This window comes from Pseudophryne corroboree, chromosome 11 (genome assembly GCF_028390025.1).
Source record: "Pseudophryne corroboree isolate aPseCor3 chromosome 11, aPseCor3.hap2, whole genome shotgun sequence".
NCBI lineage: Eukaryota > Metazoa > Chordata > Amphibia > Anura > Myobatrachidae > Pseudophryne > Pseudophryne corroboree.
Window position 1 is genome coordinate 146005835 of NC_086454.1, and position 72089 is coordinate 146077923.

Here is a 72089-nt window from a genome sequence, read left to right on the forward strand (position 1 = left end):
TTAAGGCCTACATCATTAGAGAAGGCTTCTTTGAAACACTATAGACCTTGATGCCAATGGCTAGATTTACTAAAGCTAAAAGAGAAAAGTGGTGGTGTTGCCTATAACAACTGACTGCGCTCATCCCCTACAGTTTGAGTACTCGTGAAATGATGCAAATAGTTACTTATATAAAGGTGGAGCACACATTGTGATTGCCACCTTTTTCATGTTCCACAATATTTATCTGCACTGTTTCATTATATTGAGTGTCATATTTGATACATGTGAAAGTAAAACACACCTTTATATAAGTATCCATTTGCATCATTTCACGAGTACTCAAACTGTAGGGGATGAGCGCAGTCAGGTGAAAACCAGATATCCATATTGAACCAAAGGGCAAGGACACCCTTTTGACTAGCAGCACATCCCATACAGTAAAACCACCCCAGTGCGCAGATTACCTCCCTTTTTGTTAAATTGCCTATAACAACCAATACATTTCTAGCTATCCTATCGCTATTACATCCTAGAACATGATAGTTTCTGGTTACTATGGGAAACACCACTTTTCTTTTTAAGCTTTAGTAAATCTGCATCCAAGATTCCACCCCCTGTAAATCCCATGTAGCAGTACTGTTTACTTGGAAATACAGCATACCATTACCCTTGATTTGCTAATAGGGGTCAGTAGCCACTCGCTTGACTTCTGTTCATTGAAACAATGGTTTAAGAATTTGTATCTACAGACTGGAATTGTTCATTTTACACCATAAAATCTTACATGCACAGTAAAAGAAGCTTCAACTATTCTGACTGTAAGCAAACAAACACAAAAATTTATTCAAAAGGTGACTTTATTATTTGTAGGAATAATTTATTATTTCTGCAGTTACCAGTGTACCACATGAGGGATAGAGGAGGGAAAGGAAGTGGATAATAAAATTAGAAGCACTTCCTGTGCACAATAGAGGGACCAGCCTCATCATACTCCTGCTTGCTGATCCACATCTGTTGGAAGGTAGAGAGAGAAGCCAGGATGGAACCTCCGATCCAGACAGAGTATTTACGTTCAGGTGGAGCAATAATCTGTAGAAGAGAATTAGCCATAAGTTGTACATCATTTTGATGGTAGCCTGTCCTCTAATTCCTAATAACATGCTATATTCTCCTGATAGATACATGTACAATTTTGCAAATTTCACCTTGATCTTCATGGTGCTGGGTGCCAAAGCTGTAATTTCCTTCTGCATACGGTCAGCAATACCAGGGTACATGGTGGTACCACCAGACAGCACATTGTTGGCATACAGGTCCTTACGGATGTCAATATCGCACTTCATGATGGAGTTGTAGGTGGTCTCATGGATACCTGCAGATTCCATACCTAGAATGGAATAAGGGAGAACAGTGTGAGTTGAGTCTTCATAACACTGGTATAAAAACCAAGATTATTTAGGTTGTCCCAAAGCAGGTGATATAATAATGCTCTTACCAATGAAGGATGGCTGGAAGAGTGTTTCTGGGCAACGGAACCTTTCATTTCCAATGGTGATAACCTGTCCGTCTGGAAGTTCATAGCTCTTCTCCAGAGAGGATGAGGAAGCAGCTGTTGCCATCTCATTCTCAAAGTCCAAAGCTACGTATGCCAGCTTTTCCTTGATGTCACGCACAATCTCACGCTCAGCTGCATGAAGATAGATTCAGAATCATTACAAAAAGTCAAACATCACAGCTGCAAACATCTTGCGTAGATTCACTTATCAAGTGCCCTCTTTGGTCTCCACGATAAAGTAAATGTTTGTGCACTTTATTATGAAAGCTAATAACCATTGGTAAAAATGTATATATTTTATAAATGAGCAAGGAGTAGCCTCATATGTGTTACTATTGTTATTTGTAAATGAAATGGTCAGCAGTCCTCACCAGTTGTAACAAAAGAGTAGCCTCTCTCAGTCAGGATCTTCATGAGGTAGTCAGTGAGGTCACGGCCAGCCAGGTCCAGACGCTGGATAGCATGGGGCAGGGCATAACCTTCATAGATGGGCACGTTATGTGTGACACCATCTCCAGAGTCCAGAACAATACCTAGAGTGAGATGATTATATAGTTATTACCTGCAGACAGTTATAGACAGTGTTTTATAGTGATAATGTAGCATTATAGTCTGATCATATTATCTGGTAATAAGTACCTCCTATAGCTAAATCTATAGATTAGGATATGATATATCTTGGTTTGAAGTATATGTTGGTAAACTCACCGGTGGTACGACCAGAGGCATACAGGGACAGCACAGCCTGGATGGCAACATACATTGCAGGTACGTTGAAGGTCTCAAACATAATCTGGGTCATCTTTTCACGGTTAGCTTTGGGGTTCAATGGAGCTTCTGTGAGGAGGGTGGGGTGTTCCTCTGGGGCTACACGCAGCTCATTGTAGAAGGTGTGGTGCCAGATCTTTTCCATGTCATCCCAGTTGGTGATGATACCATGTTCAATTGGGTATTTAAGAGTCAGGATACCTCTTTTGCTCTGGGCTTCATCCCCAACGTAGGAATCTTTCTGACCCATACCAACCATGACACCCTAGAGGAAAAACAAAGATGTTGGTGAGATGAAAGCTACGGAAAGACATGGAAGAGGAGGCAATGAATTATAGAACAGATACCTGTGAGAACTAGAGCTAAATGACCAGAATAGGAGTCAGATGTTTTCATGAGATAGAAATGTAAAGCAGAAAATATTTAACCACTGTGGTATTAAAGGATGAGAGGTTGTGGGAGGGAAAAGAAGACCTGCGCTATTGTAGGTAAATGAATAAATTAAAATGCTAGATGAATAAATTTTCATTCTGATAACATCTTCATCTCCAAACCTTATGCATTGTAATGTAAACTAATTGAGAATGAAGAGTAAATGTAATCATAGCAGAACTTCACATGTAATACAGGGTGAGTATCCCATATTCAAATATTGCTAAATACAGAATTTTTTGAGTGAGAGTGAGAAAGTGAAACCTTTGTTTTCTAATGGCTCAGTGTACACAAACTTTGTTTAATACACAAAGTTATTAAAAATATTGTATTAAATGACCTTCAGGCTGTTAAGGTGTATATGAAACATAAATGAATTGTGTGAATGTACACACACACTTTGTTTAATGCACAAAGTTATTAAAAATATTGGCTAAAATTACTTTCAGGCTGTGTGTATAAGGTGTATATGAATCATAAATGTATTCTGTGCTTAGTCTTAGCTCCCATTGCCATGATGTCTCATTATGGTATGCAATTATTCCAAAATATGGAAATATCCAATATACTTCTGGTCCCAAGCTTTTTGGATAAGGGAGACTCAACCTGTATCTGCACGTGGGTGAAAAAAACTTGTGTGTTTTGGGCACTTTCGGTTATCAACTGCAAATTAATGACACTAGTTCCAAACAAATCTGAAACTAACCTTGAAATTCCATGCATAAACTGTATAATACATTGAATAGGTTCTTAAACAGTAGACACAATTGTTTGATATGGAAAAATCCTGCTATAATGTGTGTAAATGTTTCTACTATGTAGTTTTAGGCCTTGCTCACTTCTCCAGCACCTGGTGCAGACAGTTGCTTGTGTCTTTGTATGCATGCATGAAACCCACTGCTCCCCTCTGTGGGGTACTGAGGTATACAGTTACATTAGTAAGTGGGTGACGGCCAAAAATAAACCACAAAGAGGAATACTAAGCATGTGTCTACAGGAAATCATAGCCTTTACCATTTAGGGGGATATTTATTAAGCAATGGATTTTCCAAACCCACGCTCTTTGCCTATTTTCCTACCATGTTTAAGAGTACAATAAAAGTAAATGCAATGTCAAGATTGTTTTGCATAAATACTAATGCTCTTTTAAATCTGTCAGGCAAAATCTGCAGAAATTGAGGGTTTTGAAAATTCACTGCTTAGTAAATCTATCCTTTAGTGTCTAGAATAAAATTTAAAAAGGCAGAAAATGTTCTACAACAAAATGTGATGTCCTAGAGGAAAGAGCCACACTTCAATTTTCATTGACCATCTATTAAGAGGAAGTCTCCCAGTGGGACATAGACCACACGTACTAAACTGCAGAGAGAACCTTCACATTTTCAGCACTGCTTTGCGTATGGCTGATACAGTATGTGACATTTTTAACTGAATAGAGCTGATGGGGCCTTACCTGGTGACGAGGACGCCCTACGATGGAGGGGAAGACAGCACGGGGAGCGTCATCTCCTGCAAAGCCAGCTTTCACCAGTCCTGAGCCGTTGTCGCACACCAAGGCAGTGGTCTCTTCGTCGTCACACATGGTGCTGTCTGGATAGAGGCTGTGAGGGTAAATGAAAAACAGAATACAATGATGTGATTACATGTTACAAATCGTCCACTAAACTTTATTTGTCCTCACACCTGTCTTATCCTGCTGTCCAACCACCTGTTTTTTTTTATCTGTTTTTGTTTTCTTTTATCAGCCCAGCTGCTTTTCTCTGTTTTTTTTTTTTTTTTCTCAGCTGTCTCGGGAGAACTTGTCAAGTTAGGGCTTTGGCAAGTGAGGGACTCAATAATGCATGGCAAGGACTTTCTAAGAGGGGAGTTAAATAACATTCCACAGGACTGCAAAAAGGGAGGGGGGTTAGTGTGCTAATATGAGGAGTGGGTTTAGATAACCATAATGGGATTTTAATTACAACTTTTACCTCAGGAAAAGAGATATAACCAGTGAACAAATTGTTAAATAACTGTTTTCTAAGTTGTCAGGGAGATTTTAAATATAGTTTTTTTTAAGTGGGTGTTTAGTGACCTACTGGAGGACTGGAATGATTATAGTTTCAGTCCTGCAGTAGGCAGGCATGGCAGATACAGTAAGACTTAAGGGGAATTAATATTGTGCCAGAATGAGGAAGAAGAAAGTCATTAGTGTTTACAAGTCTGGAAGATAAACTCTAGCGCTACGCTAATGGAGATATTGGAGCTGTCCCTTAGGACTTATCAGGGAGGTTCTACTGAGAATATGAATGGGCCGTAAGGTAATGATTAAGTTATTTCATGTGGGACTTCCTAAGCAGAGGTTATTTATGCCAAGAAGGTCTGCCAAGGAACATACTCTAGAAGTGCCAGGGGCACGGTGCGAGTCTAGTGGTTAATTGATGAAATGGGGGACATTTTGGTTGTACTCTAAATAAAATATTAAAGGAGTGATGCTTTTCAATGGGGGAGATTTCGGTCCTAATATAAATAAAAAGGGAGTAATTAAAACCATTTTCAAATGTTTTATTGGAAAAATGTGTTATTTCTAATGTTCTAAATATTGTTTCTAATGTTCTCTGGAGAACCAGGAAGGATCAATGAAATAATGTTCTGCAGGCGTTTATGAGGAAAGGGTAAAGTGATAATGACTCAAATCATGGGGAAGAGCTAGGCTATGTCTATAGGGCTTTCAGAAGGGAACATCAAGGGTTAATGGGTGCCCTTTGCATGTTTGTTAAGGGAAAGGTTAAAAGGTATTCTGTGCAGAGCAGGAAAGGTAAGGGTTATGTGGCATGGTTCAGGACTTACCGGGCTTCAGCAGTGAGTGCTTAGGTGTAGCTGTGAGCTGACAAGTGCTCTCCACAGCCATGTATTTATATTGGTGGCCCCCGTAGTGGTGATCAAGGAAACCCCACACTAGCTCAATTCCATATTTGGAGAGAAGCCAGGACTGCCCGGCCTTGTGAGGGTCCGAGCTGGGGGTCTGAGTACTGACCATATATAGAGGGGTCTCCCTCCCCCTCAGCCTGTATACCGCTCACACTTACACATGGCTATTCCTGGATATAGAACTGGAGATGCTTTACTTAGAAAGTGCTGTGTCTGTATAGATAGAAAGACCTTAAGGCTGATACATTCACAGATCCAGAGACTGGATTAGCAGATAAATAAACAAGAAAGATCGCAGCATTAGATAGAGTGCAATCCCAGATTGTATATTTGCAATGACATGTATTTATTAATGGTTGTGTTAAACATTTAGATAGATGATCACGGTAATAAAGTACAAATAACTAACATATAAAGACCATTTAACATACCATAACCATTTTTACCCCATACATAGAAATAATACTGCAAATCACTATTAAATCATACTTGCAAAATACATAAAAATTGATTAGAAATATACAAAATGTAAAAGACACTCGATCAATAATAATTGATAGCAATGGTCTAAGCTTTCTAATAATGTCACATTATTCTTGCAACGGTCACAATCACACCCCAGGTTCAGCTGCCTCACAAGTTGAAATAGTGGTGTGAATTCTGATCATATAAGTACAGCAGTGTATAAATAATGGAAATTTGAATATGGCCCGTATGTGCTGTAATACTGGTTACATTATGCTAATGGTCTTTTTATTATGGTCATGATTCAGATGTATGGGGTTATTCAGTGATGGATGCAGATCTTTCTTCCCGCAGTAAGATCTGCATCTATCTACTCACATGCTGGAGGCTGCTAAGCATGTGTGTGGTGCCGGAAAAAGGCCTTGACCTTGATAAAGCTGCACGCATGCAGCGAAACATGTTAGTGGAGGAGCTTCGCATTTAAAAACACTGGACTTTGGACTTTACACCTATTGTGGCCCAGAGGAGCGACTCACCACAGTGAAAGATCCGAAAGTGTATAGGAGGACCAGAGCTTTAAATTAGACTGTGCCATCTGTCCTAAACAAGCCCATTGGAAGGGTCCCTATTACTGACCACCAAGCCGGTAATCACGTATAAGGTGAACTATTTCTCCCAGGACTTGGATCCAATTTTCATTGCAAACAGTTCTAATGGGGCATACAGACGGGGCGATTTCTACCTATTTTCGGGATCGGTATGAAATACCTCCAATCAAAATCCCGACGGTCGAAATCCCGACAGCAATTGACCGACTGTCAAAATCCCAACAAGGTGAAAATACCGACGTAAAATGCCGACAGAGAAATTCATGTCAGCATTTTACATGTCGGTATTTTGACCTTGTTGGTATTGTACATGTCGGTATTTTGACCTTGTCGGTATTTTAAATATCGGTATTTTGTCCATGTCGGGATTTTGACCGTCGGTCAATTGCTGTCGGGATTTTGATTGGAGGTAAATTGACTGCATCCCCTATTTTCTAAGCGATCTGTCTAGATCGCTTAGAAATTAAGCACGGATCGCTCTGTGTGTACACTGCGTTGCCATCGCCCCCGCTCAGATCTATAGAACATGCAGGCGAGATCTAGTTAGATCTATGGGGGTCATTAGATCTATGGGGGTCACTAACTTTTTTTGCTGTGCTGCGATCAGCTCAGAACTGCGCATGCGTATGCACCGCAGTGTGCAGGCGCGTCGTACGGGTGCAAAGCGGATCATTGCTGTGTGATGGATTGTACGAAGAATCCATTTGCACAGCCGATCGTAAGGAGATTGACAGGAAGAGGGCGTTTGTGCGTGTCAACTGACTGTTTTCTGGGAGTGTTTGGAAAAAAACGCAGGCGTGTCCAAGCGTTTGCAGGGCAGGTGTCTGACGTCAATTCCGGGCCCGGACAGGCTGAAGTGATCGCAGCGGCTGAGTAAGTTCTGGGCAACTCAGAAACTGCACAAAACCTTTTTGTGCTCGGCTGCACATGCGATCGCACACTTGCAAAGCAAAAATACACTCCCCGTTCGCTCGCTGCTGTTTATCGCAGCCGAGCAAACTGGTCTCTACTGCGCATGCCAGACGGCCGAAGGCTGTAGCAGGGCCTCGCTGTGCGATGCCTTTGCACATCTGCGGGGGGGCCGGCACTGACATGCGGGGATGGCTAGCCCTGTGCAGGGCGTCCCCCCGCATGTCAGGGAAGATGATCGGAGCTGTGCTAAGTTTTACACAGCTGCGATCAACTCTGAATGACCCCCATAAGCGGCAACTATCTGATTGCAGCGCTGAAAAAAATAGCGAGTGATCAGGTCTGAATTAGGCCCTAAAGGCCTATTTGTGAGTTGATCGCAGCAGAAAACTTGTTAGCAGTTGGGCAAAACCATGTGCACTGCGGGAGGGGCAGATATATGTGCAGAGAGAGTTAGATTTGGGTGGGGCGTGTTTAAACTGAAATCTAAATTACAGTGTAAAAATAAAGCAGCCAGTATTTACCCTGCACAGAAACAAAATAACCCATCCACATTTAACTCTCTCTGCAAATGTTATATCTGCCACACCTGCAGTGCACATGGTTTTGTCCAAATGCTAACAAATCTGCTGCTGCGATCAACTCTGAATTACACCCTATGTGCATAAAGAACACTGGTTAGCACAGATAGCTCAGCACACATTGCTGTGTGTATAGCGATGTGCACTGAGCGATCTATGCTAACCTAGGGGGTCATTCCGACCCGTTCGCACACAGCGGTTCTTCGCTGCGGTGCGGACGGGTTGGAACTGCACATGCGTGACTAGCGTGATCGCAAGAAGACAGCAGGGAGGCGTTCCGGAGCGGATACTCACCATTTTATGGGCGTGGAGATCCGAATGCAGGCATGTCCAGGCGTTTGGAGGGCGGATGTCTGATGTCAATCCCGTGACCTTCGTCGCTGGATCCCTCGCACAGGGTAAGGAAGTCTGACCCTGGTCTTGTTTTGCAGGAAACTTTTTAGCAGAGCAGGGCTGCACAAGCGAATGCAGCCCTGCTATGCTAAAATACACTCCCCCATGGGGCCTAATTCAGAGTTAATCGCAGCAGCAAATTTGTTAGCAGTTGGGCAAAACCATGTGCACTGCAGGGGGGGTGCAGATGTAACATGCGCAGAGAAAGTTAGATTTGGGTGGGGTGTGTTCAAACTGAAATCTAAATTGCAGTGTAAAAAATAGGATTTTACTTACCGGTAAATCTATTTCTCGTAATCCGTAGAGGATGCTGGGGACTCCGTAAGGACCATGGGGAATAGACGGGCTCTGCAGGAGATTGGGCACTTTAAGAAAGCTTTGGATTCTGGGTGTGCACTGGCTCCTCCCTCTATGTCCCTCCTCCAGACCTCAGTTAGAGAAACTGTGCCCAGAGGATATGAACAGTACGAGGAAAGGATTTATGTAACCTAAGGGCGAGATTCATACCAGCCACACCAATCACACCGTATAACTTGTGATTAACTACCCAGTTAACAGTATGAACAAGTAACATAGCCTCGGTTCAAGACCGACCAACTATAACATAACCCTTATGTAAGCAATAACTATATACAAGTCTTGCAGAAGAAGTCCGGACTTGGGACGGGCGCCCAGCATCCTCTACGGACTACGAGAAATAGATTTACCGGTAAGTAAAATCCTATTTTCTCTAACATCCTAGAGGATGCTGGGGACTCCGTAAGGACCATGGGGATTATACCAAAGCTCCCAAACGGGCGGGAGAGTGCGGATGACTCTGCAGCACCGATTGAGCAAACAGGAGGTCCTCCTCAGCCAGGGTATCAAACTTATAGAACTTTGCAAAGGTGTTTGACCCCGACCAAGTAGCCGCTCGGCACAGTTGTAGTGCCGAGACCCCTCGGGCAGCCGCCCAAGAAGAGCCCACCTTCCTAGTGGAATGGGCCTTAACCGATTTAGGCAATGGCAATTCTGCCGTAGAATGTGCCTGCTGAATCGTGTTACAAATCCAGCGAGCAATTGTCTGCTTTGAAGCAGGAGCGCCAACCTTGTTGGCCGCATACAGAACAAAACAGAGCTTCAGTCTTCCTGATCCTAGCTGTTCTGGTCACGTAAATCTTCAAAGCCCTGACCACATCCAGGGACTCGGAGTCCTCCAAGTCCCGTGTAGCCACAGGCACGACAATAGGTTGGTTCATATGAAAAGATGAGACCACCTTGGGCAGAAATTGAGGACGAGTCCTCAACTCTGCCCTATCCACGTGAAAAATCAGGTATGGGCTTTTATATGATAAAGCCGCTAATTCCGAAACACGCCTTGCAGAAGCTAAGGCCAACAACATGACCACTTTCCAAGTGAGGTATTTCAACTCCACTGTTTTGAGTGGTTCAAACCAAGGTGACTTGAGGAAACTTAATACCACGTTAAGATCCCAAGGCGCCACCGGAGGTACAAAGGGAGGCTGAATATGCAGCACTCCCTTCACAAAAGTCTGTACTTCAGGAAGAGCAGCCAATTCTTTTTGAAAGAAAATGGATAAGGCCGAAATTTGGACCTTTATGGACCCTAATTTTAGGCCCAAATTCACTCCCGTTTGAAGGAAGTGAAGCAGACGGCCCAAATGGAACTCCTCCGTAGGAGCAGCCCTGGCCTCACACCAAGAAACATATTTCCGCCATATACGGTGATAATGTTTAGATGTCACATCCTTCCTAGCCTTGATCAGGGTAGGAATGACCTCCTCCGCAATCCCTTTTTCAGCTAGGTTCCGGCGTTCAACCGCCATGCTGTCAAACGCAGCCGCGGTAAGTCTTGGAACAGACAGGGCCCCTGCTGCAGCAGGTCCTGCCTTAGAGGAAGAGGCCACGGATCTTCTGTGAGCAACTCTTGCAGATCCGGATACCAAGTCCTCCTTGGCCAATCTGGAACAATGAGAATTGTTCTGACCCTTCTTAGTCTTATTAATCTCAACACCTTGGGTATGAGAGGCAGAGGAGGAAACACATAGACCAATCTGAACACCCATGGTGTGACCAGAGCGTCTACCGCTACCGCCTGAGGGTCTCTTGACCTGGCGCAATACCTCTTTAGCTTTTTGTTGAGACGGGACGCCATCATGTCTATTTGAGGCAGTCCCCACCGATCCACGATCTGTGTGAAGACTTCTTGATGAAGTCCCCACTCTCCCGGATGCACGTCGTGCCTGCTGAGGAAGTCCGCCTCCCAGTTGTCCACCCCCGGGATGAACACTGCTGATAGTGCGCTTACATGGCCTTCCGCCCAGCGCAGAATCCTGGTCGCCTTTGCCATGGCCACTCTGCTCCTTTTGCCGCCTTGGTGGTTTACATGAGCCCTTGCCGTGATATTGCCCGACTGAATCAGAACCGATTTGTTCTGAAGCCACTCCTCAGCCTGGCGTAGGGCGTTGTAAATGGCCCTTAACTCCAGGACATTGATGTGGAGACAAGTCTCTAGGCTTGACCAGAGACCTTGGAAATTTCTTCCCAGTGCGACAACCCCCCAACCTCGGAGGCTCGCGTCCGTGGTCACCAGGATCCAGTCCTGAATGCCGAACCTGCGACCCTCTAGGAGGTGAGCACTGTGCAGCCACCACAGGAGAGATACCCTGGCCCTGGGAGACAGGGTGATCCGTTTCTGCATATGTAGATGGAACCCGGACCATTTGTCCAATAGGTCCCATTGGAAAGTCCTCGCATGGAACCTGCCGAAGGGGATGGCCTCGTATGAAGCCACCATCTTCCCCAGAACCTTTGTGCAATGATGCACCGAAACCTTTTTTGGCTTTAAAAGGTTCCTGACCAGGGCTATAAGCTCCTGAGCCTTCTCCACCGGAAGAAAAACTCTTTTTTGGTCTGTGTCTAGAATCAGGCCCAAAAAGGTCAGACGCGTTGCAGGTACTAGCTGGGATTTCGGTAAATTGAGAATCCAGCCGTGCATCTGCAACGTCTTCACGGACAGAGACACGCTGTCCAGCAACTTCTCCCGAGATCTCGCCTTTATAAGGAGATCGTCCAAGTACGGGATAATTGTGACTTCCTGCTTGCGCAGGAGCACCATCATTTCCGCCATTACCTTGGTGAAAATTCTCGGGGCCGTGGAAAGACCAAACGGCAACGTCTGAAATTGGTAGTGACAATCCTGTACTGCAAATCTCAGAAACGCCTGGTGAGGGGGGAAACATGAAGGTACGCATCCTTTATGTCCAGGGACACCATCCAATCCCCTCCCTCCAGGCTGGCAATGGCCATTCTGAGCGATTCCATTTTGAACTTGAACCTCTTCAAGTACAGGATCAGGGATTTTAGATTTAGAATGGGTCTGACCGAACCGTCCGGTTTCGGTACCACAAACAGGGATGAATAATAACCCCCTCCTTGCTGGAGATGAGGAACCTTGATTATCACCTGTTGAATGTACAATTTGTGAATTGCCGCTAACACTAGCTCCCTCTCTGACGGGGAAGCCGGCAGAGCCGATTTGAAAAACCGGCGAGGGGGCATGTCTTCGAATTCCAGTCTGTATCCCTGGGAAACAATCTCTATTGCCCAGGGATCCACCTGTGATTGAACCCAGATGTGGCTGAAAAGACGAAGACGTGCCCCCCACTTGATCTGACCCCCCCCCCCGGAAAGCCCCAGCGTCATGCTGTGGACTTTGCGGAAGTAGGGGAGGACTTCTGCTCCTGGGATCTAGCTGAGTGCAGCTTTTTTCCCTTGCCTTTACCTCTGGCAACGAAGGACGATCCTCGTACCTTCTTGTTTTTATTGGAACGAAAGGACTGCATTTGATAATGTGGTACCTTCTTAGAATGCTGCGGGGGAACATAAGGTAAAAAATTTGATTTACCGGCCGTAGCAGTAGAGACTAGGTCCGAGAGGCCTTTTCCAAACAACTCCTCCCCCTTGTAAGGCAATGACTCCATATGCCGCTTTGAGTCGGCGTCTCCCGTCCACTGTCGGGTCCACAAGAGCTGCCTAGCAGAAATAGACATAGCGTTTATTCTAGAGCTTAGTAAACAAATGTCTCTCTGAGCATCCCTCATATACAAGGCAGCATCTCTGATATGCTCCATGGTCATTAGAATGGTATCCCTATCTAAGGTGTCCATCTCCGTAGATAAGGAGTCTGCCCATGCCACGACAGCACTACAAACCCAGGCCGACGCCATGGCCGGCCTAACTATAGTTCCTGAATGTGTGTAAATGTGCTTCATGGTAATTTCCTGCTTGCGATCAGCAGGATCCTTGAGGGAAGCAGTATCCGGAGAAGGCAGTGCCACCTTCTTGGATAAGCGTGTCAGCGCCTTGTCTACTTTAGGCGCAGATTCCCATCGTATCCAATCCTTCTGTGGAAAAGGATACGCCATGAGAATCCTTTTGGGAACATGGAGTCTCCTATCCGGAGATTCCCAAGCCTTTTCGCATAATTCGCTTAGCTCAAATGAGGACGGAAACATGACCTCAGGCTTTTTCCCTTTATACATGTGAACCCTCATGTCAGGGACAGGGGGTTCCTCCGTGATATGCAAAACCTCTTTTATGGCAATAATCATGTACCTAATACCTTTTGCCACCTTCAGCTGTAATTTTGCATCCTCATAGTCTACATTAGAGTCAGTATCTGTGTCAGCGACCTGGGATATGGGGTGCTTTTGAGACCCTGAAGGTCCTGGCACCACAGGGACAGGCACGTACTGGCTACCTGACTGATCCCTAGCTTCAGCCTTGTCTAATCTTTTATGCAGGAGATTTACATTTGCATTCAAGACATTCAGCTTATCCACCCAGTCCGGTGTCGGCGTTGCCGACGGCAACCTGACATTCAAGCACTCCCCCTCCACATTAGAGTCTTCCTCATCAAACATGTCGACACACTCGTACCGACACACTGCACACACCCAGGGAAACTTTTTCTGAAGACAGTATCCCCTGAAAGGCCCTTTGGAGAGACAGAGAGAGAGTATGCCAGCACACACCCCAGCGCAACAACCTGGAGACCAACACAGAATGCTTTTCCCCAGCAGCGCTGTATTATACTTTATCTGCCAATTATGTGCCCCCCCCCCTCTCTTTTTAAACTCCCTTCACATAGGCGTGCGCACGGGGGGTGCCTGGTGCGCACAGGCACCCCCTAATGTCCGGCACCTCGCACGCTGCCTGCTATAGCACAGTGATAGCCAAGCATGCAGCCCATTGCTGTGCCTCCCCCTACCGCTGCGCCCGGCGCCCGCTAATAAATGCTGACAGTGTACTTTACGTGCCGGCGGCCTCCCAGGGGCGGACTGAAGTCATCTGTGAGTATATGACAGCGTGCATCCGCCCATGCTCTCCTCCCAGACGTCGCGCTCTCCTCCTGCACGCGCTCAGTCACAATCCTAGTGTGAAGCCAAGCCACAGCCAGCGTTCCTCTCATGGGGACTCGGAGCCGCCGCTGGAGGACACATTCTGCTGGGGCAGTTCAGCAGAGACTCTGTCACTGAGACAGACAGTAAGTCACTGTTTCTGATATCTTGAGTACCAATAGCCACAGTAATATAGCCTAATTTATCAATATCCTCCCAATCATCATACATACAAGTATTAGAGATCCTCTGAAAAAAAATATGCAAAGATAATAAATAATATAATATGAATGTGACATAAGTATTAGAAGTATCATATTTTTCTTGCAGCCATACTTATGCTACCAGTGGTGAATTTGCCAGAGGTTACCCAAGGCACGTGCTGTGTGGCGTAATATGAATTTTGGCTCTTACTGTGTGGCGTAATATGAATTTTGGCTCTTACTGTGTGGCGTAATATGAATTTTGGCTCTTACTGTGTGGCGTAATATGAATTTCGCCTCATACTGTGTGGCGTAATATGAATTTCGCCTCATACTGTGTGGCGTAATATGAATTTCGCCTCATACTGTGTGGCGTAATATGAATTTCGGCTCATACTGTGTGGCGTAATATGATTTTCGCCTCTTAATGTGTGGCGTAATATGATTTTCGGCTCTTACTGTGTGGCGTAATATGATTTTCGGCTCATACTGTGTGGCGTAATATGATTTTCGGCTCTTACTGTAGGGCGTTAGATGATTTTCGCCTCATACTGTGTGGTGTAATATGAATTTCGGCTCATACTGTGTGGCGTAATATGATTTTCGGCTCATACTGTGTGGCGTAATATGAATTTCGGCTCATACTGTCTGGCGTAATATGAATTTCGGCTCTTACTGTGTGGCGTAATATGAATTTTGTCTCTTACTGTATGGCGTAATATGAATTTTGTCTCTTACTGTATGGCGTAATATGATTTTCGCCTCATACTATGTGGCGTAATATTAATTTCGGCTCATACTGTGTGGCGTAATATGATTTTTGGCTCTTACTGTGTGGCGTAATATGATTTTCGCCTCATACTATGTGACGTAATATGATTTTTGGCTCATACTGTGTGACGTAATATGAATTTCGGCTCCTACTGTGTGGCTACTGTGTGGCGTAATATGAATTTCGTCTCATACCGTGTGGTGTAATGTGAATTTCGGCTCATACTGTGTGGCATCACGTGAATTTTGGCTCATATTGTGTGGCGTAATGTGAATAAGGGGCACTAATGTCAGTAGCTGGTGAGCATGGGGACATATGTGACAAATGCTGGTATCCTACAGAGGAGGAGGGGTCTGATGGCATAGAAAGAGGCAGATGTGGCTCTTATGGCACACGTGTACATTTTAAACGTTACTTGTGTTATGTTAAAACTCAAACATTTGGCCCCGTAAATCTCCCGTACTTTTTAGGATGGCCCACTCAAAATCAGGGTGTAGGTGCAGGGGTTGGTGATGGTGGGGAAGGGGGGTGGAATGTATATGCAGCCAGGCCCGCCACTGTCTGGTTCCGCCACTGGGTCAGGGATAGGTTGAGTAAGTGTAAGCAGCGGTAGGGTGCAGCGGCAGCTAGGACTCGGGGTTATGCTGTAGCGGACAGTCAGTACTGGCCGGTGGTCGCACAATTATGTTTCATTTTATTTCTCTGCTGTGTATTATATCTACTTGTATAATTAATAACTAGGGAGAAATTAGATTAAGCCATGTGACTTTACTGAGAGAATGTAAAATAGTGCTAGCATGTCCCTGGGTGGTGCACCCCCTAATAAAATTAGCTGCGCACGCCTATGTCCCTTCACCGTGTGTAAGCAGGGGAGAGTCCGGGGAGCTTCCTCTCAGCGCTCTGTGGAGAGAGAAATGGCGCTGGTGAGTGCTGAGGGAGAAGCCCTGCCCCCTCGGCGGCGGACTTCTGTCCCGCTCAAAATCGTGTAAAATGGCGGGGGCTCAATTATATACATGTACAGTGCCCAGCTGTACATGTATATACCTATTTGCCATCTAAGAGGTGTTATTATTGCTGCCCAGGGCGCCCCCCCCCCCCCCTGCGCCCTGCACCCATACAGTGACCGGAGTGTGTGAGGTGATGTGGAGCAATGACGCAGAGCTGCAGTGCTGTGCGTTACCTCTGTGAAGCTGAAGGCTTCTGCCGCCTGAGACGTCTTCTTGCTTCTGTTCTTCTGGCTCTGTGAGGAGAACGGCGGCTTGGCTCCGGGGGTGGACGCCCAGGGCGAACCTGTGTTCACCCCCTCTGAAGCTAATGGTGTCCAGTAGCCGAGGAAGCGGATCCTATCAGTTAAGTAGGTCTACCCCTCTCTCCTCAGTCCCTCGATGCAGGGAGCCTGTTGCCAGCAGTGCTCCCTGTGAAAAAAGTAAAAATCCAAACAAAAATGCTTTCTGTAGCAAAGAACTCAAGAGAGCTCCCTGCAGTGCACCCTTCATCCTCTGGGCACAGTGTAAAACTGAGGTCTGGAGGAAGGACATAGAGGGAGGAGCCAGTGCACACCCAGAATCCAAAGCTTTCTTAAAGTGCCCTATCTCCTGAGGAGCCCGTCTATTCCCCATGGTCCTTACGGAGTCCCCAGCATCCTCTAGGACGTTAGAGAAATAAAGTAGCCAGTATTTACCCTGCACAGAAACAAAATAACCCACCCAACTGTAACTCTCTGCACGTTATATCTACCCCACCTGCAGTGCACATGGTTTTGCCCAACTGCTAACAAATTTGCTGCTGCGATTAACTCTGAATTACCCCCATGGCCCTCATTCTGAGTTGATTGCTCTCTAGCTACTTTTAGCAGCCGTGCAAATGCATTGTCGCTGCCCACGGGGGAGTGTATTTTAGCTTTGCAAGTGTGTGATTGCATGAGCAGCCGAGTGGTACAAAAACATTTTGTGCAAAACAAGACCAGCCCTGTAGTTACTTATCCTGTGCGATGATTCCAGTGACGGAGGTCCGGAATTGACGTCAGATACTCGCCCTGCAAACGCCTGGTCACGCCTGCGTTTTCCCTACCATTCCCAGAAAACGGTCAGTTGGCACTAGAGATGAGCGGGTTCGGTTTCTCTGAATCCGAACCCGCACGAACTTCATGTTTTTTTTCACGGGTCCGAGCGACTCGGATCTTCCCGCCTTGCTCGGTTAACCCGAGCGCGCCCGAACGTCATCATGACGCTGTCGGATTCTCGCGAGACTCGGATTCTATATAAGGAGCCGCGCGTCGCCGCCATTTTCACACGTGCATTGAGATTGATAGGGAGAGGACGTGGCTGGCGTCCTCTCCATTTAGATTAGGAGAGAGAGAGAGAGATTGACCTGAGGCTGATACTGTAGAAGAGAGTGCAGAGTTTAGTGACTGACCACAGTGACCACCAGCAGTGCAGTTGTTTTATTTAATATATCCGTTCTCTGCCTGAAAAAAACGGTACACACAGTGACTCAGTCACATACCATATCTGTGTGCACTGCTCAGCCCAGTGTGCTGCATGCCTGCATCATCTATGTATATATTATATATCTGACTGTGCTCAGCTCACACAGCTTATAATTGTGGGGGAGACTGGGGAGCACTGCAGTGCCAGTTATAGGTTATAGCAGGAGCCAGGAGTACAAGACAGTCACATACCATATCTGTGTGCACTGCTCAGCCCAGTGTGCTGCATCATCTATGTATATATTATATATCTGACTGTGCTCAGCTCACACAGCTTATAATTGTGGGGGAGACTGGGGAGCACTGCAGTGCCAGTTATAGGTTATAGCAGGAGCCAGGAGTACATATTATATTAAAATTAAACAGTGCACACTTTTGCTGCAGGAGTGCCACTGCCAGTGTGACTGACCAGTGACCTGACCACACTGACCACCAGTATAGTTAGTAGTATACTATATTGTGATTGCCTGAAAAAGTTAAACACTCGTCGTGTGACTTCACTTGTGTGGTGTTTTTTTTTTTATTCTATAAAAAACTCATTCTGCTGACAGACAGTGTCCAGCAGGTCCGTCATTATATAATATATATACCTGTCCGGCTGCAGTAGTGATATATATATATTTTTTACATCATTATTTATCATCCAGTCGCAGCAGACACAGTACGGTAGTTCACGGCTGTAGCTACCTCTGTGTCGGCACTCGGCAGTCCATCCATAATTGTATACCACCTACCCGTGGTTTTTTTTTCTTTCTTCTTTATACATACATACTACTACATCTCTTTATCAACCAGTCTATATTAGCAGCAGACACAGTACAGTACGGTAGTTCACGGCTGTGGCTACCTCTGTGTCGGCACTCGGCAGTCCGTCCATAATTGTATACCACCTAACCGTGGTTTTTTTTTCTTTCTTCTTTATACATACATACTACGACATCTCTTTATCAACCAGTCTATATTAGCAGCAGACACAGTACAGTACGGTAGTTCACGGCTGTGGCTACCTCTGTGTCGGCACTCGGCAGTCCGTCCATAATTGTATACCACCTAACCGTGGTTTTTTTTTCTTTCTTCTTTATACATACATACTACGACATCTCTTTATCAACCAGTCTATATTAGCAGCAGACACAGTACAGTACGGTAGTTCACGGCTGTGGCTACCTCTGTGTCAGCACTCGGCAGTCCGTCCATAATTGTATACCACCTAACCGTGGTTTTTTTTTCTTTCTTCTTCATACATACATACTACGACATCTCTTTATCAACCAGTCTATATTAGCAGCAGACACAGTACAGTACGGTAGTTCACGGCTGTGGCTACCTCTGTGTCGGCACTCGGCAGTCCGTCCATAATTGTATACCACCTACCCGTGGTTTTTTTTTCTTTCTTCTTCATACATACATACTACGACATCTCTTTATCAACCAGTCTATATTAGCAGCAGACACAGTACAGTACGGTAGTTCACGGCTGTGGCTACCTCTGTGTCGGCACTCGGCAGTCCGTCCATAATTGTATACCACCTAACCGTGGTTTTTTTTTCTTTCTTCTTCATACATACATACTACGACATCTCTTTATCAACCAGTCTATATTAGCAGCAGACACAGTACGGTAGTTCACGGCTGTAGCTACCTCTGTGTCGGCACTCGGCAGTCCGTCCATAATTGTATACTAGTATCCATCCATCTCCATTGTTTACCTGAGGTGCCTTTTAGTTGTGCCTATTAAAATATGGAGAACAAAAATGTTGAGGTTCCAAAATTAGGGAAAGATCAAGATCCACTTCCACCTCGTGCTGAAGCTGCTGCCACTAGTCATGGCCGAGACGATGAAATGCCAGCAACGTCGTCTGCCAAGGCCGATGCCCAATGTCATAGTACAGAGCATGTCAAATCCAAAACACCAAATATCAGTAAAAAAAGGACTCCAAAACCTAAAATAAAATTGTCGGAGGAGAAGCGTAAACTTGCCAATATGCCATTTACCACACGGAGTGGCAAGGAACGGCTGAGGCCCTGGCCTATGTTCATGGCTAGTGGTTCAGCTTCACATGAGGATGGAGGCACTCAGCCTCTCGCTAGAAAAATGAAAAGACTCAAGCTGGCAAAAGCAGTAGCACCGCAAAGAACTGTGCGTTCTTCGAAATCCCAAATCCACAAGGAGAGTCTAATTGTGTCGGTTGCGATGCCTGACCTTCCCAACACTGGACGTGAAGAGCATGCGCCTTCCACCATTTGCACGCCCCCTGCAAGTGCTGGAAGGAGCACCCGCAGTCCAGTTCCTGATAGTCAGATTGAAGATGTCAGTGTTGAAGTACACCAGGATGAGGAGGATATGGGTGTTGCTGGCGCTGGGGAGGAAATTGACCAGGAGGATTCTGATGGTGAGGTGGTTTGTTTAAGTCAGGCACCCGGGGAGACACCTGTTGTCCGTGGGAGGAATATGGCCGTTGACATGCCTGGTGAAAATACCAAAAAAATCAGCTCTTCGGTGTGGAACTATTTCAACAGAAATGCGGACAACAGGTGTCAAGCCGTGTGTTCCCTTTGTCAAGCTGTAATAAGTAGGGGTAAGGACGTTAACCACCTCGGAACATCCTCCCTTATACGTCACCTGCAGCGCATTCATAATAAGTCAGTGACAAGTTCAAAAACTTTGGGTGACAGCGGAAGCAGTCCACTGACCAGTAAATCCCTTCCTCTTGTAACCAAGCTCACGCAAACCACCCCACCAACTCCCTCAGTGTCAATTTCCTCCTTCCCCAGGAATGCCAATAGTCCTGCAGGCAATGTCACTGGCAATTCTGACGAGTCCTCTCCTGCCTGGGATTCCTCCGATGCATCCTTGCGTGTAACGCCTACTGCTGCTGGCGCTGCTGTTGTTGCTGCTGGGAGTCGATGGTCATCCCAGAGGGGAAGTCGTAAGCCCACTTGTACTACTTCCAGTAAGCAATTGACTGTTCAACAGTCCTTTGCGAGGAAGATGAAATATCACAGCAGTCATCCTGCTGCAAAGCGGATAACTGAGGCCTTGACAACTATGTTGGTGTTAGACGTGCGTCCGGTATCCGCCGTTAGTTCACAGGGAACTAGACAATTTATTGAGGCAGTGTGCCCCCGTTACCAAATACCATCTAGGTTCCACTTCTCTAGGCAGGCGATACCGAGAATGTACACGGACGTCAGAAAAAGACTCACCAGTGTCCTAAAAAATGCAGTTGTACCCAATGTCCACTTAACCACGGACATGTGGACAAGTGGAGCAGGGCAGGGTCAGGACTATATGACTGTGACAGCCCACTGGGTAGATGTATGGACTCCCGCCGCAAGAACAGCAGCGGCGGCACCAGTAGCAGCATCTCGCAAACGCCAACTCTTTCCTAGGCAGGCTACGCTTTGTATCACCGGTTTCCAGAATACGCACACAGCTGAAAACCTCTTACGGCAACTGAGGAAGATCATCGCGGAATGGCTTACCCCAATTGGACTCTCCTGTGGATTTGTGGCATCGGACAACGCCAGCAATATTGTGTGTGCATTAAATATGGGCAAATTCCAGCACGTCCCATGTTTTGCACATACCTTGAATTTGGTGGTGCAGAATTATTTAAAAAACGACAGGGGCGTGCAAGAGATGCTGTCGGTGGCCAGAAATATTGCGGGACACTTTCGGCGTACAGGCACCACGTACAGAAGACTGGAGCACCACCAAAAACTACTGAACCTGCCCTGCCATCATCTGAAGCAAGAAGTGGTAACGAGGTGGAATTCAACCCTCTATATGCTTCAGAGGTTGGAGGAGCAGCAAAAGGCCATTCAAGCCTATACAATTGAGCACGATATAGGAGGTGGAATGCACCTGTCTCAAGCGCAGTGGAGAATGATTTCAACGTTGTGCAAGGTTCTGATGCCCTTTGAACTTGCCACACGTGAAGTCAGTTCAGACACTGCCAGCCTGAGTCAGGTCATTCCCCTCATCAGGCTTTTGCAGAAGAAGCTGGAGACATTGAAGGAGGAGCTAACACGGAGCGATTCCGCTAGGCATGTGGGACTTGTGGATGGAGCCCTTAATTCGCTTAACAAGGATTCACGGGTGGTCAATCTGTTGAAATCAGAGCACTACATTTTGGCCACCGTGCTCGATCCTAGATTTAAAGCCTACCTTGGATCTCTCTTTCCGGCAGACACAAGTCTGCTGGGGTTGAAAGACCTGCTGGTGAGAAAATTGTCAAGTCAAGCGGAACGCGACCTGTCAACATCTCCTCCTTCACATTCTCCCGCAACTGGGGGTGCGAGGAAAAGGCTCAGAATTCCGAGCCCACCCGCTGGCGGTGATGCAGGGCAGTCTGGAGCGACTGCTGATGCTGACATCTGGTCCGGACTGAAGGACCTGACAACGATTACGGACATGTCGTCTACTGTCACTGCATATGATTCTCTCACCATTGAAAGAATGGTGGAGGATTATATGAGTGACCGCATCCAAGTAGGCACGTCACACAGTCCATACTTATACTGGCAGGAAAAAGAGGCAATTTGGAGGCCATTGCACAAACTGGCTTTATTCTACCTAAGTTGCCCTCCCACAAGTGTGTACTCCGAAAGAGTGTTTAGTGCCGCCGCTCACCTTGTCAGCAATCGGCGTACGAGGTTACATCCAGAAAATGTGGAGAAGATGATGTTCATTAAAATGAATTATAATCAATTCCTCCGCGGAGACATTGACCAGCAGCAATTGCCTCCACAAAGTACACAGGGAGCTGAGATGGTGGATTCCAGTGGGGACGAATTGATAATCTGTGAGGAGGGGGATGTACACGGTGATATATCGGAGGGTGATGATGAGGTGGACATCTTGCCTCTGTAGAGCCAGTTTGTGCAAGGAGAGATTAATTGCTTCTTTTTTGGGGGGGGTCCAAACCAACCCATCATATCAGTCACAGTCGTGTGGCAGACCCTGTCACTGAAATGATGGGTTGGTTAAAGTGTGCATGTCCTGTTTTGTTTATACAACATAAGGGTGGGTGGGAGGGCCCAAGGACAATTCCATCTTGCACCTCTTTTTTCTTTTATTTTTCTTTGCGTCATGTGCTGTTTGGGGAGGGTTTTTTGGAAGGGACATCCTGCGTGACACTGCAGTGCCACTCCTAAATGGGCCCGGTGTTTGTGTCGGCCACTAGGGTCGCTAATCTTACTCACACAGTCAGCTACCTCATTGCGCCTCTTTTTTTCTTTGCGTCATGTGCTGATTGGGGAGGGTTTTTTGGAAGGGACATCCTGCGTGACACTGCAGTGCCACTCCTAAATGGGCCCGGTGTTTGTGTCGGCCACTAGGGTCGCTAATCTTACTCACACAGTCAGCTACCTCATTGCGCCTCTTTTTTTCTTTGCGTCATGTGCTGATTGGGGAGGGTTTTTTGGAAGGGACATCCTGCGTGACACTGCAGTGCCACTCCTAAATGGGCCCGGTGTTTGTGTCGGCCACTAGGGTCGCTAATCTTACTCACACAGTCAGCTACCTCATTGCGCCTCTTTTTTTCTTTGCGTCATGTGCTGATTGGGGAGGGTTTTTTGGAAGAGACATCCTGCGTGACACTGCAGTGCCACTCCTAAATGGGCCCGGTGTTTGTGTCGGCCACTAGGGTCGCTAATCTTACTCACACAGTCAGCTACCTCATTGCGCCTCTTTTTTTCTTTGCGTCATGTGCTGATTGGGGAGGGTTTTTTGGAAGGGACATCCTGCGTGACACTGCAGTGCCACTCCTAAATGGGCCCGGTGTTTGTGTCGGCCACTAGGGTCGCTTATCTTACTCACACAGTCAGCTACCTCATTGCGCCTCTTTTTTTCTTTGCGTCATGTGCTGATTGGGGAGGGTTTTTTGGAAGGGACATCCTGCGTGACACTGCAGTGCCACTCCTAGATGGGCCAGGTGTTTGTGTCGGCCACTAGTGTCGCTTAGCTTAGTCATCCAGCGACCTTGGTGCAAATTTTAGGACTAAAAATAATATTGTGAGGTGTGAGGTATTCAGAATAGACTGAAAATGAGTGGAAATTATGGTTTTTGAGGTTAATAATAATATGGGATCAAAATGACCCCCAAATTCTATGATTTAAGCTGTTTTTTAGTGTTTTTTTAAAAAAACACCCGAATCCAAAACACACCCGAATCCGACAAAAAAAATTCGGTGAGGTTTTGCCAAAACGCGGTCGAACCCAAAACACGGCCGCGGAACCGAACCCAAAACCAAAACCCGAAAAATTTCAGGCGCTCATCTCTAGTTGGCACCCATAAACGCCCTCTTCCTGTCAATCTCCTTGCGTTCGGCTGTGCGAATGGATTCGTTGCTAGAAGCATTGCAAAGCAATGATGCTGTTTGTACCCGTACAACGTGCGTGCGCATTGCGGTGCATACGCATGCGCAGTTTTGCCATTTTTTTACCTGATCGCTGCGCAGCGAAAATCTGCAGCGTGCGATAAACTCGGAATGACACCGGTGGTGTCAAGTTGATCGCACGAACAGCAAAAAGTTGGTACGTGCGATCAACTCGGAATGACCCCCCTAGACCCCTGGTTTTGCCCAATAGAGAGAGATTTTGCGATCAGGTCTGAATTAGGCCCTTTATTTGATAAATTAGCTGTGCTAGTGGTGCTGTGAACTTTTATTATCTGTTGCAAAAGTATTTTCAAATTTATTTTGTTTTTTTGTATATGTGTGTGTGTGTATATATATATATATATATATATATATATATATATACACACCAAATCTGAGGGCGCTAATGACTTCTTAATCTATTACAGACAGTCACAATAATTTAAAAAATGTATTCATAAAACACAATGTTATCTCCATTTCATAGTGTCAACAACATTATCATCATACAGGATGGATTTTCAATCTGACATATATAGATTTCAATATACACCAATTAGGTTAGATAAAATACAAAACCCAATTTCAATATAAACCAATTAGGTTTAATCAGATGTAGAACCCGACGCGTTTCGTCCCTTAGGACTTCCTCAGGGGTATTAGATCTGAGTGAACAGAAAAAGTACAATGACTTAATACAATCACAATACATAATTCAATAAAACCATCCAGACCCATTGGTTAGATACAACATATTAAAAGTAAAAATCCATAATTTGGACTAAAGTATATATAATAACTATGGTGTAGGCTTATCTTGATTTTATAAATATGGAATTCGTCTGGAGTTATTAGCTTCCGACATATTTTGGTATGTATATCAAACAATAATTTTTCCACGGCACCTGCTCTATCTTCACTATATACTGGCACTATTAAATTAGTTATTATATATACTTTAGTCCAAATTATGGATTTTTACTTTTAATATGTTGTATCTAACCAATGGGTCTGGATGGTTTTATTGAATTATGTATTGTGATTGTATTAAGTCATTGTACTTTTTCTGTTCACTCAGATCTAATACCCCTGAGGAAGTCCTAAGGGACGAAACGCGTCGGGTTCTACATCTGATTAAACCTAATTGGTTTATATTGAAATTGGGTTTTGTATTTTATCTAACCTAATTGGTGTATATTGAAATCTATATATGTCAGATTGAAAATCCATCCTGTATGATGATAATGTTGTTGACACTATGAAATGGAGATAACATTGTGTTTTATGAATACATTTTTTAAATTATTGTGACTGTCTGTAATAGATTAAGAAGTCATTAGCGCCCTCAGATTTGGTGTGTATGTAATATTTTTGAATTCTTGCTGACGAAGGATTCTTCTAGAGGTGCTGCTTATATATCCCAAGCGCAATTTGGTACCATTTTTTCATATATATATATATATATATATATATATATATATATATATAATATGTGTGTGTGATGGAATTAAATGAAGCAAACTTTTTTATGATATAAAATATTGCAGTATTTGTGCGCTGTTTTCTTTCTAAGTTTTTCCATGTGTTTGGTACCGCCCACGTAATGCATTGATTTGAGGTTGACCCCTGCCAGTGCAGTCTGGCTCTGCTGGCAGGCGGTCCGGTGCCATTTATTTCTCTGTCGCGCAGCCGCCCTAAAAACGGACCAGACACGCCTACGTTGTCCGGACCGCGCACAGTAAACGCTGCGGTGCCGTCCGCGATGGCCGCGGCTGTGAATCATTATGCGATCGCATCCTCCCAGGACGTGTGAAGACCAGACGGATGGGGCTGCTGCATACATCTCTGAATCGAACCCGTAGTCACTAATGCAATCACAACTGCGATCTTTTTATGCAGCAGATGTGCGAAAATATGTTAATGCTGCTGTTGACAGGAAATGTATTGAGACGCCCACAGGAGGCTTCATAAATCTCAATAACCTGCATGAAAACACGCAGTGGCCGCGCAGATCCTTTGATATTTAGTCATCTGAGTAACCCTGCATTTGCGCAAAATGGCAGTGGGAACTGAGAATCTGGCACCATGTTTTCTGCGTATGAGATCACAGTTGTAGGCTGAGACACACCTGAGTTTTTGCAGCCACTCCCCATTACCTGCTTCAAATGGTCCCTGACTATCAATCCTCATTGCAAGTAGCATCCCTAATGAACTTTGGCTCATGCACAGCGTGACCGAGACGCATGCGCAGTCGGCCACTAATCGCTCAGCTGCATAAATATCGGCATTTATGTACATATCTGAATCAATCCCTATGCTATTAAAGTAATGTGCATTATGATATTGCTAAACCTCAGCCCTTAAATTTTGTGAACCGGTCATGTTTTGCCACAGCCTCTTCCCATCGGAACTACAGTAATCATAGGGCCTAATTCAGAGGCGATCACTGCTACAACAGCGATCGCACTCTGAAGCCCTTTACACAGTGCGCTCACGCGGCGGACGCACTGCGCATGTTTAGCCAGTGAGATTTGAAAGCATCTCACTGGTGCGATCACCTCTGCCTGATTGACAGGCAGAGGCGATCGCAGGGCGGGAGGGGGCGTGTCAACGGCGTTAGAGCGCCGTTGGTGGGGCGTGGTCTGGACAATGCAGGCGTGCCTGGACAGTTGCGGTGGCGGGCCGCGGCGGCTGCGTGATGTCACACGCAGCCGCTGCGACCCAGAACACAGCGGGTGGCCGCCTGCAAGTGCAGCTAGGCTGCACAGGTAGGGAGCTATTTGGCGGGTGCAAAAGCATCGCCACCGTGCGATGCTTTCGCACCCGGACCGGGAGGCAGGGCCTTACATGAGGGGCGGACTAGCCCTGTGCTGGGCGTCCCCCCGCATGTCTGAGAACCTGAACGTAGATGTGCTAAATTTAGCACATCTACGATCCTCTCTGAATCACCCACATAGTTCAGCTCCGATCTGGCAGCATTCAGAGCTTCTGTGCATGCACAGAAGCTCATTATATAGTGTGATTAAAATGGCTGAGGGGGAGCTGGAGCACATCTCCAGCCTCAGCAGCTCCTCCAATTGGGCCTTTGTGGAGCCCCATGAGTCACACTTTACGGCTCCAGCAGTAACACCTACAAAGGACCTACTAGGTATACATACCAGCTGTGCAAAAGGGGTGTGGTTTAAAAAAGGGGCGTGTTGATGCCTGCCTGTTAGTAAGAAATAAATAAATGATATACCCAAATAACTGCGGGCCCCGCACGCTCCATGGGTGGCGCAATTTTAACACAGGGGATGGGGGAGGGCACCTGCTTCCTACCTTACTTGAACAGGAATTGGGTCCCTCCTCCCAGGCCAGTGCCATCTTCCTATTGATATTTGCGAAGCTGATGCTGTCCACTAGAGAACAAAGACTGTGCCAGAGTCTTTGCTTTCTATGGGGGTCATTCTGAATTGATGGCCCGCTAGCTATTTTTTGCAGCGCTGCGATCAGATAGTCGCTGCCTGTAGGGGAGTGTATTTTCGCTTTGCAAGTGTGCGAACGCTTGTGCAGCCGAGCGGTATGAAAACAGTTTGTGCAGTTTCTGAGTAGGTCTGAACTTACTCAGCCACTGCAATCACTTCAGCCTGTCCGGTCCCGGAATTGACGTCAGACACCCGACCTGCAAATGCTTGGACACGCCTGTGTTTTTCCAACCACTCCCTGAAAACAGTCAGTTGACACCCATAAACGCCTTCTTCCTGTCAATCTTCTTGCAATCGGCTGTGCGTATGGATTCTTCGTTAAATCCATCGCCCAGCACCGATCCGCTTTGCACCCGTACAACGCGCCTGCGCATTGCGGTGCATACGCATGTGCAGTTTTCCCGAGTTTTGACCTGATCGCAGCGCTGCAAAAAATAGCTTGCGATCAGATCGGAATGACCCCCCATATGCAGCTCCATCTTCCCAAAGAGATCACCGGGAAGATGGCGCCCCTCCAGCAGCCCGGGCCCATGTAATTTGTACCCACTCTTCCCCCCCCCCCATTCCTCTCGGTGCCACTGGTTACATGTTCTGCATGCTGGTAGAAGTGTCCTGTATGTGCTTTTCAGGATAAATCTTAAAGTATGCAATTTGTGCTATTTGCACCATTTTCATTTTCACTTTGGGGGTTATTCCGACCTGTTCGCACGCAGCGTTTCTTCGCTGCGGTTCGAGCGGGTCGGAACTGCGCATGTGCGGTGCCCGCAGTGCGCACGCGCGTTGTTGCCCAGCGACAGCCGTCGCCGGGCAAAGGCCAGAAGAGAGAAGAAAGTGATCGCTAGCGCGATCGCAAGAAGATTGACAGCAGGGAGGCGTTCCGGGGCGGATACTCACACTTTTCCGGGCGTGGAGAGCCGACCGCAGGCGTGTCCAGGCGGTTGGAGGGCGGATGTCTGACGTCAATCCCGGGAACCTTCGTCGCTGGATCCGTCGCACATGGTAAGTAACTCTGACACTGGTCTTGTTTTGCAAGAAACTTTTTTAAAAATACAGTCCCCCATAGGCGGCGTTAAGTTGATCGCACGAGCAGCAAAAAGTTGCTACGTGCGATCAACTCGGAATGAGGGCCTTTGTACAGCAGCACAGACTTGTGTCTCTTCTATCAGAGCTGCAGATAGAGCTGTTAGCTGTGTCTGGTCACTGGGTGGTACTGGTGATACTGGTGGCCTCTGCCTATACCTCTTACTATATACTGATTTCAAGGTTGCATAACAGTTGGTGGTGCCCGGGTCACTAGGACAGTATACACCTTATATTGACCACATACTTATTAAAACCCCCATCTTTGTTTTAATGGGGGTGGGGAAATGAGTGGGTAGTAAAGACCAGTGATACTGATAACTATCCCTTAAGTCAGTGCTACTGAAACTCGGTCTTCGACACTAAGGGGGACATGTACTAAGCAGTGATAAAAGTGGAGAAGTGAGCAAGTGGAAAAACTGCCCTGTATATGTTTATAGTATGCAAATTATGTTACGTCAGTGCTGATTGGTTGCCATGGGCAACTTCTCCACTGGCTCACTTCTCCACTTTTATCACTGCTTAGTACATGTCCCCCTAAGGCAGGGGTGGGCAATTATTTCAGCTGAGGGGCCACTTGACATTTCCTGTCAGTATCCGAGGGCCACATACAAAATAGCAGCTCGCCCCACTTGCCAAAAATATAGGGACGTGGCTTCATGTGGAAGGGGTGTGGGCAAAAAATAATACAGATTCATATTAGGCTGCACAATAGTCTCCATTATTCAAATTGCGTCACACAGCGCCACTTACACACATTACACCAGGTAGAGCCCCTTTTACACACATTACGGCAGGTAGAGAGCCTTTTTACACATTAACATTTTATTTAGGATAATTATTGTGCAGTAAGCAAATTATCCAGTGTCTTATGGCCCCTGGTGAAAGGTGTGACACGGTGACAGAACACGGTGGGGGTGACACGGTGACAGAACACGGTGGGGGTGACAAAACACAGGGGGCGTGACACAGTGACAGAACACGGTGGGGGTGTGACACGGTGACAGAACACGGGGAGGGGGGGTGACAGTGACAGAACACGGGTGTGTGACACGGTGACAGAACACGGTGGGGGTGACACGGTGACAGAACACGGGGAGGGGGGGGTGACAGTGACAGAACACGGGGTGTGTGACACAGTGACAGAACACGGTGGGTGTGACACGGTGACAGAACCTGGGGGGTGTGACACGGTGACAGAACACGGGGAGGGGGGGTGACGACAGTGACAGAACACGGATGTGTGACACGGTGACAGAACACGGGGGGGTGACACAGTGAAAGAACACGGGGGGGGTGACAGTGACAGAACATGGTGGGGGTGACACGGTGACAGAACACGGGGAGGGGGGTGACAGTGACAGAACACGGGGGGTGTGACACAGTGACAGAACACGGTGGGCGGGGGTGACAGTGACAGAACACGGATGTGTGACACGGTGACAGAACACGGGGGGTGTGACACAGTGAAAGAACACGGGGAGGGGGGTGACAGAACACGGTGGGGGTGACAGTGACAGAACACGGGGGGGTGACGCAGTGACAGAACACGGGGGGGGGGGGGTGACATAGTGACAGAACACGGGAGGGGTTGGTACAGCGAGAGCTAAAGATCTCTCCCCCAAACCTAAAAACAGTCTGACGCCACTGCCCGCACACACAAATACACACACACACACACACACACACACACACACACACACACACACACACACACACACACACTTTCTTTCACTTTTCCCATTAACTTACTGATCTGGCTGGCAGTGGCAGGAAGGATGGATCTGTAGCAGTCTGGCTCTTGTCCCGTGTAGCTCGGCCCCCTGAGGTCCCGTGTAGCCCCGCTACCTCATCGGCACGTAGCCACGCCCCCTTCTCGGCTGAACACAGCCGTTGTCACTGGGGACTCTGGAGGAGGCTGCTACAACGCAGCAGCAGGGGAGAGAGGCGCCGCTGGCAGCTTGGAGGTACTGCAGTGCAGAGCAATGACAAGCAGCTCAGCCGGTCGGGCCACTTGTCATTGCTCGCTGGTGGGAGGCAGTGGGCCGGGCAGGATCGGTTTGCGGGCCGCATCCGGCCCGCGGGCCATATTTTGCCCACCCCTACCCTAAGGGGTCTATCTACCAAGCCTCAGGGGGAGATAAAGTGGCCAGAGATAAAGTACCAGTCAATGACCTTCTGTCATTTTTCAAACCCAGCCTATGACATGGCAGTTTGGATCTGATTGGCTGGTACTCTCCGGCCACTTTGTCTCCATCCAAGGCTTAAAAAAATAGACCCTCTAAAACAGTGCAGGTTTTAAAGGTAACAAACTTTAGAAGCTCAGCAGGGTGATGGAGGAGAGGGTGTGGCCGGTGCTAGTGGGAAGGAGGATGATGGAAGATAGGACCATCAGTAACTGATCAACCATTAGGCATATCAGACTGCAGCATAGGGTGCAGGGTTTGAGTGGGCACCAACCCTCCCTATTGTAGTATAGCCTGACCAATCATGGACCACTTTGAGATGCACCCAGCTCCTCCCAGTACTTTCAGTGTTGTGACACTGTGGCAATGGCAGATGTCAATCTAGAGGAGCTGTAAGGGAACAGTCTTTAGGACTGTAAAGAAGATGCAGAGCGCATAGGACATAGGGCCTAATTCAGATCTGATCGCTGGGCTGCTAACTTTGCTGTCCTGTGATCAGATAGTCGCCGCTTACAGGGGGAGTGTAAATTCGCCATGCAAGTGTGCGATCGCATGTGTAGCTGAGCTGCAAAAATCCACTTTGTGCAGTCTGTGCGCACCCAGGACTTACTCCTCCAGTGTGATGAGAACGGGCTGATCAGACACCCTCCCTGAAAACGCTTGGACACGTCTGCGTTTTTCCGGACACTCCCAGTAAATGCTTAGTTGCCACCACCTAACAGCCTCTTCCTGTCAATCGCCTTGCGAACGCCTGTGTGAACGGATTTTTCGCACCATCCCATCGCTGACCGGCGATGCCCATTGTAGTTGTCTGATGCGCGTGCGCATTGCGGTGCATACGCAATTAGTATCTGATCGCCTGCTGTGCAAAAACTCACAGCAGCGATCAGATCTGAATTACCCCCAGAGTCTGAAGTTATATAGTTAATGCTAATAATAATAATAACTATGATTCTGTATTGTTTTTGAGGACTGGTGTTTTGGGGTAGACAGGAGGGGGGGGAGGGGTATGTGGGGCTATAGGGAACATTGTATTGTTAGGAGAAGGGACTCTTAGCCTCTCACATCAGCTTTATGCCAGCTACTTATAGCAGGAGACAAGTGATGCGAACTTATCTTTGTTAGCATTTCAAATGATGTGGAGGGCGAGGGGGGCCAGAGTAACATTGAGTGACAGTAAGGAAGTAAAATGGAGGGGAGGGTAATTACAATGTTCACCACAATGCAGAGGAGGCAAAGGCCTTACGTAATCTCTGGATTTATTAGTGATGAATAATAATTTAGTGCCCTGAGAACATAACAATGACTCACCATTCTATGTCGAGATACATATGATATCATGGCGGATGGGATGGCAGTGGTCATCTGACCAACACCGGCATCTTTAAGCAGAGAATCCCGACAGGTCTGGTAAGTATGTTTACCCTCCCCCCTTACCCTTCCTAACCCTAAACTTCCTCCCCACTGCCTAACCCTAACCCTCCCTGGTGCTGCCTAAACTTAAGTGTCCCTTCCCCGCAGCCTAACCCTAACTCTCCCCAGGGGTGACTAACCCTCTCCCCGGCATCTTACCATTCCGGAGTCCTGGCAAAGGTCGATCAGGATTCTGGTGTTCGGAATCCTGGCACCAGCATTGCGATCCATGTCGGGATCCTGGCGTCGACATTCAGAGCAGTGTAGGGATTCTGGTGTTGGTATTCCAACTGCCAGGATGCCGAATGCTGGTATCCTGGACGGATCACTCTGTGTTTCATCTCTGTTTGACGACCAATCTCCTTTACATAATAAGCTCTCACAAGCTGAGCCCTCTTCCCTCATGTACTTTTTCTTTGCTTACACCTGCACCATCTCCTCCTCCTTAGTATTATTTTAAAATCTGTGTCTTTAAACCTAGGGGCGAAGCTATGCTTCTGTCACCCAGGGCAATGTCTCAGCTTGGCACACCATGCCTTCCTTTTTTTAACACATCCTTATAAGCCATCACACTTTTAAACATGCCCATTATATACCATCAGACCCTACCCCCTCCACAGAGTCCACCCCACATTTGGGGCTGCTTCAGAAATTTCCCAGGATGGTTTTCCATCGCTATCCACCCCTGTATATAGCCAATAAAATAGGAAATTCATGGTAAAAATAGAGGCCAACCTGTAGACTGGGCAGAATGTTATTGTGTCATTTATCAATATTGAAAAAAAAAATCAAGGCGCATAGCTTAAAAAAAAGGCTGAGCCTAGTAAGCCCCATTGCCCTCGAGCCCGGCCTCTTACCCTAAGAATACGCATTTTACTTTTGTCATCGGACAAAGCAGACATGTCTAGGTGAGCTCTTCAATGAGGCCTATTCTATATTACCCTGTGGCCTCAAAATATCAGGAGTTGCTCTGGCCTGTCTCTGGACGGCACCTGCCAACCTATCTGCTATCGCCAGTGGCTTTCAGCAAGTCCAATTTGGTCAGATTGTCATGTCTGGGTCGTTACTGCTAATTTAGGCCAATGCTTTCATCTGATACGAGATATGGGGTGGTATCTGTCTATGTACAGGGCGCATATAAAATATTTATAACGTGGAATACATCCCTTTTATTATTGAGAAGATGGTATATCCTTCGTATGACAACTTGATGGTTTCTCTGATTTCTCCTTCCTCCTCTCGTAGAATCATATAGTGATCCCAATGTTCATAAAAAACAGAAGTAAAGAAAAAATGTGTAGAACAGTTTTTCACCAATTGGTTATTTCCACAAATTTAGGAAATAAAAGGGCGTACCCCACTCACACAGAGACAAGTGAGTGGAAACCCATAAAGGTATCTTTCAACCAGATAAATTTCTTTAGAGTGTTGAAGACTAAATTTCAGGAGCGTACCCAAAACTCACAATAGTGAAATGATGAGAAATCACATAAAGGTATCTTTAAAATCTTTTGATCTGTCAGATGCGTACCCCAACTTACACAATTTGCAGTTGGAACATATACATAAAGGTATCTTTTCAGTTTTCTACCACCAAGGAAAATGCGTACCACAACTCACTGGATATGGAGGTGTTCAACTCTATCATGGTATCTTTATCCACGGTCTCAGGAAATTATTCCACACAGGATACACGAAGAAAACAGGGAAGGATTCCTCTTTGTTTAGTTAAAACGGAGGGTTTATTTCCCAAATACATTAAAAAGTAAAAAACATTTCTTCTTAAGAACAGATGCCGGAATACAAATAAAAAATAAAAATTCAAAAATGAATTCAAATCTGGTCGTCCCAGGCTACTCACAGTACTGTTTGTTCAACGCGTTTCGGTCTTTAGCAGGACCTTGATAAACAAGGTACTGTGAGTAGCCTGGGACGACCAGATTTGGATTCATTTTTGAATTTTTATTTTTTATTTTTGATATTTGTATTCCGGCATCTGTGTGGAATAATTTCCTGAGACCGTGGATAAAGATACCATGATAGGAGTTGAACACCTCCATACCCAGTGAGTTGTGGTACGCATTTTCCTTGGTGGTAGAAAACTGAAAAGATACCTTTATGTATATGTTCCAACTGCAAATTGTGTAAGTTGGGGTACGCATCTGACAGATCAAAAGATTTTAAAGATACCTTTTAAAGATATCTTTATGTGATTTATCATCATTTCACTATTGTGAGTTTTGGGTACGCTCCTGAAATTTAGTCTTCAACACTCTAAAGAAATTTATCTGGTTGAAAGATACCTTTATGGGTTTCCACTCACTTGTCTCTGTGTGAGTGGGGTACGCCCTTTTATTTCCTAAATTTGTGGAAATAACCAATTGGTGAAAAACTGTTCTACACATTTTTTCTTTACTTCTGTTTTTTATGAACATTGGGATCACTATATGATTCTACGAGAGGAGGAAGGAGAAATCAGAGAAACCATCAAGTTGTCATACGAAGGATATACCATCTTCTCAATAATAAAAGGGATGTATTCCACGTTATAAATATTTTATATGCGCCCTGTACATAGACAGATACCACCCCATATCTCGTATTATATACTGCTCTTGTAAAATTGGTGATTTTTACTTTGGCATTTGTAGTGGACGGGCTGCACTGCGCCACACGGGCGAACAGTTCAGAACAAACCTTCTTTTCAATGCTTTCATCTGTCTCCCACACAGTCTTCCTGGATCTTATGTACTCACTGGTTGCCTCCTGGAGTACTTCTCCGGACCAGCCAGAGGTGTGCTGAGCATTGTATCTAGTTAAGGTAGCCAGCTGAATGAACATCCAACCCAATGCCATTGCCCATAGACCCAAGCTAAGCTTTCAACATAAAGGACAAAGATGGTCACATGCTTTCAAAGCTGCCATCATTGGCTCCACATTAGCCCATTTGACCACAAGAAACTGTGGTCTATTGAAGAAGCCCTCTGGCCACTGATATCCACCGGCCCTCCTCAGAGTCTTCCATTTGCGCTCCCAGGTCTAATGTCTGCCCTTGCAACTAATCTGGCCCTTGACTGCGGGCTACTAAATCTTCTGCTCCCAAGGCATGTCCTCCCTTATATTTCTCATCTGATCATTAGCCATCTTCCTCACATCTCTAATATCTGAATGGATTCTGTGTGTTTTGCTCAAGCTGCATCTTTTGATCTTATTCTGCTCATGTCTAAAATGTCTTAGGCCGAATCAAACTTTAGTTGAAATTACATCCATTTATTTTATTCTGCCTACTTGTTATATACCCCTGTCTCCCTCCAACTGTGATTTTACTGTAATGATTTGGATTTGGGCTCTGTACCCTTGCACTGGGTTGCTGTCATGTATTGGCTCATGCTCTGTAATTCTGATATGTCTTTATATTTACCCCTTGTCTGGACCTGCGCTCATCTTTTGGCACTTTATGCATAAAAGACAATATTAATAATACACAGGCAGGGGCGTAGCCAGAACTGTGTGGGCCCCATAGCAACATTTTGAAGGGGCTGCTGTCCCAATGCTTCTAGAGAGACATTTCTCCACAGCAGGTGTTAATTTTATGCCCAATACTAGTGCCCTGTTCATTTTTTTGAACCATAGTAGTGCCTTAATTAATGTTATGCCCCATAGAAGAGCCCTAGTTTATTTTATGAACCATAGTAGTGTTCTATTTCAGGTTATGTCACATTGTAGATTATGCCACACAGTATCTCCATTTCACATTATGACATTTGTACAGTGCCCCAGTTCATATTATGCCACGTTCCAATGATCAGGTCCAGGGGCATACCTATATATATATATATTGCAGGCCCCAAGACAAATGTTTGTAAGGTTTAAAATTAAAGTTTAAAAGTATGTATCTATCTACCAATGGTGAAAAATGTATATACCGCATGTAACTGTGACAGGGAAGGTAGCACCACTCCGCTCTGGGCCCCATAGCAGCTGCACTGCCTGCCTGCACCTATGGTAGCTACGCCCTTGTACACAGGTATAATGTAGGAGAAATGGGCATTTGGAGGGCAAACTAGTTAAGTATTATGGACTTGTGATGCCTCCCTGTACTGGCAACATCCCTCTTTTATGCGCTGTTTTTTTGTGTTCCTACTCTCCCAGTGAGCCCTTATATCTAGTCCAACATGATGAACAGATGAGGACAACAACAACAACAGCAAACCACTCCAATATACTTTTGCATCTTTCCTTTTTGTTTATGTTAAGCCTCTTTTACTGCAGGCTTTAATCACCACAGTCTGCTGCACTCAGACAGCTTAGTGCACCTATCAGTGTCCTCAGAAAAGCTAAGAGATACTTCATTCTCAGATATGTTTCAGTGCTGTGGAGCCAACAGCTCTAGGCAATAAATGAAACAGACTTTCACTGTGCAGTATGGCCATCGTCTACACACAGTAGAGGTCATGTACGAAGTGTAAAACATCTGCTGCATAGTTCCCTTTGTTAGTGCCTAGAATGATATGCACCACAACGGCCACATTTGCTGAAGTACTGTAAATGGTGGTGCTACTGTGGTGCATTAGTTTGAATAGGCCAGGGATAGAACGGGCAGATGGAAGGCATTCCTTGCGGATTCTGTCTATATGCATCATTATGCTTCGTTTTCTATAGCTGTGCAAAGCAAGCACAGGATTTCCTTTTGTGGAGTACCATTACTGAACTAGATAAGGGGTGAAATGGAGCATTTATAGTAGAACTCCGTGCTGAACAGAATATTGCACACTGGCCTTCTTTTTACATTAGGACTTGAATTTCGCATCAGCTCAGAGCTGGCAGTCTGTTTCTCATCATATACATTTAATGAGATGCATTCTGTGAAATATTTGCTCTGCAGTAAAGATAGCCTAGAGAGCTCCCTAGTGACATTGGTAAAGTTAATGTTGCATGCACTGCACCAGTGCACCTGTGGCTTAGGGTATGGGGATACATTTTACTTGGAAATTCTGTCGATCCTGTCTGTTTGGAATGGGATGACATTACAATCTGATTGAGCAGCTTTCCATTTTGTGTATTGTATTTAGAGAGGCATAGATGGGTCAGCATTAGGAGGGATTGCTGACTCCAGAAGTGCCATAGGGGAAGCCAGGGGTATCCCCAGGTAAGCTGGCTCTCAGATGCTGTAGGAGCCATTACCATGTGGCCTTACACTGGGAATTTAACCCAGACATATTTGTAATTATTTATGGGGTGGGTGTGGGGTGCGGTGGCCCCTGTGTCGGTATGGCTGGGCTGCTTCGGGTCGGCACACCCTAACACTTTATTAACACTTATGATTTTCCCTATCACTTTGTATATATTATTTTAATCACACCACTTACATAGCACTTCTGTGCTTCTTATTAACCCCTATTAATTTTCACCTGTGTGCTGACCTGGGGTGGCCGACCTGTGCCGACATCGTGGGGTCCTGCACCCCGGACCCATACCTAGTATTAGGGACCCCCAGTGACGGAGAAGCCTTGTCGTTCGGCCTGGGGGCTTAACCCTATATCTGCAGATATACGCAACTAAGATCTCCGTATTATCTGACTATTATGTAGTAATATTTTTCACTCAATGTGCATTAGGGAACACAGTTTTTTCCTACACAGAATTACCCCTCCCTTTTAGCACCTGAGTGACATTACAATCTGATTGAGCAGCTTTCCATTTTGTGTATGGAATGGGATTATGCATACCTCCCAACATTTCCCTTTCCAGGAGGGACAGAATGCTCTGCTCCTGGACTTCCCTCTTAATTTATGATTGCCATCACCTGTGCTGAAACACCTTTCTTATCCATTAACCTGTTCAAAACAGGTGCTAGCAATCATAAATTAGAAGAAAAGTCCAGAAGCAGAGCATTTTGTCCCTCCTGGAGATGGTCATCTTGGGAGGTATGGATTATGCGACACCCGTCTTTGAGAGGAGGCTGCAAAGTTTTTGGAGGAGGAATGGAAAGTTTCTGGAGTGCAATGTAATACTCCCTGTAGTGCTTCAGGACTCCCAAAGCAATACTCTGCTGCTAGAATGTTCCTGGAGTGCAGTGTCATTCCCTCCTGAAATGTTTCTGGAATGTAGAATAATGCTCCTCAAGACCCCTTGATAAAGTCTACAGAACGAAACGCGTTGAGGATCCTGAGTGTACCTCACCTCTAAATATAAGCACCTTATTTGTTCATCCTCTTTTGGAGCCTTTTTTTTATCCTTTAAATATTGCATATTGATCGGATATTTGAATATTTTTTTAAAGAAAGCAGTTATCTTAAACCTTTTTTTATAATTTTTGTTTGTTATACCTTTTTGGTATTTTTTTATATCTTGCTGTATCTTATTGTTTAAATAAATTAATGTTATATACTGTTACATACTTGTATAGTCTGTGTATGAAATAAATGACACCAGAGGTCGTCCCTAACACCCTATCCCTAATATATATATATATATATATATATATATAGAAATCCAAAATAGAGTAGGCGGCACTCAGAGACTAATGACCACAGGTAAACGTGAAAAAAGCCCCGTGGGGCCTGCTTTAATGTGACGTTTCGGGGATGCTACCCCTTCTTCTGAAGAAGGGGTAGCATCCCCGAAACGTCACATTAAAGCAGGCCCCACGGGGCTTTTTTCACGTTTACCTGTGGTCATTAGTCTCTGAGTGCCGCCTACTCTATTTTGGATTTCCATATACTGGGTTTACAGCCCCATAGGAGGGCACCGGAGCAAGTTAGTTTGTCTGGAGTGCCGGAAGATTCCAAGGTTGCTATATATATATATATATATATAAAACACAAAACTCTCTGCGCTATTTAGGAAAATAGGTGGAAATTTGGCAAGCAGCCTTATTTCACGAAGTCCCCTGTTAGAAGGAACCAAACAACAGATATATAGCAATAGTGAAATTGGCACCTAAGGGTTGTTATAACACCCCTATTACAATCAAACCATAAGTTGGTATAACAGAATAACATAATATGGTCACAAACCCAATGCGTTTTGTCCCATACAGAGACTTCATCAGGGGTATATCTACAATAGTAAAACAATTTTCAGAACATTTGCTTGAATTTTTAACAAGTTATTACAATAAAAACAGTTTTCAGAACATTTGCTCTGGTATAAAGGCATATACATCACTTAGGTAGTTACCACTTTAATTGTTGATGGTAACTACTTATATTGTTTCTCCCTTTTTTCCATTCTACCATTTTCTGCTTGTTCCATTTGACCTGTATTTGTCAGTTGTGTTCCAACTACTGTTTTTATTGCAATAATCTGTTAAAATTTGAGCAAATGATCTGAAAATTATGTTTTACTATTGTAGATATACCCCTGATGAAGTCTCTGTATGGGACGAAACGCGTTGGTTATCTGTCTTTTTGTGAAATGACCTCCAATGTACAGTTCTAGAAGGAGGAGTTCGTGAAAGAATTATCAGTACACTTGCTTTTATTTGGAACCCCATTGGCTATTGATAGGGGGTAAAATGCCACAGAACTTTAACACCATTATGGACACTGATGGGTTTTTTTTTTTTACAAATTTTAATAAACATGTGTATTGGAACCCACTGATTGTTTTTTATGAATTATCATATTCTGTTATACCAACTTATGGTTTGATTGTAATAGGGGTGTTAGAACAACCATTAGGCTCCAATTTCACTATTGCTTTTTATATATATATATATATATATATATATATATATATAATATATATATATATATATAAAGTCAACAATTACCCTAAGCATATGTTAATGCCAGAAATGTTTCAACATTTTACCTAAGTAATGCCCATACATTTATACTATGCCAGCATGGCACATACACTAATAGTATACCAGGGTTGCCCTCACACACATATTATGCTAGTTATACTTCTATAGATTGTAAGATTGCGAGCAGGGCCTTCCTACCTCTATGTCTGTCTGTTTTCTCTGGCAGGGTCCACAGGTTATCCACAGGATAACAATGGGATATGATGGCGCGACAGCGGATTGGCACCAAACGATCAAAAGCTTTCCGGCCTCCCAGGATGCAACAGGCACGTCCATATATCCCACCCAATGGCTCAGGCAAATCAGTTTTTTGTATGGTGTGGCAGTAGCCGGACCATGGTCAGAGGGCTGCTGTTTTTTTTTTAACAGCCCCAAGCTTTCTTATTTTATTTTATAGTCTTACTATTTTTTTGAGTGATCTTTCTAAACAGCGTCCTATACGCATATTGGAAAGAGTTGCTCCAACAACTCTCCGCCGGGTCGCGACAACGCTTACCCACGAGTACAGTGCTGTTTCGGTGGGCGTCTGTGTCGGATATACTAGCAGGTCCATCAGACGTTACCAGGCTGTGGCCGGAGCACGGGGAGAAGGTAAGGCATCGGTATACGGACACAGCTGCACTGTTTTGGGAGGAGACTACCAAAAAGTAGCTGACGCGCCACCACCACGGGTGCTCCAACGCTAGGCCTTAGGGTCATAGGCACCAGGAATAGCATGAGGCCGCGATCCCTAGGGTTGATGTCAGCTGTGGGGAGTCAGACGCCCTCCTGGTCGCCCCTCCCCCAGTTTATGACCAGTTTCCGCTGAGTCTCCTGCCATGAACTGTTTCCTCGCTTCCGTCTCAGATGCTACCAGAGGGGAATCGGTTGCAGCATAGGCCGCTGCGTCGGTGTTCACTAAGCGCTACCACGAGAGATCCGGTCGCAACATAGGTGACTGTGTGACCACTACGTCTGTGTTCACTGAACGTTACCGTGAGGAAAATCGGTCGCAGCATAGGCGGCTGTGTGACCGGCGCGTCTGTGTTCACTGAGCGTCTGTGTTCACTATAGGTTCCTGGAGCGGCAGTGTACACTAGTAGCCTCTGGATCCACTCAGCGTTTGCTAACGTATTGATCGATCACTGGAAGCGGGGTGAGTCTCCCTGTATCCCACTCTACTGAGTACGGGCTATACAGCACTAAATTTCTATCTACTTTGTCAGTATGAATAGTTAAGTTAAGTGCCTATTGCGTATGAGTCTGTGTACATTTACTATGGTTTTCTTCGCATTGCGTCTGAATACGTTAGATCTGTTTATACAGGATTTAGTAAATGTTCGCCTACATACTTAAAAAAGTGTGTGTAGTTGATGATTGCCCGGCTCATTTTCCTCACCAAACGCACTACGTCCACCTCTTTTCTCCTACAAGACCTTCACTGGTTTCCCTTCCCTTTCAGAATCCATTTCAAGCTTCTCAGACTCGCTTACAAAGCCCTCACCTACTCCTCTCCCATTTACATCTCTGACCTTGTCTCCCCTTACACTCCCACCCGTCCTCTTCGCTCTGCTAATGCACGCCGACTCTCTTGCCTACTGATTACTTCCTCCCACTCCTACCTCCAAGATTTTTCACGTGATGCTCCAATTCTCTGGAATTCCCTACCTCTCCCCCTCAGACTCTCCACCTCTCTACAAAACTTCAAACGGGCTCTCAAGACCCACTTCTTCACCAAACCCAGCCAAATCTCCTCCTAACCCTCTGTTCCACGCTCTCTATGTACCCCATCTGTGTCACCTCCTATCTGTCTACCCCTCCCCTTTAGAATGTAAGCTCTCACGAGTAGGGCTTTCTTCCCTCATGTGCTTATCCTTTATCTTACTTTAATAATCTTCAACTGCATCAACTCCAGCAGTCTTCTGCCACCTGATGCTTATTCCAGTGTCATCTGCTGATGTAGCTATGTTTATTTACCCTGTATTGTCCTATATTGTCTCCAACTGTAAGTTGCTGTTTTCCTGTTTTGAATATTTGTTTATGTACTCTGTAATTGGGAGCTGCGGAACCCTTGTGGCGCCATATAAATAAAGGATAATAATAAGAATAATAATAATGATGTGCTCATATGACTAATATATAACATGTGACTGACTGCTAGTGTGATTGCTGACTTTAATATCTGTTTGTCAGTTGTTTCTTCTGATCCTCAATGCTGGTGCATGGGTAGTGTCAGATTGATATCACTTTAGATGGTTAAAGTGATTATAGTCACAAATTGTGTAGAACACTATGAAAGTGCTGATTATTTATCATGTCTAAGAGCAGCAAAGGTGACGAAGGTACAGTACACTTACAGCAAGACTCATATCATGTTTGTCTTGCAAAACTGTATTATCCTCTCAGGATCTGGTTCAGGGCAGTTTATGTGCAAATTGTTTTGCTTTTCAGCAGAACACAAGGCAGATCCCTGTACACCATCAGGTACAGATAGATCCACCTTGGGCTATGTTTGCACAGACCTTGTCCAGTATAGCTGAACGGATAATTCCTACAGCTTCTGTACTAGGAATGGGGTATCCATACATGCAGCTCCCTACCTACAGTATATCATTTCCCCCAGCAGCTTCTCAAATGAAACAAGCTGATAAACCGATGGTAAGTAAATCTTCACCTTCACAGGCTACACATGACGATTCATCGGATGATGAAAGCTCTATTTACACTACTTCGGTATACGAAGAGGAGGAAGAAGGTCTCAGCTCAGTGAATATAGCTGAATTAATTAGAGCAATGAAGGTCATTCTATCCTTAGAAGATTCAGCAGAGCCTGTGTCAAAAACCAAGGCACCTGTGTTTAAACGTCCCAAGACAGTTAGACTGAGTTTCCACGGTCAGACCAGCTGACGGAAATCATGGAAGAGGCTTGGACAACACCCAAAAATATAGAATTCCCAAAAAATGGGACTCCAATTATCCTTTTCCAGCCGGGGACTGTTTAAAAAGGGAGGTAGCTCCTAAAGTACTGTAGATACGCATGTGATTAGATTAGTGCGAAAATCTATATCCTTTGCCATCAATATCCTTAAATGATGTCACGGATAGGAGAGTGGATGGTTTTCTAAAAACCATATTTTCCCTGTCTGGAGCAGTCATAAGGCCAGCCATGGCTTCAGCTTGGATAGCAAAGGCAGTGGCTGCCTGGGCTGATGCATTGGAATGTGATTTTTCATCAGCTTCTGTAGAGCAAAAATTTTATATTATAGCCCATATTAAACAAGTGGCAGGATTCTTGGAATAAGCTGCATTATAAATGGGTACTATTGCTTCTAGGGCATCAGCCTCAACAATAGCTGTTTGCAAAGCAGTATGGTTACGTACGTGGAAAGCTGATTCAGAATCCAAGAAGGTTTTGGAATCTTGGCCTTTTTCTGGAAATATCCTGTTTGGTAAAGAATTGACAGATATTCTGGGGTCAGAAGCAGACTCCAAGAAGGTCAAGTTTCCTTCCACATATAACCCCAAACCTAGGGGTAAGGTTTTCCGTCCCTTTCGGTCTCAAGGAAAACCAAAGGGAAAAAGTGATCGTAAGCAACCCCAATACAATAAGTTTGGTAAATCAAAAAAGCATTGGGCTACCAGAGGGCCAGCTTCCAAACCAGAAGATAAGCCATCAGCCTGATGGTGCGGGCCTTCACCTGGGGGATCCCAGGGTGGGGGACCGACTTCTTCAGTTTGCACACATCTGGCGACAGTCTACAACAGATGCCTGGGTGCAAGAAGCGGTATCTCTAGGTTATGTTTTTCCCTTCAAGAAGCATCCTCCTTGAAGGTTCTTCTGCACCAGCCCGTCTCGGGTAGATACAAAGGCCAGGGATTTGCAAGAAGCAGTTCAGAAATTACTTCAGTCAGGAGTAGTCATTCCAGTACCCCCGGCACAACGGGGACAGGGTTTTTACTCCAACCTATTTTTGGTTCAGAAGCCAAATGGGTCATTTCGGCACATTCTCAATCTCAAAATGCTAAACAGATATATTTGGGTACCAAGGTTCCACATGGAGACGTTACACTCCATAGTTTTGGCCATGGAACCAGGGGATTATATGGTATCCCTGGATATTCAGGATGCTTACCTACATGTTCCTATAGCACTGTCCCATCAGTGTTATCTCAGGTTCGCTATCCTCCAGCAGCATTTCCAGTTCCAGGCCCTACCCTTTGGGTTAGCCACAGCCCCCCAGAGTATTTACCAAGATTATGGTGGTTATGGCAGCTTATCTCCCCAAGCAGGAGATAAGAATTTTTCCATACCTCGACGACCTCTTAATCCTGGCACAATCACAGGAATTGCTCCTGTGCCATCTCCAACAGACAATAACATGCCTACAGAGGCACGGGTGGCTCATAAATTGGGCAAAATCCTCTTTGGTGCTATCATAACGGATGACTCACTTGGGGGCTGTACTGGATTCAGCTCTGCAGAAAGTATTTTTACCACGTAACAAGATATTCACAGTACAGTCAAGAATTCAGGACTTGTTACACAGTCAGATGGTATCCATTCACGCAGCCATGCGAGTGATGGGGTTGATGGTGTCAACATTCGACATGGTGGAGTATGCACAATTCCACTCGAGGCCTCTGCAGCATCTGATTCTGGCCAGATCGAATGGAGTACATCAGACAATAAAGAAACAGACAATGGTACTTCCAGTAAAGGTAAGAAAGTCATTAGCCTTGTGGCTACAGATATCCCATCTAGACAAAGGGAGACCCTTTTGGATATCAGATTGGGAGATCCTGACAACAGATGGCAGTCTTCAGGGCTGGGGAGCAGTGTCCGGAAAATTATGGTTCCAGGGACAATGGACAAGTGAAGAAAGTTGCCTGCTAATAAACCTATTAGAACTTCGGGCCATATACATGGCACGGATTCAGGAAAAGGACATTCTTCATGGAAAACCCATCCAGATCTACTCTGACAATGTGACGGCAGTAGCGTACCTCAACCATCAGGGAGGAACTCGCAGCCAAAAAGCAATGAAGGAGGTAAGTCACATACTAAAGTGGGCAGAACTCCATCTTTCAGCCTTGTCCGCAGTGTTCGTACCGGGAGTCCTAAACTGGGAAGCGGACCCGGAGGTCTTTCAGACTGTAGTAGACAAATGGGGGTTGCCAGAGATAGATCTCATGGCATCCCATCTGAATAACAAAGTGCCCGCATAAGGTCAAGAACAAAGGATCCCGGAGCGATCTTTGTGGACGCCTTGTCGGTGAAATGGGACTTTCATCTGGCTTATCTGTTTCCTCTGATCACCCTGTTACCCAGGGTGGTGAGGAAAATAAAGCAAGCAAAGGGTGCCGTGATTCTAATAGCTCCGGCTTGGCCCAGAAGTCATTGGTACACAGATCTGCAGAGAATGTTGATGGATGCTCCATTTCTGCTCCCTCAATGTCCAAATCTACTGATGCAGGGCCCCTGTTATTACAGACATCTGGATCGACTGTCTTTGACGGTGTGGCTCTTTAAACCTCTATCCTAAAGTCAAGAGGATTCTCTAAACAGGTAATTCAAACAATGCTCAGAGCAGGGAAACCTTCATCAGCTCGTACTTATCAGCAAATATGGCAGGCCTATATTCATTGGTGCAGTGAAGGAGGTATGGACCTGAAATCTTTTAGAGCTTCCAGGGTCCTAGCATTCTTTCAGGCAGGAATGGACAAAGGTTTGAAGGTGGCTTCCTTGAGAGTGCAGGTATTGGCATTGACTGTATGGTTCCAAAAGAAAATTGCCAATTTGCAGGATGTGCGTACTCTTTTTCCGGGGAATGCTGTGCATTCAACCTCCCTTTGTTTTGCCTACAGCACCATGGGACTTAGGTTTAGTCCTGAAAGCCCTTCAAGTTGCCCCATTTGAACCATTTAACAAGGTGGCTCTTAAATGGTTGACAGCAAAAGTACTCTTTCTACTGGCTATGGCATCAGCTAGAAGAGTATCAAATTTAGGAGCGCTGTCATGTCGTTCCCCATTTCTGATTTTTTTATGCAGATAAAGCAGTTCACAGAACTAGGTCTGGGTATCTTCCGAAGGTGGTGTCTACATTCCACCTTAATGAAGAAATTGTAGTCCCGGCTTTGCAGGTATCGGGACTTTCTGCGGGAGATGCGTCGCTGGACATAGTCCGGGCATTAAGGATCTACGTGGATCGTACCAGTGCCATCAGAAAGACAGATTCTCTCTTCATTCTCTACGGATTTCACAAGAGAGGATGGCCTGCAACTAAACAGACGCTGGCAAGGTGGCTTCGAATGAGGATTTCAGAAGCATATTCTCATGCTGATCTCCCTATTCCGGCTAATGTCTCTGCTCACTCTACTCGTAAGGTAGGTTCTTAATGGGCAGCACAACATGGTGCTTCAGCAGAACAGATATGTAAGGCAGCCACATGGTCTTCCATTACCACATTCATTAGACATTATGCCTTGGATACTTTTGCCTCTCATGACGCTGAATTTGGGCGTAAGGTTCTCCTGTCCAATCAGGAGCGTCCCCACCACTATATTGCTTTGGAAAATCCCATTGTTATCCTGTGGATAACCTGCGGACCCTGCCGGAGAAATATATGTTATGGTAAGAACTTACCGATGATAACGGTATTTCTCCTAAGTCCACAGGTTCCACAGGGATCCCACTCTGACGCACCTGATTTGAGGATCCTTCTACTCACTAACCTCTTCCTTCTTGTATGGAAGGGTGTGCATGTGTGTTCTTCTCGCCTGATTAGGGCTCTACATGATGCTCCTGCCTTGTGCTTTGGAATACAACTGATTTGCCTGAGCCAGTGGGTGGGATATATGGATGGGCCCGTTGCATCCTGGGAGGCCGGAAAGCTTTTGATTGTTTGGTGCCAATCCTCTGTCGCTCCATCATATCCCACTGTTATCCTGTGGAACCTGTAGACTTTGGAGAAATACCATTATCAACGGTAAGTTCTTACCATAACGTATATTTTACCCAGTTTTGTTCTATTACTGTTATTCTAATTGTAAAGCGCAACGGAATATGCTGCACTATATAAGAAACTGTTAATAAATAAATAATAGTGATGCTCTACAAAAGGGCCCACTGATGACATAAAGCTATATAATATAATAGTAGGAGATTATATTGCAGGTGGAGGTCATGCAGGAGGTAGAGGGGATAACTGGAAGTAAAGTTGTGAGATGTATAAAGGGTATCATAGTGTGCGAAGGCACTTTAAGAGAGGAGGGGGCCCATGTGTAGGCTCCGATCTGGCTTCCTCCTTTCCAGTGGCGCAATAGTCTCTGGTATTGTGCCAGAGTGAATTGCGCTTGCCCAGGTCTCCGGGAACATGGAGCCTGTAAACGTTCCCAGGGACATCTCCATTGCACATGAGCGAATCGCTGGAAAAATGGCCACAGTGGCCATTTTCCCAGTGATATTTGCAGCTCTGCAACCAGCGCCAGACTTTCGGAGTGGTAAGAATAATTAAATGGCTGTGAGGTGTGAGATGCGTGGGCTCCCCCTGGACCCAGGGAACTGTGTGCACCACACAACTTGCACCCATTATAGATACGCCAGTGAATAGCAGTATTCCATGTATCCAGAATGTACCAGTGCCCAAATAGATTTCAGTCATGGGTGGTCCTGTGTTTGTATGAAAACTGCAGAGGAAATGACACGTAAAAGGTGACTTGTATTGCAACAGAAAAGCTAAAGTCAACCAATAAATGACTACTACAATGGTGAGGGAGACATATTAGCACATACGACGTAATACTTCAGCAGTCCACTCCTGTTAGCACTTACAGCAGAATTTGGGTCTAGTACCACAGCATATCCCAACGACACCACAGATCAGGTTTATTCCTATAAAGTAGCATCCATATGTGAATGATCTTTTTCAGCAAGATCTCTGACATTAGAGTAAGATAGTCCTTGGGTAGTTAGAGGAACAGAGAATCCACCTCTTTTTTGTCACATAATTTCCGTCCAACAGTGTATAATTGCTGATACATCGGTACCATCGTCGCCAATCAGAATATGTCACAGAGTCTGAGCTGCTCTCCAGGGACGTGAAGGCTCTCAGAAGCAAGTAAGATCACAACTGCTAATTTATGTACGCCCAGAAAATGTCATCCAAACAGCCATGACATGCCTGCGTTTACCCAACCACCCCGTGTTCCCACCCACAAATGCTGTCTTCCTGTCACTCACATTGCAACTAATTCCTCATTGCAAATGCCATAGCGCTTCGGATCAGAAGTACAGGCAGGTACTTATACATCATGCAGTACCATAAGGGAGGCGTCTGATTGGCTCTAAATTTATTTTGCAGCAGGACAACAACCCCAAATATATAGCCAATGTCATTAAGAACTATCTTCAGCGTAAGAAGAACAAGAAGTCCTGGAAGTGATGATATGGCCCCCACAGAGCCTGAGATCTGTGATTACATGAAGAGACAGAAGGATCTGAGCAAGCCTACATCTACAGAAGACTTGTGGTTATTTCTCCAAGATGTTTGGAGCAACCTACCTGCTGAGTTCCTTTACAAAATGTGTGCAAGTGTACCTACAAGAATTGATGCTGTTTTGAAGGCAAAGGGTGGTCATACCAAATATTGATTTTCTTTAAATTTCTTTTCTGTTCATTCACTTTGCATTTTGTTTATTGATAAAAATAAACTATTAAAGCAGGGCATACACTATACAATTATCTGGAATATCATCTGGCTGGTTGGAATGAAAATCTGGTCATGGATAGATAATTGTAAAGTGTATGTCCAGCTTAACACTTCTATTTTGAAATCAGTCTTACACCTGCCTAAAACTTTTTGCACAGTACATCTTACAGCAGCCCTTGCGCCTCCCTGCAATCCTGGAGCCTCCCAGCAGACCCCAGGACTCCCAGGAGCCTTTTCCCTAGTCTAAAGATGGAGGGGAGACCTCCAGAAAGGTGCTTAAAAAATAATATATAAATCTATGCGCTGCAGGGCTTTCAGTGCAGAAAACCCCACAACCATGTTTTTGTAATTGGATACCGCAGGTACTGGGGAGTGCACATACCCGCGGCAATCCATAATTGGACACGAGCTAAGCAAGGTTTTTTTTGCTGTGCTCCCAATTGAAACGGACCCATTTTGGTGGTCTCTTTGCAAAGTGATGACCAGCCCTAGACCTCTTAGCTCTTCTGCTAGAGCCCACATTGCATCAGCCTAGTAGTGATGCGCTGTGCCTCTACTCCTGGCCTGCTTCAGTGGGCATGCGTGAGCACTTGCTAGCATCTCCCATGTAGCCCGGAGCTGGCAGCAGCGGGATGCGGTCATGTGACCGGTGCTCTGGATCCCGGTGGTCACCATGCCGACGCCAGAATCCCGCCCGATCACAATGCTGCCCGACAGAATGTCGACACACAGGGTCTATTCCCATTTGTGGGTGTCCACGACACCCATAGAATTTGAATAGAACCTGTGGCAAACACAGCAAGCCACTGAGCCTACAAGAGACTCTGTTGTGCTCATCAGCACCCCATCGGCATCCTGTTGCCGGGATCCTGTGGTCGGTATGCTGACCGCCGGGATCCCAGGCATCGGCAACCTATTACCAACCCGCCACAGCCATGGACAGAGCTGTCTCTGCTGTGGTGATGGGACAACGACACCTGCAGTTGTTGGAACGGTCAGTGCCACTGACCATTCGTACATTGCACCGCACATTGGTGCGCTCTGGGTCATGTAGCACAGATCCCAACTTTCATACATGATGATAAGCGGTATTAGCACACATAATGTGTGGTGATACCACTACTCCCCCGTAAAAAGAAAATTGACCCAGCGCTCTATCACTTCAATTTCTGTGCAGCCAGTAACATAGGGCTACTCAACCCTATTAAATAGGCAAGATCAAAAAGAAAAAACTGGTATTATAGCTCACAGGAATTGGATATTAACAATTTATTAAAACATATAAGAATGTGTCAATGAATCATAACCACCTGATGGTGAATTGTCTGGCCAGACAAAATAAGCAATATACTGAATCAATATAGCAGATTCCACCTGGATTACATTATTGATAAACTGACTTTAATGGCCTCTTGCTTGTACACATATGATCAGCACAGTGATTCATATTAGCTGTACTGAATAGACTTCAGCTTGATACACTATGTAGACAAATAGTTATATCCTGCGCTCACCTTCCTTGGGTATCGATTGTGGCAGCAAAATTGCAAATGAGGCTAAACCCAGAACCTCACAATATAATGACAAGAAAAAGGTTTTGCAACTGCGCCTGGAAAGTATATGAATTGGCAATGTTTGGTAATATACCTGTTTTATTAAATAATCAGGGTAAGCTACATAAATAGTAATGCAAACACAAGTGCTGTTTTCTAGTAATAAGGAAAAATGAGAAAAGAAAAAAGAAGAAAGAGATGGAGAAGAAAAATAATAATGAAATGTAGCAAAGATGATAAACAACAATGCTAACAAAAGTTACAAAAAACCAGAAGGTTTTAAAAAATTGTATATGCGTGTATACACAAAATACTGTGAAATCAAGTCTATCGTCCAAGTGTTGTGCTGGAAAGGAGCGTGGCATCCCACCTCCTTATTAACGCACTTAATGTTTGAGAAATTGTCTGTAACTGTATTCCTCCACACAGTTCTGGTTTAATAAGTGCTCCAAAGTGAATTAACGTTCCTCTGTGTTATACTGTAGATAAGTCTATTGCAAGCAATGATGCTAAGCAAGTGTCCTTTATGGGATTCTTTATTCCAGCAGCGTTTAGGTGAAAGGGGTAATCCCTCTGAGATTCCCCCAGTTTACCCACCGGGGGTACCCCTTTCACCTAAACGCTGCTGAAATAAAGAATCCCATAAAGGACACTTGCTTAGCATCGTTGCTTGCAATAGACTTATCTACAGTATAACACAGAGGAACGTTAATTCACTTTGGAGCACTTATTAAACCAGAACTGTGTGGAGGAATACAGTTACAGACAATTTCTCAAACATTAAGTGCGTTAATAAGGAGGTGGGATGCCACGCTCCTTTCCAGCACAACACTTGGACGATAGACTTGATTTCACAGTATTTTGTGTATGCACGCATATACAATTTTTTCAAACCTTCTGTTTTTTTGTAACTTTTGTTAGCATTGTTATTTATCATCTTTGCTACATTTCATTATTATTTTTCTTCTCCATCTCTTTCTTCTTTTTTCTTTTCTCATTTTTACTTATTACTAGAAAACAGCACTTGTGTTTGCATTACTATTTATGTAGCTTACCCTGATTATTTAATAAAACAGGTATATTACCAAACATTGCCAATTCGTATACTTTCCAGGCGCAGTTGTAAAACCTTTTTCCTGATACACTATGTGTATGTATCCAATTAAACTATAAACAAGTGAGCTCAGAGGAAACTTGCCAAACTGGGAGATTCATTGCCAGACAGATATTTTGTTACATTGTATGGTTTTTAAATGATATGCTATGAAGCTTTGAAAAACCGTCCAGTGGTTATGATTCATTGACACATTCTTATATGTTTTAATAAATTGTTTATATCCAATTCCTGTGCGCTGTAATACCAGTTTTTTCTTTTTGATTTTCTCCTCCGTAATGCTGTTTAATACATCTACCTCGCATTTCCAAATTTATATAGCTTTTTCAGAGGGTATTTGCAGTTTTTTTGTGCACACCCATCTGGGCAGGTGATACATTAGGGAAAATCTTTATTGTAAAGTAAAAGGTAGCAGGGCCTGGCTCTGACTGACAGCCACATGTGTGCATGGTACTTTTAGGGTGGTCCAGGCAGTCGTTGCACTCTAGAGTGGGGATTCCCAGATTTTGCAGGGCCATAACTAGGGGTATGCAAGAGGTGCCGCCGCACAGAGCATAGGGCTCTCGCAACTTTTGCTTGTGGCTAACCATACTTGGCAACTGACCCAATTTTTGAGGCTGTCCCACCATCTCGCCAGTCAGCATGTTTGTGACAATGGTGCGCTAATATAAAGCAATTCAAAGCTATTTTAGAGGAGTGGGGTTGGAGGTTGGCCTGTTGCTTTTGAAATACTGGATATTCCTAAGGAGGACATGGAGTTACTGTTACCTTATCTGTTTGTTTGTTTGTTTGTTTGTTTGTTTGTTTGTTTGTTTCAAGAGCAGTATTGTGTTTCCTGAAGGATGTCTGTGCTGAATACATGGCTGCAATTTCTAAACCACCCACCAGATGGCAAAAAATAATTAGTACACTAGAAACCAAGGGTTATATTTACTTATAGTCAATTTTTCAACAATTTTTATCAGTTTAAATCATACTTGCCTACTTTCTGCCAGCCCAATCTGGGAGGGGGCAGCCAGGTCGGTACAACAGAAGGGGTGTAGCATTAAATGCGTCATTGCGACCCTGCCTCCACTATATGATGCCCAGATTACTGGCATTTTAAAGTGGGGGTGAGGCTGCGATGACTCAATTTAACATAAAATGTATAATCGGACCACCTGGACCACCCACTTTCATGGATGGCTGCAGCGGGTGCCAGTGGCTGTGGGGGGACGGGGTGCGGGCAATGAAGGCAGGATCCGGGAGACTTGCCCACATCCCCAGAGGGCCGGGAGCACCCACCCCATTCTTGGGAGCCTCCCGGTCATTTCAGGACAGTAGGCAATTATGATTTGCATTCTATAACACATATATACTAACATGATTTTTTTAATATTGATTTTTTAAATGCTATTACATTTTTGTTTTTGCACTTGAAACACAATATTGATTTGGATTGATTTTCATCAGTTTTAAATCTGTAAAAATTATCTTTAGAAATTATACCCCTTACTGCATTCTACTTCCTGCAATGGTGCTTTTATTACCACATTGTTTCCAGGCTTCAATTCCCTTTTCTTTGCCAGTACATGATGATGAGGGAGCTAACGCCAGAGGTTTATCAAATAGATTATGGGCACAGATGGAAAATTTGAGATGAGGACACCCTCAATAGCCCATGAACACCACCCTCAATGACAATAACACACCTGACATACGGAATCTCGTACGTACGTACGTACGTACGTACGTACGTACGTACATACTTACGTCACACAACAAGGGCATTACAAAATTCCTCTGACTTATCAGATATATTAATCTTATATGGAGAAACTTTGTTCTTATTTGTAGAATGCTTCCATGTATCTTGTATGTGCCATCAAAACTGAGAAACCTGACAAAACAAAAAGTTGTCCTTTTTGTTATATTAAGTGTACAAAAATGCAAACTGCTGCAAAGTTTTATACAGCAACATAGCAAAGATTACCTTTAATGATACACATTTTCTATACACATTTATCTATTTCTCAGTGACACTGCTGGGGTTTGCCATAGGAAATCTTTTGCAGAGAACCTACTGACCTAAAATGTATTGATAATGTTCCAGAATTGGTATAAAATTATTTTTTGCATACACTAATCTGCATGTGACCTGAAATATAAGATAAAGGGAGTGGGGGTGACAGGGGCATGTTTTTGAACTGCAATTTTGCATGTATCACTCTCATTAATGCTGCAGGGACTCCCTTAAGAGCCCGTCCTGATGAAGAGTAAAAAGCAATGTGATAACTAATGCTATTATTTTTCTTCCAGGCTTGGACCTGATTTGCCTAATGTGTATGGACCATTTTCTGAGGATTTACTAATACAACAATTTATGCTTCTTAAGAAATGCTAATGTGTTAATGCATCTCTTTCAAGGGCGTAACTACCATAGGTGCAGGGAGTGAAGCTGCTATGGGGCCCAGAACTGAGGGGAAAAAAAAGATTTTTAACTTTTTCATACTTTACCATCCACGTGGACTACGAATGTGAACGGTGTCCTGCACCGAGCGCAGCGGTAGAGGAGCAAGGCCGCGAGCCATGCAAGGGGACGCGGTACACTAATTGGGGTTCCTGGTCATGTTACGGAAAAAATGACACCAAAAACAGTCCAAAAATCCATGTCAACCTTTCATGTGTCGACCATTTTCATGTGTCGACCATTGTCCATGTCGACCATGTCAATGTCGACCATTAGTGGTTGACCTAATGAGTGTCGACCTTAACATTGTCGACCATTCATACCGGAACCCTACTGTAGAGCCACATGTTGTCCAAGAAACCATCTGAGGCATCCAGGGGCGCAGCGTGTAGGTTACATCTGACAGGGCTAAATTTAGCACAGCTACGATCATCTACCCTGACATGCGGGGGGACGCCCAGCACAGGGTTAGCCCGCCCCGCATGTCAGTCCGGCCGCCCGCACAACTACAAAAACATCTCACAGCGGTGATGCTTTTGTACTTGTTGAGTAACTCCCGGCCAGCGCAGCTCCTGCGGCTAGCCGGGAGTTGATCGTCGCTGCCACTGGTCGCAGTGGCTGCATGTGACGTCATACGGTCCGGGCACGCCTGCATTGGCCGGACCACGCCCCCATAACGGCGGCCAAATGCCGCCAGGCCGCCCCCTCCCGCCCAGCGACGCCTCTACCTGTAATACCACTCAATGATTCTGAGCTGTAGTGTTTGAAAAATCAGTATGTTCATCAATGTAATTAACAGGGTGGGTGTTGCGTTGCAGACAGGATCACAGTTGTAGACAGACAAACTTTCTTGGGGTTTGGAAAGAGTAGCCAGAGAGAGAGATGGAAAACTCAGATATATAAACATGCAGATGATTTTTACCTGTGAAGAAAAGAGAGATGGGATTTCCAGCCTGAGATGTACTGCCTCCCTTGTACCATATTTCTTTTTATTGTATTATACAATTTGCTCTCTTACAAGCTCCAGCCATGCCATCTCTCCATCTCCCCCGCACACACCAGCGACGTGCGGTGAGGTGAGGCAGAGCCGTTCCTGTCATACTAACGTACATGCCAGGGTTTTGTCTATATAAAGTATATGAAAAGTACAAAGAATATATTAGAAATATCTTTGGGGAGCATTTTATAAAACAGAGGGGTTTCAGCCCCTTTCTGTAGGTGTACCAAGGCCAGGGTTTCTATCGTCTAACGCAGCTTCACTGGCCCCAGCAGCGTGAAAACATCGGGCGTACTGATGGGTACTCAGATGACCGATGTTCACGTATATGATTTGATGCTGCCACTTGGGAAGCAGCAGCGGATGAGAAAGCATGCAAGCAATTATGATTTCACCAATATTGTGGGGATAAACAATATTATATGTTTAAAACACTATGACGTTATACAGCATATTCAGTGGCGGAACTAGAGAGTCGTGGGCCCAGGTGCAACACTATGCTTTGGTCACCCCCACCCTTCCCTAGTCATTCTTGGCGCCCCACACCACAACGTACCCTACACAAACCCACAGACTTAGATAATTTAGTTAGAAATATATAGAGGGGGGATTCAATTAAGTGCTGCACCTTTCAGCGACAAGGATCTTGCTAAAAAGCGCTCATTGCCCCAAAGGCAGCAGACACTTATAGGCGAATCTCGAATTCAGCCAGACGGTCAAAGCGTGCAGATCGGGTTGCCATGGCCAGCGCTAAAATTCAGCGTCAACGGCTAATCTGCCACTTCACACTTGAGTTCCCCCATATAGAGTCAGTGTGACTCACTGCAATACCGGCGGCTGTGGGTCCATTCACTCTGGCGGGCCTCGGTGCAATGCACTGGCTGCACCGCTGGTAGTTCCACCACTGAACATATTGGGGTTAAGCAGCAATTGGGAATCTACAGCCCTAGTGGAACGCCTCCTCTGCTCTGTCTCGATACCAGCCCTGACCATAGTTCCAAATTTTTTCTTAATACAGCTATGATTACAGTAGATTTAGGTACATTCGCCGCCCCCTCATACAGGATTGTATGCCTTGGTTCTTGCAGCAAATGTTCAAAGCTTTGGGGGCGGACATTAAATATTCATCAGTTTATTTTCTAACTGGCTGATTTAAACAAAATTCAGCATTAAAACACTCCTTATAACAACAACAATGCCAAAGATTATTAAATATCATAATCTGGGACCATTTGCTATTGTGAATCCCAGATTACTGGTGTCTTTGAGAATACAATACATAACAAAAGAAATGCAACAATACATTAATTCCGAGCAGAACTGAAGTATCGGAAAACCTTGATCATCAAGAAAACGTGGTGCATCTTCACAGTCAATGTCAGGGATCACTGCTGATGGCCAACACTGCCCCCTGTCGGTTAGAAATAGTATATTTAGTAATTGCATTAAAGACATACTAACCCTATTTTTTACTTTGCATTTTCATTTGCTTAATGTATATATATTAACTAACTGTTCTACCCAGTCTTCACACGGGAGTTTCTGATTTTCACGGTTGTACATATAAATGAGTGTTACAAACTTGGTAAATCTATAGAGATGTAAATTTGACACGTCTTAATGTAAGTAAATATTAATCCATGGTTCTAGGCGTTACCCGAGGATCACCCGTAGCAGATACGGTAAAAAGTGACAGGACCATTTTTGTAGTTTATTAAATTCTACACACTGGAGTTGCAATCCTAATTTTGATCCTTTTGTCCGTTTGGGCGTTATCGTTCACGCAACGCAAGCACGCATCGGTAATGATGTCATTATGTCAACCCCCTTTTCATCCCCTTAGGGTAGGTATATTAAAATTCTAATTACGTAGGTTTCCTATTTCCCACCTGAAGAATACCTATGTTAAATTTCAGCTTCCTAACATATCGGGAAGTAAGAGAATTAGTGATGAGTCAGTCAATCAGTCAGTCAGTAAAGGCTTTCGCATTTATATATATATAGATAGGTAAATAGCATTCATGTTACAGGACTTGGCTAGCTTCTATAAGATATTATTAAGTCTACATATTACATGTTTTATGCAGTTGAAGGCAGGGCCGGCGCTACCACTAGGCAGCTTTAGGCAGCTGCCTATGGGCGGCGACCACTGGAAGGCGGCACCGCAAAGTGAAAGTGAAAGAGAACACACACACTCCTCGGAGCAGCTCGTTGGCGCCTGGCCCACCACGTCTGACTGTCTGCCACTGCCTTCAAACGTGAGTGTGCCGCCCTAGCTACTTCAGTTCAGTTCTTCTTCAACGTTCAACCCTGCCGTGCCGCCGCCCCCCACCTAGGCTCTGCGATCATAGCCCACAGACAATTTGCTATAATGTGCAGCCAGCCTGCTGCCGCGGCCGCCTGCGCTCTTGAGTCCGGGGTCCCGCCGGGTGACGGTCGGTGCCGTGCGTCCCACATTATGAGCTGACCACGCGATGGTCTCCCGTGGGCGTCCCCCCACCCCCATCACCCCTGCATTTGGCCAAAGTGACTGACAGGTCAGGGCAGCACATGAAGGAGTCACCCGCTGCCCTGGTCGCTGGTCCGCTCCGCTGCTGCATCAGGCGCCGCCTCTCCGGGAGATCGAGAAAATTGTTATCCGCGCCCCCCCCACGCAATCCCGCGACTGGTCGGTGCGTCCCACATTATGACCTGACAGTCCTGACTACCCGCCGCTCCGGCGCTCCCCCACGCGATGGTCTCCGTCTCCCGCGGCGGGCGTCCCCCCCCCCCCTTCACCCCTGCATTTGGGCACAGACTGTTCTATGCACTAAAGCATGCGTGCTGGTGTTATGTATAGCAGCACTGTCACTCCCTCTGCAATCCTCCCCGAGTTCTCCCCCTCCACTATCCGTGATAGCACCCGCTATATATCCGCCCCGTACCACAACAGCACCATTGTATATTCAGCCTCCCCACGATCTTACCCCACATCGCATGTCACCTGCGGACTCCCCCACCTTCCCCTATTATTTCACCCCTCACTGCGATCGCATTCCCCCGAACCCCCCCACGAGCGATGCTTCATGATCGCTCCCCCCCTCCATCAGACTGCGCCATCCGCAACAGATCAGCTCCGTGATCACCATTACAGATCTGCGCTGGTAAAGAACTCCCGGCTCCCCACTGAGCAACTGACAGCTGCCGCCTGCGCAGAGCAGCGATGGGCTGCGGCTGCCGAGCAGTGGACTAGTTAGGGGTCTATTCATGCAGCAGAGAAAAGCCCTTTTTTTTGTTAAACAGGGCTTTTCTCTGCTTACCGCAATTCACAGAGCGGGTTACCGTGGAGAAGTCCCTGACTTTCCCAGCGGCACCCCCGCTCTGTGGCTGAATCGCATCACCATACCTTTGTATGGCGAGTGCGATTCATGAAGGTGCGGAAAGCTCTGCTTTCCGCTTCTCCATGGAGTTCAGGTTCGCCATCTCAGGACGGCGTAACCTGAACTGTGGTGCGGAGACATCAGGGAAGCTCAATGCTTCCCTGATCGCTGCTCTGCACCTCGCGCTGGCTCCGCCCCCCGACCTCCCAGCAACCACTGCGGCCGGCCGGGAGGTCAACACCCTGTGCATGCACAAAGGGACCCGCCGCTGGACCCCGCGCATCGCTGGGAAGGACCGCTGGAGATGACCTCACCGCAGGAGCCCCAGACACCGCAGCGCATCGTCGGAAGGGTAAGTATACATGAATTGCTACTTATCACAGCTATACATCGCATCGAAGCGATGCGATGTATAGTGATAAGTAGCAATTCTGTTTTCGTTTTCTACATGAATAGACCCCTTAGTGAGTTAAGCAGCCTGCGGCTCCATGACTGGCTGGGAGCGCAGGCTGCAGGGAAGGCGGAGGCGAGATCCCTATCAGCCTTATGAGTTTGTGTTCGGAGGACAGTCAGGGCGGGATGTGCAGGTTCTCTCTCCTGTTATGTGCCCGTGTCATCGGAGCTTGTCTTTGCTGTCAGCAAACAAAAGTAAGACAGGATGTACTTATGTATATGTTTATTTTATTCTGTTACTAATAAATTTTAATCTTACGCTCTGGATTATTATGTTTATATATAAATAAAATGTGTGTGTGTGTACTGTATGTATATATATATATATATATATATATATATATATATATGCCTACACCGAGGGTTGGAGATAGAGATGAGCGGGTTCGGTTTCTCTGAATCCGAACCCGCCAGAACTTCATGTTTTTTTTCACGGGTCCGAGCGACTCGGATCTTCCCGCCTTGCTCGGTTAACCCGAGCGCTCCCGAACGTCATCATGACGCTGTCGGATTCTCGCGAGGCTCGGATTCTATCGCGAGACTCGGATTCTATATAAGGAGCCGCGCGTCGCCGCCATTTTCACACGTGCATTGAGATTGATAGGGAGAGGACGTGGCTGGCGTCCTCTCCGTTTAGACACTTGATTTACTAATTTTGGGGAGCATTAGGAGTACTCAGTAGTGTACAGTGCAGAGTTTTGCTGATAGTGACCAGTGACTGACCACCACTTTTATTTATAATCCGTTCTCTGCCTGAAAAAAGCGATACACAGCACACAGTGACTCAGTCACATACCATATCTGTGTGCACTGCTCAGGCTCAGGCCAGTGTGCTGCATCATCTATTATCTATATATAATATTATATATATCTGTCTGACTGCTCAGCTCACACAGCTTATAATTGTGGGGGAGACTGGGGAGCACTACTGCAGTGCCAGTTATAGGTTATAGCAGGAGCCAGGAGTACATAATATATTATATAGTGAGTGACCACCAGACACACAGTGCAGTTTATTTAATATATCCGTTCTCTGCCTGAAAAAAGCGATACACACAGTGACTCAGTCAGTCACATACCATATCTGTGTGCACTGCTCAGGCTCAGGCCAGTGTGCTGCATCATCTATATATATTATATATCTGTCTGACTGCTCAGCTCACACAGCTTATAATTGTGGGGGAGACTGGGGAGCACTACTGCAGTGCCAGTTATAGGTTATAGCAGGAGCCAGGAGTACATAATATTATATTAAAATTAAACAGTGCACACTTTTGCTGCAGGAGTGCCACTGCCAGTGTGACTAGTGACCAGTGACCTGACCACCAGTATATATAATATTAGTAGTATACTATCTCTTTATCAACCAGTCTATATTAGCAGCAGACACAGTACAGTGCGGTAGTTCACGGCTGTGGCTACCTCTGTGTCGGCACTCGGCAGCCCGTCCATAATTGTATATACCACCTAACCGTGGTTTTTTTTTCTTTCTTTATACATACATACTAGTTACGAGTATACTATCTCTTTATCAACCAGTCTATATATTAGCAGCAGACACAGTACAGTGCGGTAGTTCACGGCTGTGGCTACCTCTGTGTCGGCACTCGGCAGCCCGTCCATAATTGTATATACCACCTAACCGTGGTTTTTTTTTCTTTCTTTATACATACATACTAGTTACGAGTATACTATCTCTTTATCAACCAGTCTATATATTAGCAGCAGACACAGTACAGTGCGGTAGTTCACGGCTGTGGCTACCTCTGTGTCGGCACTCGGCAGCCCGTCCATAATTGTATATACCACCTAACCGTGGTTTTTTTTTCTTTCTTTATACATACATACTAGTTACGAGTATACTATCTCTTTATCAACCAGTCTATATATTAGCAGCAGACACAGTACAGTGCGGTAGTTCACGGCTGTGGCTACCTCTGTGTCGGCACTCGGCAGCCCGTCCATAATTGTATATACCACCTAACCGTGGTTTTTTTTTCTTTCTTTATACATACATACTAGTTACGAGTATACTATCTCTTTATCAACCAGTCTATATATTAGCAGCAGACACAGTACAGTGCGGTAGTTCACGGCTGTGGCTACCTCTGTGTCGGCACTCGGCAGCCCGTCCATAATTGTATACTAGTATCCAATCCATCCATCTCCATTGTTTACCTGAGGTGCCTTTTAGTTGTGCCTATTAAAATATGGAGAACAAAAATGTTGAGGTTCCAAAATTAGGGAAAGATCAAGATCCACTTCCACCTCGTGCTGAAGCTGCTGCCACTAGTCATGGCCGAGACGATGAAATGCCAGCAACGTCGTCTGCCAAGGCCGATGCCCAATGTCATAGTACAGAGCATGTCAAATCCAAAACACCAAATATCAGTAAAAAGCCTCTTTTTTTCTTTGCGTCATGTGCTGTTTGGGGAGGGTTTTTTGGAAGGGACATCCTGCGTGACACTGCAGTGCCACTCCTAGATGGGCCCGGTGTTTGTGTCGGCCACTAGGGTCGCTAATCTTACTCACACAGTCAGCTACCTTATTGCGCCTCTTTTTTTCTTTGCGTCATGTGCTGTTTGGGGAGGGTTTTTTGGAAGGGCCATCCTGCGTGACACTGCAGTGCCACTCCTAGATGGGCCCGGTGTTTGTGTCGGCCACTAGGGTCGCTTATCTTACTCACACAGCGACCTCGGTGCAAATTTTAGGACTAAAAATAATATTGTGAGGTGTGAGGTATTCAGAATAGACTGAAAATGAGTGTAAATTATGGTTTTTGAGGTTAATAATACTTTGGGATCAAAATGACCCCCAAATTCTATGATTTAAGCTGTTTTTTAGTGTTTTTGGAAAAAAACACCCGAATCCAAAACACACCCGAATCCGACAAAAAAAATTCGGTGAGGTTTTGCCAAAACGCGTTCGAACCCAAAACACGGCCGCGGAACCGAACCCAAAACCAAAACACAAAACCCGAAAAATTTCAGGCGCTCATCTCTAGTTGGAGACAGAGTGGGCACAGCCAGGGGTGTGGTGCTGACATAAGGGAGAGGACCCATCTGTTTTAAGAGCCCCAGGCCCCCACGAAGGTTTAATCCAGCACTTGGTCTAGCGGTTCTTTGCGCACCCTGGGTAGAGCACCTGCAGTATTGCAACAGCACCCTGTCCTGAAGTTTCCACTAAGTGGTCTATTCATGAAGCACTGACAAGAGTGGAGAAGTGAGCCAGTGGAGATGTTGCCCATGGCAACCAATCAGCTGCTCCGTACAACTGTATATTATGCAAATAATAAATGTTGCTTCAATGCTGATTGGTTGCCATGGGCAACTTCTCCACTGGCTCACTTCTCCACACTTTTCATTGCTTTATGAATAGACCCAAGAGTCTGCACACTATATTTTGTGAGATAAATTATTGCAAGAGAGATAAGTGTTCATGAGGCCCAAGCAGTAGTAACCAGTGGCCAACAAATCCATGTCATCACCATGTTATATATTTAGGATCATTAGTGGCATAGGGGGCATTACCCCTCCTGTCACAATCCAGGGATGTTTTATATAATGCACCTCACTCTAAGAATGTCCATTTTCACATATTCAGTATTGTGGGGCAGTCACTAAAATGCTCTCCGTTTTGTCTGGTGGTCACTAAAATGCTCCTCATATTGCCTAGCTGTCACTAAAATGCTCTTTGTATTGTCTGACGATCACTAAAATGTTCTCAGTATTGTCTGGCAGTCATTAAAATGCTCTCCGTATTGTCTGGTGGTAACTAAAATGCTCTACATATTGTCTGGCGGTCATTAAAATGTTCTCAGTATTATCTGACGGTCATTAAAATGCTCTCCATATTGTCTGGTGGTAACTAAAATGCTCTCCGTGTTGTCTGGCAAATATTAAAATGCTCTCAGTATTACATGGTGGTCCTGCAGACAGTGTTATTGCTATTACTTTTTATAGTGTTATTATTTTTATATTTATGTTGTTCATAAATCTAAAAATTTATATAATAGTTAAAGACGTCAACTGTGTATCTGAGTGGCTGGGGGGAGGGTATTGTGTAGCTTTGCCTAGGGTGTCTAGAAACCTTGCACCGGCCCTGGTTGAAGGCCATTGCTTTTGTCTCTGTTTAATACTAACATTATACAGTATGTATCAAATCTTCTAAAGAGGTTCAAGTGGAGAAGTTGCCATACCAACCAAACAGAGTCTAGGGAATGTAATGGCGCCCGAGTTCGGCGACTGTGCGGGATGGCGGCCGAACTCAGACTTTTTTTAAAGGGGCAATCACACAAGGTATGGTTTTCCCTTGTAAGTGATTGCCCCTTAATAAAACGTCTGAGTTCGGCTGGCATCCAACATAAGTTACATAGCTAGAAGCGATGGGAAAATTCTACACCTATCCTTTTTAGAAGGTTTGATCCACTTCCACCTATATAACGGATACTGACACATGGACAAACGCTGACACACAGATGCTGACACACAAATGCTGACACACAGATGTTAACATACACACAGTCATTGACACACAGACACTGACACACAGACAGATGCTGACATACAGATGGATGCTGACACACTGATACACAAATGCTGACATACAGACGATGTCAGACAGACACTGACACACAGACACATAAAGACAACCTTAATCGCCCCCCACGCACCCGAGTCCCAACCCCCACCACATGTCACACACACAGCGCAGCTTGTTGCAGGTACCACCTTACCTGCAGCTGTCAGGATGGTCGGGACTCGGGTTAGACTGCAGAGAATGAGAATGTGTCTCCTGGCTAGATCTCAAGCCCCATAGGAAACACAGTAAATACAGTAACCAGGAGGAGCGGTGTGCTAGCGCTGCAGCTCTCCCTAGCCCTAGAGACCCAGCTGCCAGCACAGCCGTCTCTGTATGAGAGGGAGGCAGCTGCAGCATCATTCCCAGCTACTCCGTCTCCCACCCAAAAAAGAATAATAAAAAAAGTTGGTCACTACAGTGATGGATTGGTGGCAAGGTGCGCGGGCGGGGGTGTTTCTGAGTACTAAGAACCACCCCTTGTGTGCACTAGTGAACACCATCATTCCCCCGTTGCACCATGCAGAGTTGAACATACGACTGTGGGTTTAGCATATCTTGCACTTTTTTGCACTGTGCAAGTCCCAGGACCAAGTGTGTTTCGTATCAGTGTGATACCATCAAAAAGTTGGGAGGCTCCTGTCACTTGCAGTGAATAGATGCTGTGCGCATGTGCACGTCGTCCATTAACGGAAAACAGAGGATCTGGGGGCATGCCAGCAGCTCACTGAGCGCTGGCTATCCCCCCACAGTGACGTAAAACAGGTGGGAGGTTCGCGATTGTGGCACTCCCGTGAAGCCACTGCCCCCTTTTGTCTCGCTTCCATATCTCCCGATGTTGGGAGGTATGTAAATATAGCATTGCAGCAGTGGCGTGCGGTGAGGTCACTGGCTGGAGGCACTGAGAATATATATATCTGCAGATCAATTGATCTGCAGATATATCTATGGACGGATTGGGAAGTGTGTTAAGCATACACACTGCCCGATATATATATATATATATATATATATATATATATTTATTTATAGTGGTCGAAGTGGAAATTTTGAAGTGGGTGTATGGAAAAGACAAGGACGCAATTATGCACGCCGAAGGCACGCACATGCTCCAGAAAAGGGGACGTGGTCACCCAAAAGGGGGCGTGACGCTTTCACTTTATAGCACACGGTACGAGCTGAAATTCACATTATAGCACATGATACGAGCCGAAATTCACATTATAGCACATGATACGAGCCGAAATTCACATTATAGCACATGATACGAGCCGAAATTCACATTATAGCACACTGAATGAGCCGAAATTCACATTGTAACACACTGAATGAGCCGAAGCTCACATTATAGCACACTGAATGAGCCGAAATTCACATTGTAGCACAATGAATGAGCCGAAATTCACATTGTAGCACAATGAATGAGCCGAAATTCACATTGCAGCACACTGAATGAACCGAAGCTCACATTATAGCACACTGAATGAGCCGAAATTCACCTTGTAGCACACTGAATGAGCCGAAATTCACATTGTAGCACATTGAATGAGCCGAAATTCACATTGCAGCACACTAAATGAGCCGAAATTCACATTACAGCACACTGAATGAGCCGAAATTCACATTGTAGCACACTGAATAAGCCAAAATTCACATTGTAGCACACTGAATGAGCCAAAATTCACATTGTAGCACACTGAACGAGCCGAAATTCACATTATAGCACACAGAATGAGCCGAAATTCACATTGTAGCACACAGAATGAGCCGAAATTCACATTGTAGCACACTGAATGAGCTGAAATTCACATTATAGCACACTGAATGAGCCGACATTCACATTATAGTACACTGAATGAGCCGGAATTCACATTATAGCACACTGAATGAGCCGACATTCACATTATAGCACACTGAATGAGCCGGAATTCACATTATAGTACACTGAATGAGCCAAAATTCACATTGTAGCAGACTGAACGAGCCGAAATTCACATTATAGCACACAGAATGAGCCGAAATTCACATTGTAGCACACAGAATGAGCCGAAATTCACATTGTAGCACACTGAATGAGCTGAAATTCACATTATAGCACACTGAATGAGCCAACATTCACATTATAGTACACTGAATGAGCCGGAATTCACATTATAGCACACTGAATGAGCCGACATTCACATTATAGCACACTGAATGAGCCGGAATTCACATTATAGTACACTGAATGAGCCGAAATTCACATTGTAGCACACTGAATGAGCTGAAATTGTGACAGCAGGGACAGCCAGAGTGACAGCAGGGACAGGGAGAGAGAGTGACAACAGGGAGAGAGAAAGTGACAACAGTGACAGCAGGGAGAGAGAGAGTGACGAGCGTAACAGCAGGGAGAGAGAGAGAGTGACGACAGTGACAGCAGGGAGAGAGAGAGTGACAATAGGGACAGGGACAGTAACGAGAGGGAGAGAGGGTGACAGCAGGGGAACATTACCTGACTGTGGTCGGCGGAGGCACCAATGGGCAGCGGCGGTGAGGTCCCTCTGACTGCCATTTGTTGCGGGTGGCGGCTGTGAGCGGTGGGCAGCGGGCGGCTGGCGGCGGTGAACGGCGGGTGGTACCTGCTCCAGTAGTGCAGCAGCGGGCAGCCATGGCCCCTTCAGGGTCCCCTGTTCCACATTGACACCGTGGGCTGGGGCTGGATTTCATGCACTGGTTGCACCGCGGGACCCTTCCCAGACGACAGTGAGGAGGGCAATCCACCACTGCCTCCATCAGTTCCCTGGCATCGCGGGAGGGCTGGGAGCGGGAGGTCACACCGTTGAAGGCACATTTCCCAGACGACATGAGGGGGGGGGGGGGCAATCCGCCACTGTCTCCCCCAGTTCCCTGGCATCGCGGGAGGGCTGGGAGCGGGAGGTCACACCGCTGAAGGCACATTTCCCAGACGACAGGAGGGGGTGTGGGGGGGGGGGAGCGGCAATCCGCCACTGTCTCCCCCAGTTCCCTAGCATCGCGGGAGGGCTGGGAGCAGGAGGGCATCCAGGCACAGCGGGTGGCTGCGGCGATGTAGGTCCACAGCAGCGCCCTCCTTGGTTTGCGCAGCCGGCCTTGGCTTCAACTCCGGGTCCCGCTGCCTCTTCACCCCGCTGCGCTACTGTAACTGAGCTGGGTGCCGGGTCCTCCTGCCTCTTCGGGTGATTGGACGAGCGGATCCAGCACTGGATCCGCTGTCCAATCACATCTGCCTCGCTGACAGGGGCGGGTTTCCCCTGTCAACGAGGCACTTGGATAAGTGCCGCTTTCTGCTCCGGTTTTCAATGGGCTTTGACAGCCCAGTGCTTGGCCCCGCCCCTCCAGCTTGAACCAGTTTCTACAGTTATCGGGAGGCACTGCTATTAGTGCCTCCCAAACTACTTTTTAGGCTTAAAATGATTAGGATAAGATAAAGAAATTACTTATGACACAGAATATGTGTCATAAGTATCTTCTTTATATTATTTTAATCATTAATCCTCCCCTGCCTCCCCTGACTGCACGTCCCTGCATTGCAGGCCTAACCAGTGTCTGCCTGGAACCTTTTAGCCTGGGGAGGAAATGCAAGCAAGTGGCCCTGGCACACTGCAATGTAATAAGGGAGTAACAAAACAATGTGTACTGTAAGAGTGGTTTGTCTAATGTGGGTCTGATTTAAACTTATGTCACAGAGCTACACTCAATACAACACATACAGTTACCAACTCATTCTGACAAACCAGAGACTTTCCTAATGACATATATATATTTATTATTTATTAACAGTTTCTTATATAGCGCAGCAAATTCCGTTGCGCTTTACAATTTGAAATAACAATAACAAACTGGGTGATAACAGTCATAGAGGTAGGAAGGCCCTGCTCGCAAGCTTACAATCTATAGACATATAAAACACACAGAGCATTCCATCAATCTCTATATAATACAGAAAGTATTCCAGTAATCAGTACATAATGCATAGAGCATTCTAGTGACTTATACATTACACAGTACAGGGACCACTCCAGTGATCTATATACAATACAATAAGTTAACCAAACAAATCTCTATACAAAACAGGGAGAATTCTAGTGACAATACAATACAATACAATACAATACAATACAATACAATACAGAATGCAATACAGGCAGCACCATAAGGAGGCAGTCCCTGTGGTGTGAAGTGATCACTAATGCAAACACTTCTCCTTCGGGATCTGGGCATACTACAGTGTCAGTGGATACATGCTGAACATGCATATGATCCCTCTGCCCTTATCTCTAGCGATCTGTAGACTACAATGGCTAACACCATCTGGAGACCTATTGAAGCTGCTTTTGCAAGCGAAAACTGGGGGCTGCTGCATATATCTAGATCCCTGAAGATACATTTAGGAGTTACTTAATATTGCGGATATCACACAGTTAGTAATTGATAAATAGCCACTTAACCTTAAACTATCAGCCTGTAAGGTACAACCTGCACGCTTTAGCATCTGATACACATGTGTCGAAGCACACAAAGGGCCTGAGTTGAACATATGCCTGTTGGTTTAGCATATCTTGCACTGCGCAAGTCCTGGGACCAAGTGTACACACACATCTCCACTCTTGGCTGAAGAGGTGCAACTGGGTTGTAATGGGGTATTCCCACATACATAAAGCTCAGTGCAGGTGTGCCGACAGGACTGCGAGCCACGGGACTGTTTGTAAGTGTAAACACAAGTTTAGGCTGATACGAATAGTAGCACATTAATCATACGGGGAGGAGACAGGCACAGCACAAGATGTATATCACTCTGCATACAGGGGAATATACACATTTTTGGAATACATGTAAAGTTGGAGCACATGTGCTCAATTTCTGTCCAACTTAGCATCACACCCTGAGGAAGGATCTGACCCTCTATGACAACCAAAGCTATCTAAAATGAATATACAAATGTGAGTGATGGCACTGGTCACAAACCAAAACAAATCATAAAAAGTAGGATTAACACATTGTCACGTCTGAGGATTCTTGTGGATCCGGATTTGGGGAAGATGATTCTAGTGCACTTGGATCTATGAATAACAAACGAGCGGGACGGATGAAGATCTTGCACATTTATTACTTGGAGTAGTTTAACAGGGTTCGCCAAAGACAGTTGAATAGAGATACGACTGTAGGTTAGCAGGTGGCTGAGGATACCGGAACCGTGACCCAGTACTTTAAAGAAGGAATTCCGAAGGCTGGTTACTGCCGAGTCCAGAACAGATAGCTAGGTAGGACACGGGAACAGAGTCGGCAGTCTGCGTAAGGCTTGGGTACTTTGCGGTAACAAGAACCTGACACTGGAGACGCTATGGGAGCACAGAGAACCAGCTTCACAGATACTGTGAAAGACGTTGCACTGGCAAATTCCCTCCTCTAGGCCTTCCTGTCTTATTGCAGCTGCTCGGAGCTAATTTGCCACAGGAAAGTTATAAATTGGTGAAGTGTGGGCAAGACAGGCTTTTTGCCCACATCCAAGATGGCCACCGGGAACACAGCCCAGCCTGTACACAGAAGCCCTGGCTCCACAGCAGCACCGCTAACCCCTGCCGGAGGGACATGCTGCCAGTCTGCAGAGCCGCCAACCAGTGCCCCGGCCTGTCCTCCCAGCGCACCCTGCCAGGCACCAGCAGCCCGCACCTCCGCCAGCTGTACCTCTCCAAAGGGACCGGACAGGTAAGAGCCGGCTCCCCTGCACAGTCTCCCGCTGGACCGTGACACACATATAGTTAGTAAAGTCCCACTCTATGGGGGTCATTCCGAGTTGTTCGCTCGTTGCCGATTTTCGCAACAGAGCGATTAAGGCAAAAATGCGCATGCGCATGGTACGCAGTGCGCATGCGCTAAGTATTTTAGCACAAAACTTAGTAGATTTACTCACGTCCAAATGAAGAATTTTCATTATCGAAGTGATCGGAGTGTGATTGACAGGAAGTGGGTGTTTCTGGGCAGAAACTGACCGTTTTCTGGGAGTGTGCGGAAAAACGCAGGCATGCCAGAATAAAACGCGGGAGTGTCTGGCGAAACGGGGGAGTGGCTGGCCGAACGCAGGGCGTGTTTGTGACGTCAAACCAGGAACGAAACGGGTTTAGCTGATCGCAATGTAGGAGTAAGTCTCGAGCTACTCAGAAACTGCTAAGAAATTTCTATTTGCAATTCTGCTAATCTTTCGTTCGCAATTCTGCTAAGCTAAGATACACTCCCAGAGGGCGGCGGCCTAGCGTGTGCAATGCTGCTAAAATCTGCTAGCGAGCGAACAACTCGGAATGAGGGCCTATATGTAATAACAAACAAGAATATTACTGTACAGACTTGTCATAAAAACATTTACACTTTAACAAACAATCTGCCATCTGAGTAATAGCGACCATCTTATATTGGTACAAGAAATAATAAATCCCTCCCATTTAAAATCAGACTGCAGTTCTCAGGGCCGGCCCGAGCTTATATGTTTGGTAGGTGAATAAAGATTTTGGCACCTCTCCCATACTTTGGAAAGGGACAGCTTGCAATTTTGCTGAAAAAAGGGTGTGGTCTCACAAGGAAGGGTCGTGGCCATACAATAATATCCCCAATTCAAATTATGCCACACAATATCACAATCTCAATGCCCTCAGTAGTTATGCCCCTTACACATAATGCCAAAAGTATTGCTCACTTACACATAATACCCACATTTGTAGTGCCGCTTAAACATTTAATGCCACAGTAGTTGTGCCCATTACACATAATGCCCAGAGAAGAAGTGCCGCATACACATTTTATGTCCACAGTAGTTGTGCCCATTACACATAATGCCCACAGTAATGCTGCTTACAGATAATGCCCACAGTAGGAGTGCCACTTACACACAATGCCCACACTAGTAGTCAGAGGCGTATCTAGCACGGGGCGAGCAGGGCACGTGCCCTGGGCGCCATGGCAGCCCCAACAGAGGGGGGCGCCACCGGCACGGCCCACTCGCCCCATGCGTCAGGGATTCCGCCGGCGCTACCCGCGGCGGTTTCCCTGTCTCCCCGGCTGCTGTGCCTGTCACAATAGACAGGCAGCGGCAGCCAGGAGCCTCCCCCTACTCCCCCCTGCAAAGTGTACGCGATCGCGACCGCGGAGGTGCGCGCATGCGCGTGCGCGACCTCGGGGGGGCGCGCGGCCCCTGAACAGCAGTGAGTGCAGGTGGGTGAGCGGGGTAATCTTCTTTATACTTCCCAGTCGGGACAGGGGGTGCGGGACATTTTGTGTGTGTGTGTTAAGTGTGTGTGTGGGACAGTGTTCTTGTGGGACAGTGTGTGTGTGTTAATTGTGTGTGTGTCGGACAGTGTGCGTGTGTGTTGTGTGTGGGACAGTGCGTGTGTGTTAATTGTGTGTGTGTGTGTGTGTGTGTGTGTGTGGGACAGTGTGAGTGTGTTAATTGTGTGTGTGGGACAGTTTTGAGTGCGTGTTAATTGTGCGTGTGTGTTAATTGTGTGTGTGTGGGACAGTGTGAGTGTGTGTAAATTGTGTGTGTGTGTGGGACAGTGTGAGTGTGTATTAATTGTGTGTGTGTGTGTGTGTGGGACAGTGTGCGTGTGTTAATTGTGTGTGTGTGGGACAGTGTGTGTGTGTGGGACAGTGTGAGTGTGTTAATTGTGTGTGTGGGACAGTTTTGCGTGTTTGTTAATTGTGTGTGTGTGTGTGTGTGGGACAGTGTGAGTGTGTTAATTGTGTGTGTGTGGGACAGTTTTGAGTGCGTGTTAATTGTGTGTGTGTGTTAATTGTGTGTGTGTGGGACAGTGTGAGTGTGTTAATTGTGTGTGTGTGTGGGACAGTTTGAGTGTGTGTTAATTGTGTGTGTGTGGGACAGTGTGCGTGTGTATTAATTGTGTGTGTGTGGGACAGTGTGCGTGTGTGTTAATTGTGTGTGTGTGGGACAGTGTGCGTGTGTTAATTGTGTGTGTGTGTGTGTGTGTGTGTGTGTGGGACAGTGTGAGTGTGTTAATTGTGTGTGTGGGACAGTGCGTGTTTGTTAATTGTGTGTGTGGGACAGTGTGCGTGTGTGTTATTTGTGTGTGTGGGACAGTGTGCGTGCGTGTGTGGGACAGTGTGCGTGTGTTAATTGTGTGTGTGGGACAGTGCGTGTTTGTTAATTGTGTGTGTGGGACAGTGTGCGTGTGTGTTATTTGTGTGTGTGGGACAGTGTGCGTGCGTGTGTGGGACAGTGTGCGTGTGTTAATTGTGTGTGTGTGTGTTAATTGTCCCGGCGGTTATTGGCGTCTGTAGTGTGCGCCCCGTCCTCCTCCGCTGCCGCTGACAGGAGCGGCGGTGTGCGGCTCTCCCCCTCCTCCGCCGGCTCCGTCCTCCCGTCGTGGCCCTGCAGTGTGTGCCGGTCTCCCCAGCAGCAGGTTAGTCTCTCTCTCCCCCCCCCCCCCCCCTCTCTCTCTCTCTCTCTCTCTCCTCCTGTGGATTGAAGTTTGTAAGTATCATTTTCATTTTTACAGGTACCCCTATTGGATTCTACTGGACAAGTGGACGTGACCGGCGTGGGATGTAGGTAAGTAATCTGTCTCTCATTTTTACAGGTGCCCCTATTGGATTCTACTGGACAAGTGGACGTGATCGGCGTGGGATGTAGGTAAGTAATCTGTCTCTTATTTTTACAGGTACCCCTATTGAATTCTACTGGACAAGTGGACGTGACCAGCGTGGGATGTAGGTAAGTAATCTGTCTCTCTATTTTACAGGTACCCCTATTGGATTCTACTGGACAAGTGGACGTGACCGGCGTGGGATGTAGGTAAGTAATCTGTCTCTCATTTTTACAGATTCCCCTACTGGATTCTACTGGACAAGTGGACGTGACTAGCGTGGGATGTAGGTAAGTAATCTGTCTCTCATTTTTACAGATTCCCCTACTGGATTCTACTGGACAAGTGGACGTGACTAGCGTGGGATGTAGGTAAGTAATCTGTCTCTCATTTTTACAGATTCCCCTACTGAATTCTACTGACAAGTGGACGTGACCGGCGTGGGATGTAGGTAAGTAATCTGTCTCTCATTTTTACAGATT

General features: G+C 45.8%; 1 protein-coding gene across 2 annotated transcripts; it reads right to left on the reverse strand.

The window, feature by feature from the left end:
* Positions 1–821: 821 nt before the first annotated feature.
* Positions 822–30166, reverse strand: LOC134969161 (actin, alpha cardiac muscle 1). 2 transcript variants are annotated; one of them, XM_063944924.1, is made up of 7 exons: positions 30149–30166; positions 4191–4338; positions 2246–2570; positions 1909–2070; positions 1478–1669; positions 1188–1369; positions 822–1071 (listed from the first exon to the last, which is right to left on the reverse strand). In XM_063944924.1, the coding sequence occupies exons 2-7, from the start codon at positions 4317–4319 to the stop codon at positions 928–930; spliced, it is 1134 nt and encodes a 377-aa protein (XP_063800994.1). In that variant the 5' UTR covers positions 4320–4338; positions 30149–30166; the 3' UTR covers positions 822–927. The 2 variants fall into 2 exon arrangements, with proteins under 2 accessions (XP_063800994.1, XP_063800993.1); XM_063944923.1 differs by lacking the exon at positions 30149–30166 and adding an exon at positions 5567–5655.
* Positions 30167–72089: the final 41923 nt, after the last annotated feature.

Excerpts from the sequence above, each read along its gene's own strand:
- LOC134969161 (XM_063944924.1), bottom strand. The coding sequence starts at position 4,319 with ATGTGTGACGACGAAGAGACCACTGCCTTGGTGTGCGACAACGGCTCA. Across the intron at positions 1,370-1,477 it reads CTTCCAGCCATCCTTCATTG|GTATGGAATCTGCAGGTATC; the intron begins GTAAGAGCATTA and ends ATTCCATTCTAG. Across the intron at positions 1,072-1,187 it reads CCAGCACCATGAAGATCAAG|ATTATTGCTCCACCTGAACG; the intron begins GTGAAATTTGCA and ends TCTCTTCTACAG.